At 38.6% G+C, this 72,089-nt stretch overlaps 2 protein-coding genes across 2 annotated transcripts; one reads left to right on the top strand and one right to left on the bottom strand.

The window, feature by feature from the left end:
- Positions 1 to 5,235: 5,235 nt before the first annotated feature.
- On the bottom strand, positions 5,236 to 8,667 carry si:ch211-214p13.8 (uncharacterized). The gene is made up of 6 exons (XM_056465971.1): positions 8,477 to 8,667; positions 7,766 to 8,095; positions 7,651 to 7,680; positions 7,347 to 7,466; positions 7,229 to 7,266; positions 5,236 to 5,946 (listed from the first exon to the last, which is right to left on the bottom strand). Exons 1-6 carry the CDS (start codon positions 8,559 to 8,561, stop codon positions 5,656 to 5,658), a joined length of 894 nt encoding a protein of 297 aa, XP_056321946.1. The 5' UTR covers positions 8,562 to 8,667; the 3' UTR covers positions 5,236 to 5,655.
- A 25,918-nt stretch (positions 8,668 to 34,585) lies between these two features.
- On the top strand, positions 34,586 to 67,588 carry si:ch211-214p13.3 (nectin-1). The gene is made up of 5 exons (XM_056464776.1): positions 34,586 to 34,951; positions 46,993 to 47,304; positions 52,703 to 52,811; positions 55,616 to 55,767; positions 67,282 to 67,588. The coding sequence occupies exons 1-5, from the start codon at positions 34,873 to 34,875 to the stop codon at positions 67,314 to 67,316; spliced, it is 687 nt and encodes a 228-aa protein (XP_056320751.1). The 5' UTR covers positions 34,586 to 34,872; the 3' UTR covers positions 67,317 to 67,588.
- Positions 67,589 to 72,089: the final 4,501 nt, after the last annotated feature.

Raw genomic sequence — 72,089 nt, 5'->3', positions numbered from 1 at the left:
TTTCCCCACAAGTCCAAAGACATGTGGTATAGGTGAATTGGGTAGGCTAAATTGTCTAGTGTATGTGTGTGAATGCATGTTTCCCAGTGATGGGTTGCGCTGGAAGGGCATTTGCTGCTTAAAACATATTCTGGATAAGTTGGTGGTTCATTCCGCTGTGGCAACCCTAGATTAATAAAGGGACTAAGCCGAAAAGAAAATTAATGAATTAATTAATGTTCAGTTTTTTCACTTTCAAGGCAATGTTCTGGGTCTGTGTTTAGTTGCTTTATCCTCTCCCAAACTCTAGGTTGTGTAGCTGGAACAGCAAGTTGTTCCAGTGAAACAGCACTGGGACAGCTCATTTTGTCAAAAGTTGCGCCTGATTCATGCTCGAGGCTTATTCAGGTCGCTGGACTGGAAAAATCGTCTACCCTCCCTTGTCTTTTCTGTACTGTAAAATTGTCACTTCAAATGTTATCAACCCACCTCTTCTGCATGTCTTTGTCTTTTGAAAACATGTGGAAACTAAGGTAAGAGTTAATTTTTGAAGATGCTGCGGAACACATCAGTGGTAGCTATAAGTACTGTCCAGCCTGATCTCACAAAGAAATGCTATTTTATGACTGACTGACTGAACTGGCCCACCCTCCTTCTTCCCTAAACCCCACTGATAGTGTTTTAAAAAGCACCGATTGACCCGCACTGGTAACAGCGGAAAAGCTGTCCATATGGAGCTTAGCGGTCAGCTGGTAATCGACATACTGTCCCGTAGCATTCGTTTTAAAGACAAAATACAGCCATATCATAGGTTATAAATAACTTTTCAGTAATTTTCAAATACTTCTATTGTACAGCATATGGTATATGCCATGTCTAAAATTAATGAAGAATAATGAATGAATGAATTAATCAATCAAATGAACAAAAGGCATGACTATATATACACAAACATATACTATACAGACTCTAATATTATCATTTATCCATATTACTCTTTGAGCCACATTATTATTAATACAGCTTCTTCTATTAATGTACCTTAGGGTAAATATTAAATTGCCATTGCTGTCTATATTGAAGATGTGTGCATGCTGTCAATGAGGATCTGGGGGTGAATCACCTACGTCAGTGGCACCAATCAATCCACAATAGTTTAGTGGCTGCTATTTATTTATTTATTGAAATATTGTGAATTTACGTAAGTACATTTAAATTAATAATGTCAACAGCCAAATCGTATTGGGGTGGCCAGAGTTTACACAGGGGTGGCCGTGGCACTCTTCCCCTGGAACAGTCATTGGATGTAAAGAATACATTCTATTTTAAAAACATTTATTAAACATCCAAAAGTGCACCATCCTAATAAAATAAAAAAATCATTTAAACAAAAATATAACTAACGCAAGCAGAAAGTAACTGTGATAAGAAAAAACTTGATATTATAACCTACTGTACTCGCTTCAAATAAATGTCATGATCAATCCCATTTTATCAAGGCAACTAAAACAAATGTCTTCCACATTGTTGATGAGATTTTGGAAGAAATTTTCCCTGTCATCCTCTTCATTTTGAGGAGAAGCTGTTCCACACGGCCCCTGAACACCTCGGCATGTGCAGTGTTTTGAGCAGTAGCCTACTACAGTAAAGTACTTCAATTAATCAATTGTGGTACTACTATAGTTGCTATGGTAACACAAGTGTAATATAAACAAATTACCCAGTGTTGTGTTTTGTTTTTTTACAATATAGGGTGTATAATACTAAAATTCACCACACTTTACTGTAGTAAAACTTTGTATTTAATTTTATCAGTTCACTATTCTTAATACCACAGCATGCTGAAGCATTCATTAACAAGTTGTTAATAATACTAGCCTAAAACATAGGCAGTATACCTAACACTCAAAAACACTAGAATTTATTATAGAATTTACCATAACCTCTTAGTTTTTCGTATATCATTAATACATAGTGTAGCAATATAGAAACCATATCAACATTCTTGAGATAACCAATTTAACAGGAGGATCTCTGGAGAGCAAAACGCAGAAAGACCGATTGTACGCGCGAGAAAGACCGAATGGATGCGAGAGGGATGGGAGTATTGGCGTGCGAGTATTGGCTCAGTCTCTCTGTGTTCGCTTAACTTTTGTCCACTCCGGCGCCTCATAGTAGTCACGTTGGATGCTGTTGAATCAAAACCATCTACGGTGCTTTGATTGGATGTCGTGCCGAATGCGCGCATGCTCTCTGTCACACACACACACAGATGCATGAACACAGAGAGAGAGAGGTCCGTGTCAACATACTTTTTATCTTTGGGCTTTTTATGGGAGGTAGCAAGTCTTTACAAGTCAATAGGTGCAAGTCCAAGTGAAAGTCCAAGTCATTTATGTTAAAGTCCAAGTCGAGTTGCAAGTCTGTTATGTCCGTAGAGATGACTCGAAATGCCATAGAACTTATATACTTTTATTGGTGTCCTTCCTTTTCTTCCCTCTCTACACTCACACTCACCAAAAACTCGTGATCCTATCTAGCATTCACGTCATCACACATTTTCCGAAACTTAAAGTGACCTGCTCTCTTTAATTATTATTTGTGTAAATAAACACATTACTCTTATTAAACTCAAGGTAATGATTAACTAACTCTGCAACATTTCCCCTCCCCTCCCGGTGAACTAAGTGTGAAAGGATGTTAAGTAGTCCTAGAAACGAGCGGGCCGCATGTGTGATCTAAGAGGCCTGTCCTGCATTGTTGTAGCTGGTGGTAGGGATGTACTGTAGCTTGCGGAGTCACTGCATGCTGTGCCAGGGGCAAAGAACATGAAGAACTGAGCAGAGAGTGAGGGAGCCTCCTGGTGTGAACTGCACTAGAAGAGAGGGTATGTGATCGTTGAATACTGAGGTAAGAAACGCATATACTATGTTGTCATCCCCTGGAACGAAGCAACTTCTGCAGCAGATGAAACCTCTGGCACCTAAAGAATATTACTCAATATTGGAGTGCAATGGTGAGAGGCCCTTGGCTGAGACATTAAAGCCAACAAAGTCAACCTCTGGTACTGCAAATAAACACTTTTTTGTGTTAATTGTTAACTTATGCTGACTGAGTGCAGCAAAAGTAGCCTTTAATCGCTGTTCATGTATCGCTGCATTCGGGGCATGGACAATGATGTCATCAAGGTAGATGGCAGTGCCAGGAACACCAGCTAGTATGGTGGACATGATTTTTTGAAAGCAACTTGAGGCCGAACTGAGTCCGAATGGCATCCTTGTATAATGAAATACACCAACGTGTGTAACGAATGCAGTTAGATGTCTATGCAGTAGAAATCTGGATGAAGGGGAACCTGAAGATAGCCTTGACGGAGGTTGAGTTTGGAAAAAATCGTCGAGCCATGAAAATGTGTTGTTAGCTCTTCAATTGATGGCAGAGGATAGCGATCCGGGATTACCGCTTTGTTGACAGATCTTAAATCCACGCAAATCCTCAATCTGCCAGATTTTTTTTTAGCCACCGTCAAATTAGACACCCATGGAGAGGCATCAACAGGCTCAATGATCCCCTCTGCTTGCAATTTGACAAGTTCTGCTGTCACTTCCTCACGCAAGGCCAGTGGAATGCGGCGAAGTGGCTGTATGATTGGTTTAACTGTGTGGTCCAAGAGAGGCTGGTGAAGAAATGCAGATAAGCACCCAAGGCCATCAAACAGCGTGGGCCATTCTTGTTGCCAGGGACAGCTGACAGTCAGAATTTGAGCCCCCTCATTGTCCAGTAAGGGAAAATCCAAGCTCAAAAACAGGTCCAGTCCAAGGATATTGCTGCCATTACGTGTGATGTGAAATGGGAAGTTGGGTAGGGCCTTATTTCCATATTGGACAGGTGCATGTATGAGACCAATGACGTCAATTGCAGAACTTCCATATCCAAACAGATTAAGAGAAGGTGGCTGAAGTGGCAAGTGTGGCAGGAAACATTCATAAGTGGCCATATTTAGTAGAGAGTTTTTTGCTCCTGTGTTCAGGAGCAGAGGGATACAGGATTCAGCTATATTAACAGCACAGGTATAGAAACTCGCTGAACTGCAACATTGTGCAAAGTGGTTTAGCTTGTGACATCGTCTGCATGTTTGTCCCCGTGGAGGGCAGACCGGGGCCCGTGATGAATGTCTATTAGAACCACAATTTCCACATCGCCGCTGAAATTGAGTTTGTGCATATTGTATGTCTGCACTTGATGATACATCTGCCTCTGCCCCGTGGATTTGTGTGCATTCTTGTATAAATCCACCGCTGTCTAAACTAGCGTCACGCGATGTGTTTAATTTAGCAGCACACTGTGTAGCAGACTCAATTTGTGAGGCCAGAATTAAAGCTTTCTCTAAAGTGAGATTATCATTTTCCAACAACAACCACTCCTGCACGAGTGTATTGTTTATTTTTTCAATTAGCTGATCTCGTATCATCTTCTCTGATAACGCACCAAAACGGCATGATTTAACCAGCCCCCTCAAGTCTGCAACATATTGAGCAATCGACTCACCGGCGCGCCGACTGCGCTGACGGAACTGCAGCTGTTTCAGCCGACTTTGTTTCCTTTCAAAATGTCGATCCAACAGTGTAATCGCAGCAGCGTAATCGTCGGCATCTCCGAGGGTGCGAAAAACACGCTGTCCTTCGGCACTGAGGCAGTGGAGGAGCCATTTTCCGCTTCGTTGGGACGCCATCGAGGCCCATTGCTAAAAGGTACGTTTTGAAAGCTGTTTTCCACTGCTCCCATGGGACTGTAGGCTCGCCCGAATGAGGCAGAAAGGGGCTCGGGGGAGTTAGTGACAGCGTGGGGAATTCCTCAGCCATCCTTGTCGCTAATTGTTATGTCCGTAGAGACGACTCAAAATGCCATAGAACTTATGTGACAGTTTGTGAAAGGAGTAGTGTGTATAAATCACATCACCATTAAACTCCACAGTCGACCTATTACCTCAGGCAGGATTTACAAACAGCAGTGAATCTGCAACTGATGGTCATTTGACATCATACGACACAAAATAAAACTCAAGAGTAACATTAGATTATAGTACAACGATTCCTGTCATCCATTTTTAGAGCAATAATCATTTGATAAAATTAAAATACATAATTGAAGAGTCACACGGCAGCCCAAAATATTAATTAATTTTTTTTTAAAGTGTTTAATTGTTTCAGTTTTCATTTTATCCACTATCATTCAAACCACTAGGTTTTACCCATATGTCAGCAGTAAGTTGTAAAAAATGGATGATAAAAAGAATGTAATTTTAATTCCTATCCAAATGCGTCACACTGTGAGACCACCCATAGTTCCACAAATATTTAACATTTAATTTTACAGTTATTTGAAATATTTAGGAAAACTATTTAGGTCCAAATGAATACTGCCTTCCATGTATAACAAATTCAGGTTTTCATGTTAGTGCATACAACTTCAATACATGTTGTATGAGTTTGACTCATAAAATCCACCTTTAACGACTTTCCATTGCGTGAAGCAGTGTGAAAATCATACATCTTCAGCTTCCTGTTAGCCCAACTGTACAGTACAGCTTCACAAAACCACTTTGTGAATTAACAGTTTTACTAATTGACGAAAGTTGCGTTGATTTGACATCCTGCGTAACCCAAAATCAAAGCCTCAGGAGACACGTATCGCTGCGTATTCTGAACACTCGTCAGTTGTTGGACGAGGTGTAGAAGATAATGGTGTTGGAGCAAGGTGATGTAGAGAGGCATAAACAACCTGACTTGATCTGCTGTCTTTCCTGTTAGACAGTAAATTATCACCACAATCTGACAGATGCGATAAAGACTGAACTTGTGGTAAACTGTCAAGAGAGTGTCTCTGTGTGTCTTCTGAATACTGGACAAATCTGTCACGCTTCGGAATATTCGGGGTCAGTTGAGGCATCATAGATCGTGCTGTATACTGCAAACATAACAAATAATAGGCAATATAGTTTTGGCAAATTCAGACGCCTAAAATGTACACTGTAACATTTGATGAGTTAAACTCAGTAAAACATTTAAGTTTTAAATACAATATCAGTACTGTGAACTTAAATACATTGAGTCAAATGTACTTAAAAGGACAGTTCAACTTAAAAATGACAATTTGCTCACTATTACCCTCCCTCAATTAGTTCCGAATATTTATGGGTTTGTCTTTTTGATATAAGAAGATATTTTGAATAATGTTACAAAGTATTTGTTTTTCCTATGGAATCCAAAGGTTACTGTTTTTTTGGATTTTTTTCTGAATAAATTTATTTCTATTGAACAACAGGTTTGTGATGTGATGGATGAGTAAAAGATGAAAGAATTTTCAGTTTAGGTGAACTATCCCTTTAAATATTAGCTTATTCAATTTTCGATTTACATAGTGCAGATAGGACAATTAATTCATTAATTGATTCATTTTTTTAACGTGCCTTAGAAAAATTAATACTGATGTCCATCTTGAGACAAAAAAAGCACTGATATATTTTAATTCTTTCAGTCCTCAGATTTAAGTCTTGGGATTAGCCTTAAAACATATCAGTGAATTTCTTAGAGTATAGTAAAGTTAATTAATTCCATTTATTCTGTGCTCTTCTTTATAATTGGATACTAAATTAAAAAGAGAGGTGAGGTTTACTGTGTAATTAAACATGGTTAGACAACAGATTAGAAAATATATTAGTTGTTTTGATTGATGTTCCCATCTTTAAAGTTGATCTTGTTTGGCTTCATTTTGAAGACTTGGGTAAATAAGAAAATCTAGAAATCTAGAATCTAGAAAATTTCTATGCTTTTGAATCAAGTTGTGAGAAGTCAATATGAGCAATTAACTCAAATAGATAACATTTGAGGTTTCATTTGTGAAAATTGCATAGCTTTGGTATTTGGAAGCCTACTTAAAATGTATCATTTGCATTCTTGGTGGCTTGAGATATTGATCTTTAACGTTTTTACATTTTATGTATGTAGCACAAATTACATGAGGGTCAAGATTTCCAATGGCAAAATGTATACTTTGAACAAAACATACACAAAATATACATACAAAAACAATCAAATAATCTAAAGTTATCACAGTGCAAAAATGTAATACTAAATCTGTCAGAAAAACCAATAGTATAAACAGAATTATACTCATCAACAATAGTAAACACAGCAATATAGTACAAATTTAAAAAACAGCAATAATCAGAGTAAATTATAAATTATACCTGAACCTGCGCTCTCTTTCTTTTCTCTTTTCCTGAACCTGATATACAGATATTAAAACGGTTAATGTCAGGATGATGACAAATCTTGCATATGTCAAAATAATGGAAGAGGACTTACTTTTAAATCCATAAATACACAGGATAGCGATGAACATTATTACCAGAACAAGAATCGTTATACCCACACAGATAAAAAGATACGGCCACCACCATAAGCTTGAATTGCTTTCATTTGCGACTAAGAAAAAAACAAATAGTGTTATGCTCAAAAAGAAAAAACTATGCTCACTGTACAGTATATATATATATATATATATATATATATATATATATATATATATATATATATATATATATATATATATATATATATATATATATAAAATCATTCACATCTGTGATTAAACATTAATTGGTCTTACTTTGAGTGAAATCCTCTTCCATTTTGTCATCTGTAAAAGTTCAAAAGTTTCAAATAATTACTATGTATGGTTACAATGGACTTAATCTCAAAACAATTTGAAAAAAAGTAGTTACCTGAGACAGAAATATTAATATGATGGCCAACTGTGCTGATGTTTTGTAACTGTAGCTCACATCTGTAGTTGCCTTCATGATACTTTGATATATTTGTGAAGGTTAAATATGAAGTTAACAGATCAGATGATGAAAGTGTCTGTGAAGTTCTCATTTGATCTTTTCCAGAAACTGGAATCCAATCTTTCAAGTTTTCTTTTGTCCATATAACATTGATTGTCTGACCATTGCAATATTTCAGATTACAGGAGATTGTGAGAGACTTGTTTATAAAGGCTTTATGGACAATCCCTCTGTGAACTTTAAAGACATTGCATTGGGGACCATGGCCTAAAAAATATAACATTGCAAAGTATTTATAAGCATAAACAGTAACCAGTTACAACACAATTCAAACAATGACATTATTAAAATAAGGCTCTGGGTTCTAAATGAGTGTTTTTGCAGAGATGCCTTTGCAGGAATAACTTTGTTTTTCTTTATGCAAACAAGATTTAAATAAAGAACTAGGTTTAAACCTCAAGAAAAGGTTCCACAAATGTTAGTGTCTTTATGGAACTAGCAATGCTAATGAATAACAATTGAAATCATTTTCTATTCTACGTATTTCTTTAATTTAGAATCTTTATTAAATACAACTGGCATAGAACTGGCAAGCAAAACTGACAGCATTTAGGCTAGTTTGTATTGTTAGACACCATATGAACTCACCCAGTGCATCAGTCCATACATGAAGAATAAAAAGTACAAACAATTCCAGGATCAAAGTCATCTTTCTCAGATCTATCAAGTCCATCTGAAATATAAGCCAGGTTTGTCACAAATTTTCTGAAAAAATAAATCCATCCAGTCTAATCCCCAGAGTCACTATCCAAAACACCTATTTTAGTCGCTCTGTCACTGTGCTGTTCATTCTCATACTTGTGGTTTTCATTTCCTTTACCTACGCAGCATGCACTCATCCTGCTCTATGTGCTTTTGCACATGTATATGAGCTTTGCATGACTTTGGACAAGAGAAAACTTTTTTCTTTGTCGTTTTGTTTTGCATACTTGCAGTTATTATACCTTTATGCTTTTGTGACGCACAAGTACTGTTTGCAGTTTGCAAGGGACAGAAATCCCACACATAATTATCATCCAACATTGGTCCAAAATACAAACCCATTTTGGTAATGGAACAACAACATTTTATATAAATGATACTCAATTTCTTTCTTGACATACAACGGTTCTATAATTAAGCTAGAAAACAATTTATCAACATTTTAGTCTGTATTGCTTAGAATTCATTCCTTCCTTTTCTTTTCCTCTTAGTATCTTTATTTATCAGGGGTCGCCACATCAGAATGAACCACCAACTTATCCAGCAGCAGATGATCTTCCAGCGGCAAACCAACACTGGGAAACACCCATACACACTCTTTCACACACAAACACAATTTAGTTCATTCCATTCCCCTATAGCAGAGGTCACCAATCTCGTTCCTGGAGGTCCAGTGCTCTGCACGGTTTAGCTCCAACTTGCCTCAACACACCTGCCTGGGTGTTTCAAGTATACCTTGTAAGACCTTGATTAGCTTGTTCAGGTGTGTTTGATTAGGGTTGGAGCTAAAATCTGCAGGACACCAGCACTCCAGGAACAAGTTTAGTGATCCTTGCCTTATAGCGTATGTCTTTGGACTGTGGGGGAAACCGGAGAACCTGGAGGAAACCCACGCGAACACGGGGAGAACATGAAAACTCCACACAGAAATGTCAACTGACCCAGCCGGGGCTCGAACCAGCTACCTTCTTGCTGTGAGGCGATTGTGCTACCCACTGCATGAGCGAGATGCCCTGCTTAAAATTTGGGGGGAAAACATTGTGGTGGCTATACAAGCTAATCATTCTTTTTCAAAATAAACAAGGAACTTTAACAAGAACTCTTTATTTTATGGAAAACAATAAGCATTAAAATTATGATCAAAATGAGAGAAAAGTGATAACTGTAGCATGAAGGAAAGTGAAAATTCAGGATAATAAATATTAATGAAGGGACAGGACATCACAGGTCTCTCACAGACATTACTAGTGTTTTACAGGACATCACTAGACATCACTAGTCTCTCACAAGACGTCTCTCACAGACATCACTAGTCTCTCACAGGACATCACTAGACATCACTAGTCTCTTACGGGACATCACCTATCTCTCAATGCACATAGTCTCTCACAGGACATTAGTAGTCTTTCAATGAACATAACTAGATATCACTTGTCTCTCACAGGACATCTATAGTCTTTAACAGGACATCACTAGTCTCTCAATGAACATCCCTAGCCTCCTACATACTATCACACTAGACATCACAGGTCTTTCACAGGATATCACTAGTCTCTTACAGGTCATCACTAGTGTCTCACAGGACATCACTATTCTCTCAGAGGACATCCCTAGGCATCATTAGTCTCTCACAGACATCACTAGTCTCTCACAGACACCGGTAGTCTGTGACGATTAGTAGACGATCGGCACCAGTAGACGATTGGCACTAATGGCCCGTTTCCAATGAGTGGTACGGTACGGTTCGGGTTGGTATGCTTTTATGGCCGTTTCCACTGTCAAAAAGCGTACCGAACCGTACCGTACCACTTTTTCGGCACCCTTTCGTAAGGGTACCAAACACGAGAAAGGGTACCAAAAGGCGGAGCTACACGCGCAGCTGAGCGCTATTGGTTTACAGAGATACGTCATTCGCTTACGCAACAAGCCAGAATGAAAACAAAAAACCGCCATGTTTGAATTACACAGCGAGAGATTATAGAGGAATTATAAATACATATAATAACAAGCCATGGTCGATCTGGGCTCAAACAAACCTTGTCGTCATCTTGATGAACAGCCACAAATCCAGGAAGAAGAGCAGATTTACCCTGTGCCCCGTAGTTTTTTACAAGCCAGTCTGAGGCGCGAGCGGTTTCGCTTTCTTGCTAGCGCTTGCGCGCGTCTAACATTATATCTGAAATAACAAACTTCTTGAGCTGATGATAATAATGTGCATTTGATTATTGACGTGCTTTTGAAACCCGATCCTGTGAGACACTGACAAATGCGAGAGTGAAGCGTGAAGAAACAAAGGAGAAGCCGGAAAAAAGGAGCACATTATTTTTTCAGCAAACGCGAACAAAATGCCATGATTAACTAACTTATTATCTTCACAATTTGGACTAATATGAACTGGGAATGAGGGAATTACTCTCTAACAGAGGCTACATGTGCTGCTGAAGATTACAGACACAGATGAGAGGTTTTCACTGACTGTAGACTCTATTTTGTGTTGATTTTGAACCTAAATATGGGCGAAATGTCTGCTGTGTGTAGTTCTTCTGTAACATATCGGAGACTGTAAGGGGCTGTATGTGTTTATATATGTTCATTTATTTATTTATTTTATATAATTACAAACGTTACAGTAGGCTGTCTTTGATCTGCAGTTATAATCAACTCATGTTCATTGAAAAGTTAGTAATAAACATTTCTACACAAGTATTTATGTGAAAGAAGCATCAGTTTTGTGAGAAGTGCTTTTCATATGATATGTGAATGACCCCTACAGCTTTATTGTAGACATTTCCTCGAGCGAGAATGACGTCGACTGAAACTTTCTGTCATACACCACGCCCACCAAAAGGGTACCCTTGTTAGTGGAAACGCAAGCCTGATAAAGGTGACCCGTACCAAACCGAACCGTACCGTACCAGTCAGTGGAAACGAGCCATACTGTTAACTGCTCGCTGCAGCAGATCTGAGCATCACAGTATTTTACAAATTCAGCAGAATGATTAGTGATGTAAAGTCATGCCAACACAATCTCATGGCAATTCGTAAGTTTTTGATTTAGTGGCTAATTCGTATGAATTCGTACGATCTAATTCGTACAATTTAGTATGATTTGCTCATCACCCAATGATGGTTGGGGTTAGGGGTGGGGTTAAGTGCCACATCTCCTTTTTAAAATCGTACATTTTCACACGACTGAACTCACAACTGTACAATTTCATATGAATTAGCCACTAAACTGGCAAAACGTAAAATACTTACGTTTCTTTGTGAGATCAGGCTTAAACTGCTGACGTTACAAGGTAGGTGAGGTTTTAGCTTTACAATTTGCACTGTAACGTTAGGTAGCCTAATGATACCTAGTACTAACTCACGGAAGTTTTGAAAGTATTGGTAAAATTTATGTGACTGTAGCATTTAATTTAATTAAATGCATCTGTATCGGTGGACAGTCAAGGGTGCCCTATTTCTGATGATATTTCCAAAAGCTATTCTCCTTCTTTGAAACACAAAGAGATATATTGCATTTAGTACACCTTGAGTAGGAGCAATTGGAATTCAAGGAACTTCACTGATTTCGTTCCTCGAAGCTGGAAGTCAGACTTGTTCTAAAGCCATGCATAGGCAATTGCCATTTTAAAAAATTTTTAAAATACACATTTTAAAATTCTCTTTGCCTCTGACTGTGATTCTCTTCCTGCTGATATGTTTAAAATTGAGAACTAAATGGTGGTAATAATGCAGATGTCCACTAGGGAGGACAGGTGAAATGTGAAAATGTTCTTCAGATATTCAAATTAAATATAACAACAACATTTCAAGACAATGTTATTTAATGAAAATTATGAGCCACTTATTTTTCTTTCCTTCCATAATTTGGCCTTGTTTTCTTTGAGGAGGAAAAGGAAGTTCCCCAAACCCCACCCATATAAATTTGGTGTCATTTAAAAGTCCTACATGTCCACTTTAGAGGATAAAAATAGGTTGCAGAAGATGGGAGCAATACGGATTTACAAATATCCTCTAGAGAGGACAACTTTGAACTGCTGGTAGTGAAGAGGATATAATTATAAAGATAACCGTGTTTCTATAAACAGGACTTCTCTCCTCCTGAATCCTCAGGTCTAAATGCAGACACAGTGGATAGCAGTGTCAGCAGGTCCCTTGCCCTTTCTATTTCACCCATTAGCCCTGCTGGTAATCTGGAAGATTTTAAACCTGGGAGAACATGGCAACACGGATATGCAATGTGTCTGATTGGTAACAAACCCTACCATTAGATTTAAAAAACAAAGTCCACCATTCTCAATTTTTTGTACTGCTCTTCCGACAAAAATGCTTGCTGCTTAGGCTACAAACAGCTTGGCTGCTTCAGTAGTCCTGACAGCACTGGGGGGAAAGCCATGAAACAACCCACAAGGAAAGAACCTATATAAACATAGAAATATAGAAACTATAGAAATACTTTGACTTGTCTACAGGCTATGATCATGGAGAATCATATTAAATTATTGCATTGTGATTTTTGATTAAAACATTTACTACGATTGCTACCTTCTTTGTTGTATTTTTGCTTTTGGGGTCAAATGTGATCAGGAAATATTTGAATGAGATTCACTAATTAGGCTTTTGTTAGGTGTAGCCAGCTCTCACGTATTAGCCATAGTTAAATTCCATATGACTTTTGATTTGTATGTATATATATATATATATATATATATATATATATATATATATATATATATATATATATATATATATATATATATATATATATATATATATATATATATATATATTGTTAATAAATATTCTACACAATAGACAATAGTCCATACTATTTCACAATTATGATGATCTTGACGGGCGAATGGGTAACATTGTTTCCAATCGCCATTCAATATAATAGACTGAACAGTCATCATAGATGATCATTCATTATTTATCTGAGAGTCATATAGCAGATACTCGTTTGCTGGCCATGCTAAAAAAAACATTTTGCAGAGATAAACGATCTAAATTGGACAGGTTAGTTTAATGGATTCATTATAATGAAGGAAATAAAAGCAAGTTAATATGTGTAGGCTATAATACATTTTTATATGTAATACAAATGTTTTTACACTTAATAAATGCATAACACTATATTAATATTTTTACTCCAGAGATTAGATAGTATTTATTTACTTAATTTTCTAATAACTTTTTTATTATTGATTACCCACATTAAATACAATAATAATTTATAGTAAGTAACAGATTGTTGCAGCTGAATATATCTATACGGTGACCATTCTCGCATTTCAGATGAAGGCCATTCTTGGAGCTTAGGTAACAACAGCTCTGGCAGTAGAGGCTCTGGCAGCTGTAGCAGCTGTAGTGCCGTTGGCCTTTGGATCACAGACACAGCCATTCTTGCAGTTCAGGCAATGGCAATTCTTCATTCTCAGGAACAGAAGCCATCACAGGATAGCCATCTTGTAAGCTCATGGCACCCAGAGCTGCTGTTTTGATGCTCACTGCCAACCACCCTTATAGATCTTTTGCTTGAGGATGATCCTAAGGTTCTCAATAGGTTTCTTTTTCTGAAATGAGGTGTTACTTTTATGCCACACATAATGGGACACACACCTTCCAAAAACTTCAACTTTTGTCTCGTCGGTGCACAGAGTATTGAGATGAGCCTTTATGTTCTTTTTGCCCAGAAGTGATTTTTATCTCGAAACGCTGCCATGCAAATCCCTTTTGTCTAGTCTCAATCTTATGGTGGAGTCATGAACACCTTACCTGAGAAAAGTGAGGTCTGCAGTTCCTTGGATGTTGTTCAGGGGTCTTTTGTGACCTCTTGGAGTAGCTGTTGCTGTGCTCTTGGGTTAATTTTGGTGGCCAGCCACTCCTAGGAAGGTTCTCCATGTTTGCCATTTGTAGATGATGGCACTGTCCTTCACTGCAGTTTAATGTCTTTAGAAATGGCTTTATAACCTTTTCCAGACTAGTAGATCTCAATAATTTTCTTTCTCGTTCAGTTTTGAAATCTGCATGACCTCTAGCTTTTGAGGATATTCTGGTCTACACTTCACTTAGTCAGAAAGGCCCTTTTTATGTCATTTCTTGATTGTGAATATGTGTGGCAGTAATCAGGGCTGTGTGTGCCAAACACTTTTTTTCACACAGAGCTGTTTAGTTGTGAATTTTGTTTTCCCCTAATAATAAAACTGCATGATGTGTTTACTTGTGTTATCTTTGACTGATATTTATATTTGTTTGATGATCTGAAACATTAAAAAATAAGAAATCAGTAAGGGCAGACACTTTTTCACACCACTGTACACACACAAACACACACATAAGCATATACATACATACACACACACACACACACACACACATACATATATATATATATATATATATATATATATATATATATATATATATATATATATATATATATATATATATATATATATATATATATATATTGTACACAGAAATAAGTCAATGATTCCATATGGTTTTTAGATACTTGTGCATCATCGTCATTATCATCATCATCATCATCATTATTATATGCATTTTTGTGCTCTATTTCTGATCTCAAACTGTAGCTCCATTTTAAATGTTTTAATTTATGCCAAGATGATTTTTTAATATAGAATGGCAGCTGAATATGGTAATAGGGTTTTTTGGGAGTTTTTAATTTTATCTGTTTGATGGAGATAAACTTATTATTTTGATTTTATTTAGTGATAACTATAAAATTCAAAGCCTGTTTGATGACTCGAGACATGAACAAATGAATCGTGGCTCAGACTGCATAGGTTAATTATCAGTGTTTGGCATCACATTGATGTTGGTTTGAGACTTTGGCTTTAAGTTGAATTTTGGGTTAGCTCATGCCACAACCTAAAACCAACTAAAGATCAACATCTAATGATGTCAGACCTTGATGTTGCCATGATGTTATGATGTTAAGAAGATGTTAGATTTTGGTTAGTTTGTGCCACAACCTAAAAACATTCATTCATTCATTTTCCTTCGGCTTAGTCCCTCACCCAATTCATGGTCGCCACAACGGAATGAACTGGCAACTTATCCAGCATATGTTTTACACAGCGGATGCCCTTCCAGTTGCAACCCAGTACTGGAAAACACCCATACACAGTCACATTCACACTCATACATTATGGCCAATTTAGTTTATTTAATTCAAAAACCTATACCGCATGTCTTTGGACTTGTGGAGGAAACCGGAGCACCCAGAGAAAACCCATGCAAACATGGAGAGAACATGCAAACTCCACACAGAAATACCAACTGACTCAGCCTGGGCTTGAACCAGCGACCTTTTTGCGACCTTACATACAACTCATTTAATCCCACCAGTCACAATTGTGACCACAATTTTTGCTTGCATATTTTTCTGTAGTATTAAAAAGCAACTCTTATTATAAAGCACATGTTCATATGTAATGAAAATTTAGGATGTCTAAATAAGTTCAGGGCAAGTCTAACATGATTGGGTAGTTTGGCCATGTGACCATAAACATTAATTTCCTAGTACTGCCATATGAATGGAAGGATAATGTCAAAGCTCAGAAATGATAGGTAAGTTTTCTAAGTTAATTTTTCAAATAGGAAATACTTATTTTGCAAGCATCATCATGAAATGGTTATCTATACATATATTTTAAAATTATAATTTTACATTGTTTTTTGTTGTCAAACAGCTGATAATTAAAGACGGTGGTATAACACAGGGAGTCTATATCCCCCATCTGTCATTCTGTGTCAGTGTGTGACGGTCACACAACATATAATGCATTTGCATTTAATCCATTTGCATTTAAGGCAAAGATTTGTCACTTATGACAAAATTTAATATGACTGTGAGCCTAATGTGGCCCATGTGGAAAATGGTAGATTTGGCCAAAATGATGGAGGACAATTGTGGGACAGAGTTGGCAAAAAATGTGACATAGTCGTTTAAGGGTAATCTGGGTCTAAACCTAAAATGGCTTACATGTGTAGGTGCAAATGTGGCCCAGTTATCTTAAGACATATGTGGGCCACTTTTGGCAAATATTTGGCACAGTACGCTCTGGCTAAGGCAGCTGTGAGCCTTAAGTGGCCCAAAGAAAATATGGCAAATGTGGCCCAGTTATTTTAAAACATAGGTGGGCCACTTTTGGAAAATATTCGGCACAGTAAGCTCTGGGTAATTTGGATTTGAGCCTATAGTGGCCCAGAGAATATATGGCAAATGTGGCCCAGTTACCTTAAAATGTATGTAGGCCACTTTTGGCAAATATTCGGCACAGTAAGCTCTGGCTAATGTGAATTTGAGCATATAGTGGCCCAGAGAAGATATGGCAAATGTGGCCCAGTTATCTTAAAACACACAGTATGTGGGCCACTTTTAGCAAATTTTCGGAAGAGTATGCTTTGAATAATGTGGCTGTGAGCCTAATGTGGCCCAGAGAAGATATGGCAAATGTGGCCGAGTTATGTTAAAACATATACGAACCACTTTTGCCGAATATTCGGAACAGTAAGAGGTAATTAAAGGGGTGATAAGTATAGGGGTCAAACCATGGGCTCTATGACATGGGCAGATATGGTAATAATATACACTGTAAAACTTTTTATTGTAAATTTACAGAATTATACTGGCAGCTGGGTTGTCAGCTATACTGTGTTTTTACAGTACATTCCTGTAGTTTACAGTATATTACTGTTAAAATACATTTTACACTGTGTTTTTACAGCTTAAACGTTTAATATATATATATATATATATATAGGTCTTGGATCCCATCAATTGTGCTGCACAATCTCTAGAGGCCTTGGGATGGGCATCCTGAGGTGGAAATTGAGAACAAAGATAATAATTAACATAGCTCATAATATATTTGAACAAGAGATATTACAGGTCAATGCGAAAAAGTGCTATAAATGAAAATAAATGTTATGTAAACAAACATAGAAACAAACATATAAAGCATACAAGTATTTCTAACAAAGTGCCTTGTGTATTAAGCCAGGAAGTGTGTATCCTACAGGTGGTTTTATCAAGCCCACTGACCTGCATGGACCTCACTCACACATCCTACAGTTATGTGATGCATTTTGTGTATGCTTTTCATAAAGATAGGTCTTTAATCTTGTTTTGAACTGAGAGAGTGTGTTTGAGCCTCAGGAATATCTTCATATTTCAGGAATATTATCAGGAATAATTCCATTGTTTAGGTGTCATGTGTGATAAAGCTTTAGTGAACTTTCCTAGTCTGGGTACTACTATTAGAAGCCCTTTAAATTTTAAATCTTAAAGAACAGGTTGATAAAAGTGAGGTTGGTTAGATAAACAAGAGCTAGATTGTTTAAATCTCCTGGTTATTTATGTATCCTGGACTAGTAAGTTTTAAGTTATCTTGACACATATTCTATTAAATTCTTATTCAAACCTTTGATTTTTTACACTAGAAGCGCACTCACACTATACTATCCGAACCATGGCCAGGATGCATTTTCCGCTTCGTTTGAGAAGTGTGAGTGCTCCTAATAAGGCTCAGGCACGGTTCAGTTGGCCAGCCCTGGCCCGGTTAGAAGAGTTGTGATAGAGCGTGGTTCACCTGAGCCCGAAACTGAAGATGTGACATCACTTTTAAGGGACTGTTTCATATGGATTTATAAATCATTCTTAATTTTCAATGAACATGAACTGTTATAGTTTATTAAAGACGCAAACCCCTCACTGCACAACAGCTGCAACTTCAGCAAACCTCCTAATTCACTGCTTGTCACTGCATCCCAAACGATTAAAAATAATACAAAACAATATAACTAAAGCAATCTCCACTGTGCTAAGTGAGAGCGCTTCTCTCTGTTACTGAACAGTCGCATCATCGATGATGTAAGCGTGTTCAGGTCCGGTTGGTAAAAATTGCAATGTGAGTGCAGGCCGAGGGGGAGAGGGGGTGGGGTACAATCGCACTTTGGCACGGTTCAAGGCAGCTGTACCTAATGTGAGTACACCCTAGATTTACTAAACCAAATTTGCATAAATTCCCTGGACCTAAAGCCTGATTTATACTTCTGAGTCAAGTGATCTTTGTGACCCACAGCGCATGCAATGCATTTATACTTCTGCAAGTTGTGTGTTGCTCTGCAACAACACTTCAGAAACGCTAGCAGACAGTGGGTTTTTATGTTCCTCTGTGTCGAGTTTATTCACTGGTGTTTTGTTTTTTCTGGATGCTACCTTAATGTACAAGTGACTCAAACTCACTCATTTTGAGGCTGGTATTGGTGGAAGTGCAACAACTTTAATCATAAGGTAAACACAAAACAATAGTCTCCATCCGGAGCTCCTTCACGGGACTCCACACTTGTACACTCACGCTGCATTAGGCTCACACGTCTCTCACCTCCGCCCACACTCGTCAGCACTACCAAGCCGACCAATCACAGAGCTTGTGCTACGGGTCATTGCGACTTGTAGTCACATTTTTTGAGAGGTGCGCATCAATGTCGTTGATGGCTTTGGCGAGGGCTATGCGGCCACGCGTAGGCTGCGCCGTAGCATGCGCTTACACTTGACGCAGAAGTATAAATCAGCCTTAACACCTACTAGCACCCCTGCTGAGATTTTCACAGGCCTTCAGCTCCATTGTTCTCCTGCTTTTGTTGAGCAAACACACCCATTACCTGTGAAGCCTGCACATTTGCATTTGTTAGCTTAAACCAAGGTAGGCCTTTTTATTAGAATATACAAATACAAAGAAAATGAAACAACAAAAATAACAAAAACAACACTAATACAGTCAGATACTAGCATACTGGCTCAGAATACATACAAAAGAGAGAGATAGTCATTAAATGAAGCAAGTAGCAAATATATATATATATATATATATATATATATATATATATATATATATATATATATATATATATATAAGTAATAATAGGATAAATTATTATTTAGTAAAGTAAAAAAAGTAAAAAAAAATGAACAAAACTCACAAACAGGATACTAAAAGCAACAAAATCAACAACGTCAACATAAACAACAGCAGAAACAAAAGCAAATAATGAAAACTGGAGCATTAATAAGCTATAGAATGTATTCATACTGCAATGCATGCTGGGATTTTTGTACTTTGCCACACCCAGCATGCATTGCAGCATGAAATATTTTAATTGTTACCTTTGTTGAGGTACAAGCTCGTATTCTTGAGGTCTGAGTGTGTCTTTACCATTTCTGAACTGGTTTTTCTTTCTTTCAATTCACTCTCTTAACTTGAACTGGAGCAGATCACCCTAGAGCCATCATTCTATTCAGTAAGTGGTCCGGATGTACTGTAAGTTTAGGCCAGATCTGGGCCAGAATAAAAGCAAACTGTGGCCAAGAATAGGGTCAGTTCTGGTTCATTTTGTTGAATTCTGGCTGATATGTGGTATTGCCTTGGCGTATTTGTGGCCCAGATCTGACAAACAGGAGCGGACCGCCCTAGAGACATCTTTCCATTCAGTATGTAGTCCAGATGTATGTGTCTGGTGTGGGCCGAATCTGGGCCAGAATAAAAGCAAAGTGTGGCCAAGAATAGGGTCAGTTCTGGTTCATTTTGTTGAATTCTGGCTGATATGTGGGATTGCTATTGCTTAATTGTGGCCCAGATCTGGCAAACAGGAGAGGACCGCCCAAGTGCCATCATTCCATGCGGTATGTGGGCTGGATGTAAGTGTCTGGTGTGGGCTGGATTTGAGCCATGTGAATTTTGCTATCTGGGTATTTATTTCCGTTTATAATGAAGTTTATAATAATTTACTATAATATTATAGTTCCTATAATTTGTCATTTTGTCATCGTTTCATTTGATTTTTTTGTGTTGAACTGCTGCATAAGATTGCTATTTTGTTATTTTTGAAACTGAGCCAGATAATGTTTACTTCTTGTTCATGGAATAAAACAAAATTTCAACAAGTTAAACCTTTAGTCTTTAAACTAATTTACACTTACATTTACACTATAGATCTAGACTCCCTGTGTTCTACTACCGGTCACAAATGTGATCAAAGATGAAACCCATATTTTCATGGACTTTTCAATGATTTTTATAAAAAAAAAATTGACATTGATTGTTTAATAATCTTACATATACGACACAAATTCATATATGTCATCTCTAGGAAAAGTTTTGTGTTAAATGGGTTAATGAATCACAGCTCAGACTGCATGAGTGGAAGTGATAGTTCAACAAAAAAATGTTAACTCTGTTTATCATTTACTCATCCTCCGCACTAGTTTAGACCTGTTTGAGTTGTTTTATTAAAAAATGATGCAACATTCAACATGCTTTAGTATATTTTAAAGAAGAGAAATATGAACTAAAACAGGTTTGGAACAAGTGGAAGGATGAAGAAACAAAAGCAGGTAGTGCTGTGAAGGGAAAACAACCCATTAGAAATCTATGGAACAACTCTTTTTTTTTTCACTGCACATATACCCAAATATTTTGGTTTCATATTGAATATCTAATATTTACACAAAATTTAAAAAAAAATATATTTTTCTTATATTTTTGCTAAATAATAATAATAATAATAATAACAGGGCGACGCAGTGGCGCAGTAGGTAGTGCTGTTGCCTCACAGCAAGAAGGTCGCTGGTTCGAGCCTCTGCTGGGTCAGTTGGCGTTTCTGTGTGGAGTTTGCATGTTCTCCCTGCATTTGCGTAGGTTTCCCCTGGGTGCTCCGGTTTCCCCCACAGTCCAAACACATGCGGTACAGGTGAATTGGGTAGGCTAAATTGTCCGTAGTGTATGTGTGTGTGAATGAGTGAGTATGTGTTTCCCAGTGATGGGTTGCAGCTGGAAGGGCATCCGCTGCATAAAACAAATGCTGGATAAGTTGGCGGTTCATTCCGCTGTGGCGACCCTAGATTAATAAACGGACTAAGCCAAAAAGAAAATGAATGAATGATAATAATAACAGGTTAGATCAAATTGTATTACTAATTGAATGATTATATGTGGGAAATTCCACACATAAAAACACAAAAAAGGTCCAAACTTTTCTTTATTTTCTTTATTTAAAACAATAATAATTCTATGGAATTTTGAAATCTTTTTTTTTTTTTTGCGAATTTCTTGTTTGTAATCTATTTGTAATTAGTATTTTTTATTTGTTTGTTTGTTCCCTTGATGTTATTATGTTCATTATTATGTTAAAAATATAAGAAATGTAAGTGATTTGTTTATCTTCTTTTGTATATTAGGCTATTGTTCTTGTTATGCAATAAAAAAAAAAAGAAAATTATTATAAAGACACATTGGGAACGGTGACAAGGTGGCTCTGTGGTTAGCACTGTCACCTCACAGCAAAAAGGTTGCTGGTTTGAGTCCCAGCTTGTTCAAGTTGGCATTTCTGTTTGGAGTTCATGCATGTTCTTTGCATGTCTGCGTGGGTTTCCACTGTGTGCTCCGATTTCCCCCACAGTCCAAAAGTATGCGCTATAAGTAAATTGAATAAGCTAAATTGGCTGTAGTGTATGTGTGTGAATGCAAGAGTATATTGGTGTTTTCCAGTGTTGGGTTGCAGCTGGAAGTGCATCCGCTGCGTAAAACATATGCTGGATAAGTTGGTAGTTCATTCTGCTGTGGCGACCCCAGTTTAACAAAGGGACTAAGCCGAAAAGAAAATGAATGAATGAACGAATGAGTTGGCGGTTCATTCCACTGTGTCGATCCCTAATGAAGAAAGGGACTAAGCCGAAGGAAAATGATTTATTGAATGACATTGAAGGTTCTCTTTAGGTTATAATATGAACCCTAAAAAAACTGTAACTGGGAAGGATCTGTTTATGAAAATAAAATTGTTGCAACTAACAAACAAAATAAAACTACTGAGAACGTTCCCAGAACATCCTTAATTGATTCCCCTAAAATAATGAGCAAACGGGAAGGTCATTTGAGCCTTCCAAACAGGATTAAAAAAATAGAAAGAGCAGGGTAACACTTTACAATAACAGTACAGGAATAATGATGTACTAATATGTAAATTAATCATTACTTTAGTATGAACTCATGATGAGTTAATGCATAAACTAATGAACTAACCTTAACTCCAGCATAAGTTACATGAGTTCATGTGTGAATAACGGCTACCTTAATTACTTGTTAGTACATGTTTGTTAATTAATGTATTAATTAACACTTTAGATTAAGCTAAATATAAGTTGCTTTGAAAAAGAATACCTTTAGTGTACATGAAAAACACAATTGAATGTTAATTATCTATATATTATTTATATTATATATGGATTAATTATCTTCCTCAAGGAAGGCACAATATAAATTTTTTTTTATTACATGTTATTAATCACGTGTTCATTATTCATGTTTTGACTTAGTGGTAACAGTGCATCGGGCCTCAAGGCACTGCTCAATTGTCCTTTATTGTGTCAGAAATTATTGTGTATTCTGTCCTTATATCATAATGTAGTTTAAACATAGCATCGGATGATAAGTGATGAGCAAATTGTGTAGGTACATCTAATTTATAATACTTTTACAATGATGTGCCTTAACCACTTCATGAGTTCATGTTAGTCTATGAGTAGTTAAGAATGAGTTAATCATGATGTGCCCCCAAAATTAAGTCATGACATGACAATACATTAACAACTCATGAGTTCATGTTAGTCTATGAGTAGTTAAGAATGAGTTAATCATGATGTGCCCCCCAAAGTAAAGTCATGACATGACAATAAATTAACCACTTCATGAGTTCATGTTAGTCTATGAGTAGTTAAGAATGAGTTAATCATGATGTGCCCCCCAAAGTAAAGTCATGACAAAACAATACATTAACAACTCATGAGTTCATGTTAATCTATGAGTAGTTAAGAATGAGTTAATGTGTACAGACAACACAGTATGTGCAGGTGCTTACCATTACTAAAATGCAGATGAACTGAAGTCATTATTAACATTCACCAAGGACTTTATTTTGCACTCTTACCAAATACAACAATTAACTGTATTATTAGATCAGATCATTTTAATCTCATATGCAGTTGAAAATGAGCAAACTCAAAACAACTTTTTTCAAACTTTCAACTTCAGATCACCATTTATCAAAATGTTATATAAATCAAAGACTGCATTAAAGAGCCCATATTATGGGTTTTGAAAATGCCCTTCCATGTAGTGTGTCACACAGCTCTAAGTGAAGTGAAATATCCAGCTAAGGCTTAAATCTGTAAGTGTACAGTGTTTAAAACTATTGATTCATCTATAAAAGAGTAGACTCATAGTGCTTCAAACGAGTCCTCTTGATAACGAGTCATTAGGTGTTTCGCGATGACGCAGCAACGAAACACAAGTAGTTGGGCGGCAAACCCGGGAGATTTGAAACCTGCGGCCCTGCCCACTAACAGAAAAAAAAGTCTCACACACACACAGAGACACACACAGAGAGACACCGGTCGAATGAAGTCACGCTGTGCAGATGGATATTATGGACAGTCTAATCAAAGATGAAACATCAGCAATATAGCCCAGCCTTGAGCAGTTCTGAGTGCTTCTGAAAACTATATGCTTTCAAAGAAGACTTCTTCAGTTTGTTAAAGGAAGGATCAGTATAGACTGTCAGAACATGGATCAGTGCATCATGGATCATTTTCTACCCCCATTTCACAAGTGTAAGTAAGTGCGATTAAAATTATTGCCTCGTTTACTCTAGCTTGCAAATTATGTATTCAGTTGTGTTTTGTTACCTCTCTATTCAGCCGCTCCTCTATGGACGCGCCGGCCCTCTGTGTGTGTGTGTGTGTCTATTCGCGGATATTACTGAGCGCCGCGCCCTCTCTATTCAGCCGGTCCTCTATGGACGCGCAGGCCCTGTGTGTGTGTGTGTGTGTGTGTGTGTGTGTGTGCGTGTGTGTGTGTGTGTGAAAAGAGCAAGAAGACTGTGACCTCCTCGCCAGTTCTTGGACTTTTTGCTCAATAAAATAGTTAGTCGTCAGTATTTTCTAGTCCATCGTCTGTGTTTACATTCACCCACTGGCAGCCAAAATCCACTATGAAGCGTGTATGCACTGTGACTACTTTTATATTGTAGATTAGCAGCTGGGCATTTCACTCTCGCGCTGAAGCCTTGTCCGTGTCGACCAATCGCAGCAGGCTGTCATCGGTCCAATCAGCGCAGATTAGCTTCGCGCTGAGGAGGGGTTTGGGAACAAATGAATCGCTGAACGATTCATATGGGAGTCGCTGGGATAATTAGGTAAAAATAAAGGCAGATTATAAGACCATCAAAGTGTTTTTTGACCTAGCATGCATATTAGACTGTTGTTGGAGACCCTTACAACCTAAATATGACCCTATTTCATGTATAATATGGGCTCTTTAACTAAATAATTCAATTAAAAAAAACAACAAAAAAAAACACAACAACCATGCAAACATACAACCTTGGCAATTGAGAAAAACAAAAACTACCTTGTTCATGTTTAGCATAATTCAGATACAAACTCACTTTTTAAAAATATCAAGCAGGGTATTGCTCTCTTTCAATTGCTTGATTATCTCCATATTAGACTGAGCAAGACAACGTGTGAGACAGAGATTGGCAAATTTTTTAACACTTTCTCCCTTCTTGAAGGTTGCCCTTAAAGATTTGACCATAGTGTGTGTGTGTGTGTGTGTGTGTGTGAATGAGTGTGTATGGATGTTTCCCAGTGGTGGGTTGTGGCTGGAAGGGCACCTGCTGCGTAAAATGAAAAAATATTAATATAGGGCTGGCAGATCACATGGGTACTAGGGTTCTCTTTACTGTGTGTGGATAACCATGCCATTCAGCCACCATGAAAAACCCTGTTAAGATAATGGTTAATGGTTCAAATTTTATTTCATAGCAATGACATTAATCTCTATATAGTTCTAAAATTAAAACAAAATAAACAAACATGAAATAAACTTAATTTGTTCAGCTACAGTAGGCAGTAGGTTTATTTAACATAGTAAGAAATATTAAAGGAAATGAATTAGGTGTATACGTAAAACACTGCATAAGTCTGTCTTATTAAAGGTTAACTGATTATTTTTTAAGAATTAATTTAAGTGTGGTGATAGATTTTTGGACTGAACCCTTTTGCGTGCAGGTAAAACTATTTGGAAGCAAAAATAACCTCAACTTCATTAAAAGCAAATTGCATAAAAAGTATACAAAATAAATTAGAACTGTTCAGGTCTCGAAAAACATGTTGACACCACAGGGCTGTCATGTATCTTCCAATCAGGATAATAAATCTATGATTAATATTAAATTTAAAAATTACAATATTAAAAAAATATTTTAAATTCAATAATTTGTCTTTGTTTTATGGTAATGTACACATACATCTTATATTTATGTGGAAAACACTGCAAACAAACCTGCTATATCACTGGTTAATGATTCAGCAGGCTGAAGACCTGAGCAGGTTGGATCACTTTCCACTCTAGGCTTCTTACAAACTGGTAGAACTATGGGAAAACAAAATTTCAACATGAACAAAATGAAGGAGTGGGTAAATAACTGGAAATGCATTCAGTACCGCATACAACAACAAAAAAATAAAGAAAATTGCTTAGGTATATTCATAAAACACGGCATAATCTGTAAGAAACATTAATTGACTCCAGTTACAAATCCAAAAGGAATTAATTTAAGTGTGGTGGGTGATTAACATAAAATGAACCATGCAAGTCATTTACTTACCACCTGATAAGCTTGATGGATTTTTCGACTGAACCCTTTTGCGTGAAGGTAAAACTATGTGTAAGCAAAAATAAACTCAATTTGATTAAAGGTGAATTGCATAAAAAGTACACAAAATAAAGTAGAACTGTTAGGTCTCGAAAAAACATGTTGATGCCACAGGGCTGCCACGTATCTTCCAGTCAGGCTAATAAAACTATCTGATTAATATTAAATATAAAAATCACAAGATTAAAAATATATATTTTAAATTTAACAATTTGTCTTTAATTTTCTTTAATGTACACATATAGGCCTTGCTTACGTCGATGTAGCAAACACTGCAAACAAACCTGCTGTATCACTGGTTAACTGTTCAGCAGGCTGAAGACTTGAGCTGATTGGATCACTTTCTACTTTAATGTTAGGCTTCTTGCGTACTGGAAGAACTAACGTTAGGGGGAAACAAAATTTCTAAATTAAAAAAGGGTGGGGGGCAACTAATTGGAAATAACGTTCATACGATACCGCAAAAAACAACAAAAAGCTATAAAAACACTTACTGAAATGGTCGGCGTTGTATTTGTGATTTTTTTTTTGTTATTGCCCTTCCATTTCTCGTTGCTGTTCCTGACTCTTCCTGACTCTTCGCGTGGTTGGTATAAATGGCGCCGTCCCTTCATCCTCATCAGTTGAGCACATAGTTTGAATTCTCACTACAGCAAGTTCACCTCTAAATCCAACGTGAAGTTCTGGTGGATCTCGTATGTCTTTAGTTATCCCAGGATGTAAATACTTCCAAAGAAGGTGCTGCTCCGTATAGTTTTACCTTACTTAAAGAGCCCATATTATACATGAAATAGGGTCATATTTAGGTTGTAAGGGTCTCCAACAACAGTCTAATATGCATGCAAGGTCATAAAACACTTTGATGGTCTTATAATCTGCATTTATTTTTACCTAATTATCCCAACGACTCCCATATGAATCGTTCAGCGATTCATTTGTTCCCAACCCCCTCCTCGGCGCGAAGCTAATCTGCGCTGATTGGACCGATGACAGCCTGCTGCGATTGGTCGACAGTGACAGGCTTCAGCACGAGACAGAGTGAAATGCCCAGCTGGTAATCAACTATATAAAGTAGTCACAGTGCACACACGCTTCATAGTGTAAGGCTATTTTCACACACACACACAACCCTCCTCAGAAGAACTGGGGAGATCGACGCGAGTCTCTCTCTCTCCCTCTCCCTCTCTCTCTCACACACACACACACAACGCTCCTCAGAAGAACTAGGGAAAGCGACGCGAGTCTCTCTCTCTCTCACACACACACACAACGCTCCTCAGAAGAACTAGGGAAAGCGACGCGAGTCTCTCTCTCTCTCTCTCTCTCTCTCTCTCTCTCTCTCACACACACACACACACACACACACACACACAACGCTCCTCAGAAAAACTAGGGAAAGCGACGCGAGTCTCTCTCTCTCACACACAACGCTCCTCAGAAGAACTAGGGAAAGCGACGCGAGTCTCTCTCTCTCTCTCTCTCTCTCTCTCTCTCACACACACACACACACACACACACACACAACGCTCCTCAGAAGAACTAGGGAAAGTGACACGAGTCTCCTGTCTCCTAGCTTACGATCGATCGCCATAGCAACGACAAACGGCAGTGGAACGCGAGCTCACAAAAGCCTTTAACGTTAAATCCGTAAACAAAGCGGCACGCGTCGCGTTTTTAACGTGGCTTACATGTGATAAGAGAATATAAAGAGTAACCGCGTGTACTGTACCAGGTTAACAACTCATCTTTGGGTAGAGACTGTCAATATTATCCATCTGAGCACAGCGTGACTTCATTCGACCGGCGGCGTCTGTGTGTGTGTGTCTAGTGTTTTTTCTGTGTTAGTGGGCAAGGCCGCAGGTTTCAAATCTCCCTGGTTTGCGCGCGTAACTACTGGCGAGGCTTGTGTTTCGTGGCTGCGTCATCGCGAAACACCTAATGACCTGTTATCAAGGCGACTCGTTTGAAGCACTATGAGTCGACTCTTTTATAGATGAATCAATAGTTTTAAACACTGTACACTTACAGATTTAAGCCTTAGCTGGATATTTCACTTCACTTAGAGCTGTGTGACACACTACATGGAAGGGCATTTTCAAAAACCCATAATATGGGCTCTTTAAAGTTTTCAAAATGTTTACGTTTCCTTTTATTAAACCTGGTCGTACCATTGTATCTTGCCGAATTAGGCCGAAATAGGCGGGCTAGCGATGTTCAATTTGCGAATGAGTCGGCTCACTGAGCCGATTCATTAAAGTGAACAAGGAGTCGACTTAAATCTTAAGAGTCTTTCTGTCTATTGTTTCCTCCTTACTTTCTTGTTTAATGACAATAGCGCACATAAACTCACAAATCCCGATTAGAAACCGAAAATCTTGGTTCTAAATGTTCAGTTGTCCAAATGATCGGTTCCTTAAAAAGAGCCGCGATTCACTTTACTAGGCGGGGCGATTTATAATGGTGGCGGGAGTTTTGCGATCGCGAGTCAAACTCGGCCTATTGGAGGGAAGCACAAACAATGCTACTGACAAAAATTTTGCTTTTTGGGACTCAGAAACCATCTACTAAACGGAATCTCAAGCTCATTAAATGGCTTCAAAGCAAAAGGTTACTGGCAAGCAGAGTACATTGCTCAAGATGTGGTCATGGCATGAAGTTCACGAGAAATCATAGAAAGTCAGATGGTTTTCATTGGTGAGTGTTGGTCAGTTCATATATATGTATATATATATATATATATATATATATATATATATATATATATATATATATAGGATTTAGAATATGACTACTAGAACATTCATCTGGTAAATAAAAAGTGAAAACTACTAGGCTATATTTATTATTGTTTTTTTATGAAAATGTTTTTAATGGATGCAATGCATGAATGTTTTAGTTCGAACTTACTAAATATTAACCTTTATAGGACATGCAGACATAAAAGTCACCGGGGCAAGAAAACCAGTCGAGCAGTGAGAATTGGATCTTTATTTGAGAAATCAAAACTCAGCTTGTCGTCATGGCTTATATTCATTTATTGAATGTTTGTGCAGTCAGCATTGATATTTTCAACACATCCTTTCAGTTTTTTTCAGACATGCAAAAGCTTAAAATCAACAGTCCCATAAATGTATGGTTAAAAAAAGTTTATTCAACTGTATACTTTTAGATAAAAATAAACTACATAAATTATACTTTGTTTACTTTTTATGTATTTTTTATGTTTAATGAAATTTACTTTATAACTTTTGGTACTTTTGGAATTGTACTTAATATTGCACTTAAGTGTACTTAACTTACTAGACAACTTCTTAATTAACAGATAGTTAAAAGTATTCTAAGTATTCTACAAAATTATCAGTGGCCTTGTAGTCTGAGAGTAAACTGCATGTTTGAAACGTCTGAACTGAAAAGCAACCCGTTGTAGTAAAGATTAGCTTAAAATGCATCAGTGTCATTGTTTTGTAACAAGATGCAGCACATCATTAATGTGTTACTCTATTTTTTTTATAAAAGCTACTTAAATTCCATAATTTAACTAAAGCCTGCCCTGGTGAAGAAAAACCCAAAACAAATATGCTAAGTATTCTTGCAGTCAGGCTAATTGTCAATAGGCTTACTTCAAATATGTTCCTACTTGAAATAATAATCTTATTTTGGACGAACTAATTTTGTGCTAGGTAAAATTTATTTGAAATTAAATTATAACTCATACCTTTACGTGTATTTAGTGTACTTTTATGTTCTAAAAAAAACTTTACTTATACTTAGTTAAGAAACAACTTAAAGTATACTTAGTATACTATAAATATAGGTCAGTGAATGTTCCCACGCGAACACAGGGAGAACATGCAAACTTAACACAGAAATGGCAACTGACCCAGCCTGGGCTTGAACCAGCGACCTTCTTGCTGTGAGGCGATTGTGCTACCCACTGTACCATTGCAGTTTTTACTTTTAAGGACATGATTTGTACCAGGGAAACCAAAATGTAGCTTTAGTTTTTAAAACCTGCACATACAATATTGTACCTTCATCAAAGATACAAATCTGATCCATGAAGGCACCACTACAGTGACAAGACACTTTGTAACTTAACAGTGTCAAATGTGTTACTTCAAGAACTATTTAAAGACATTTTACTACAGTATGTGTCAATTTATTTTCAGTAAATATAAAACATCAAATACATTTATTAAACAATGTTTTTAAAAAGTTTCATATTGTGTAAATGCACCTTTTCCATTTACAATAAAGAATGAAAAATACTTTAACATCAATCTAAAGATCTATTTGTGCATTTCTCAACACTTTACAAAAATGTTACAAAAATACATTCTCCATGTACAATATATACATTTTTTTCTTCAATATTACACACATACCTTTGTAATCATCTAAATGTTAATTTAATTTACTTAATTGTATAATAGAAATAGAATTATGCAAAAGTATTGTAACAAGATATGCACAATGTTTGATTAGTTTTACAATAGTAAAATGTCTGCATGAACACTTTGCATATGGAGGACTTTTGCCAGCTCACGTGTAGTGGAAACGCCAAGAGGTGCAGATATCAATAATGAAAATGTATTTTTCAGAAAATGCTTACCAAATGTTTATTAAAAAAGCCGCAAATGTTTAGTTTATAATACCTATAGTTTTGTTTTACCAGTTGTTTTGTATTAAATAACTTAATAATTAATGTTTATGAGTGTCTATAAACACATGCTTTTAAATGATGATTCATGTTTTACTATGGAAATTATTAATAAAATTACTTTGCCTTTTCAGTAATATTTATTTTCATGGATATTGTAATAAAAGAGACACTTATCTACCTTTTTAGAACAATTGTGCACCTTCTTTTCAATTGTACCATAAAAGGTACAGAACAGTATCATAAGAGGTCTTTTCTGTACCATATAAGGTACAACTTTTTCAACAGTACAAACCTGTTCCTTAAGGAACATTATTTGTACCACCGTGTACCTTTTTTCTGAGAGTGTTGGGCAGCAGATAATGTAAAGTGCAATGTTACAATGTTTTTGTTTTTATGTATCCTATTTATAGGTTCACTCAAGGATTGCGAATCAGACAAATTGACATGATGCAGGATGATATTGCAAAAAGTTCAAGAACTCTCTCTAAGATGTCTAATATCCTGAGAAAGGTTTGCCATTCAGCCATGAAACGATACAGAAGAAGAAGTGGACAGGTAATCGGAGGTGATCAAGAATTTGCTGTGCTTAATGAAAGCAACTTCCGCCACAAGAGAAAGGTAAATTTAGCACCAGTAGTAATAAATGTAAAATTTTTTAACATACATACATACAGATGAAAAAAGCAAAAGAAACATTATTATATTTGAATATATTTAATATAGCAGTAAAACTAAGGTTGAAACGGTAAACCTTTGACAAGCATGTCAGATGGAACATTCATCTCTGCACTGCAACTGAGAGCGCAGTTGTTATTTGAGCAATTCCATGCAAATGTCAACCATGCCATGAAAAAAATAAAGTTTTCACAAAAAGTTTTTTGCCTAAGAAAGTATTTCACAGTACTTTAGAAATACTCAAAAATGTCTCTGTCAGTGTTTTTTTAAACTATTATATTTAATTTACAAAAGTCACACAAGTGGCAATTTCACATCTGTCACATGCATAACGCATGTTTTTTTCCCTCATTTAAAGTACAAAACATGTTTACAGATTGATATTTTTCTGGTCCCTTAACTCTGTGGTCAGTTTTTCTGGAAAATATAAACAGAAGTTTCAATATAATGTTAACATATACTTACTATGTTAATTTATGTTTTGAGTTTTTACTGCAAACGTCACATCCATAACGCTGTAATTGCTCATTTATAGATATGAAAATGTCTTTATAATGTTTGTTATAACGTTAATGAACAAAAAAATCCTAAAAGATTTGATAGTTTCATCATTTTATAGTTTAAGCATGAACAATGATTTATACGTACAGAAAATTAAACATTTTTCAATATATATTTATATATTGAATTTTATTTACATATTTCCTTTCAATTTATATTTGATGTTTAAAGATTAATTACATCACTATGCAAATGAGTGGTGATGAGTAATGTGTTAAGAGCATACTATGTCTATTGAATCATTCATTATAGAACCCTGTTTAGAAATTCTGATTCATCTAGTAACGAAAAGGTCAGTCATAATAGTAATAATTAGTCTTTAATAATAAGTTTATTAAACTAAGTAATGAAACTTATGTTATTTTGTCTCATTTTTTTCCTGAAGCAAAGCGACTAGTGACTGTCACACAAACAAAACCATGATTGTCAGTACTTATAGAATTAAACAGCTTTTGTGGCATCCATACTCCTACACAAAACTTTACAAAAGAACCCAGTTCCACCAGAATAGTGATATTACTACCGAATATATGGGATCTCTGCAGTGACCATTTGGTGGACTAACTAAGGGGATGTATGGATTTCTCAAAGCAAAATATAAAGAGCATAACCACCCACAGATTGTCCTTTAATTTGTGAACCACCTGGTTAAACATTTATTTATGACTCATTCTGAATTTAATTCCATTATCCACATTCCATTACAGTATGGACGAGGAAGAGCAGCAACAACATGGAGACGGAAGAAATGGGTGTTTGGCATGCTAGGTGTAAAGGACAAATCTCGGCACCCTGTCTTGCGCCTTGTGAAAAGAAGATCAAGACAGCACCTCATCCCCATAGTTGTAAAACATGTACTTCCAGGCACAACCATTATTTCTGATGAGTGGAGAGCCTACAGAGGAGCTTTGGCCAATATGGGTTATAGACATTTTACAGTGAACCATTCACAGTGGTTTGTAGACCCACACAGTGGCGCCCATACACAACACCTAGAAAGAGCATGGTTGACATATAAAACAAACATATGGAGACTACGAGGGAACAGGACAGAAAAGATGCTTAAGGAACATCTCTCACTCATAGAATGGACTTACTGGCTTGCTGCGAAACACAAGCATGGACCTCTTGGATGCTTGATAAAAAATATCTGTCATCAATTTCCTGTTTAGAGAAAAAAACTACTGAACATTAAATGTACAGTACAGTTTTATTAAATCCTGATGTATGGTGTACTTTAGTTTTAAGAAATGTTGTCAAATTTTGAAAAAAGTTTTGAATTTGCTCATTTTCAACTGCATGTGAGATTAAAATGATCTGATCTAATAATACAGTTGATTGTTGTATTTGGTAAGAGTGCAAAATAAAGTCCTTGGTGAATGTTAATAATGATTTCAGTTCATTTGCATCTTAGTGATGGTAAGCACCTGCACATACTGTGTTGTCTGTACACATTAACTCATTCTGAACTACTCATAGATTAACATGAACTCATGAGTTGTTAATGTATTGTCATGTCATGACTTTACTTTGGGGGGCACATCATGATTAACTCATTCTTAACTACTCATAGACTAACATGAACTCATGAAGTGGTTAAGGCGCATCATTGTAAAAGTATTATAAATTAGATGTACCTACACAATTTGCTCATCACTTATCATCCGATGCTATGTTTAAACTGTACATTATGATATAAGGACAGAATACACAATAATTTCTGACACAATAAAGGACAATTGAGCAGTGCCTTGAGGCCCGATGCACTGTTACCACTCAGTCAAAACATGAATAATGAACACGTGATTAATAACATGTAATAAAATGTTTTTTTTATATTGTGCCTTCCTTGAGGTAGATAATTATTCCATATATAATATAAATAATATGTAGATAATTAACATTCAATTGTGTTTTTCATGTACACTAAAGGTATTCTTTTTCAGAGCAACTTATATTTAGCTTAATCTAAAGTGTTAATTAATACATTAATTAACAAACATGTACTAACAAGTAATTAAGGTAGCCGTTATTCACACATGAACTCATGTAACTTATGCTGGAGTTAAGGTTAGTTCATTAGTTTATGCATTAACTCATCATGAGTTCATACTAAAGTAATGATTAATTTACATATTAGTACATCATTATTCATGTACTGTTATTGTAAAGTGTTACCAAGAGCTGTTAAGACATGACCCATTTTAAAATGTAGGTGCAACTAGAGACAACGTTACTCAAAATAGAAAAAAAATCAGAACTAGGAGCAGTGACTTCCCAAGCCCCCATCCATACACGGCACTGTAAATAGGTTATTTAAAACGTTTGGCAGTTGTTTTTACATTACACTGTATTGTACACGGAAGCCTGTCAGATGAAGAGAAAGCATAGGATTTTGATTAACATCGCTGCCCACACATATTTCTGCTACTTGTTTGCGTGTGTGTGTCTAGGGGTTTAACCACATCCACTTGCTGCAGGGAGTCTCAGCGCAGTCCTTCACTGACCGCAATCGGCGGAAACGCGTTGAAAGGGAAACTTAAATAAGCGACTGGTTGTGAGCGCGGATCAGATGTCTCTAATAATGCTTTTCTCCAGTCACTTCATCACTATTATTATCATATCGTATTTTCTTAGGAGCGGGGCAGAAGGTAAGCGATTCACATCTTTATGACTTGGCCAGCGTATGGTTGTAAATACACATAAAACAAAAGTTGACAACAAAGAGGAAACCTTTTTAGATAAAAAAAAAAATAAAAGCTTGAAATATGTGTTAGCAAATCATTTCCCACAACTGGCGTGATTTTATTAGGCTAATATAATATTTTAAACCAGGCAAATATTTGAATGCTGTTGGCAAAGTATTGTAGGCTGTACCAGGAACGTATTTGCTATTACCAGACATTTAATATGGAACTCTGATTATTTATTTACTGTTTTCATGACATGTTTTTGAAAATATAAAAATATTAAAACTCTTCAGCAGTTTTAAAAACATGTCATGTCATATCAACATTTTAGTAACACTTTAAGGTTTATACTATTTTAAGGTGGGTTACTTCCTATACTAATTATACATTTTTATGTGTAATTACATACATGCCTCTAAACTCAAACGTAATCTTCATGTTGACCCTATGGCAAGTAAACAATGAATTAATATTAGTCAGGTAAATGACAATTGCAGGCAAATGATAGTTATGCACGTCAGAATAAAGCAACACCGAAATTTTATTATTTATTTATTTCATTTTTGACTATATGCCCTCATTGCTGCTCTTATAGAATATTATTTACTGTTTCAATCATCTAATATTTTAATATCAGAAAAAAATGATTGCCTATAATAGAAACAAACTTCTCAGTCTGTGTCTTCGTTATAACATGTTAAAAGATACAATGTAGTGTATTTAGCCCCTAGGCAGCTTTTGCTGTCAAAGCAGATGTTATGGCATTACATCTAGAAAATCAGGATTCATGCAACATACCTTCTCAATTACATAAGGGTTTGTTATTGAGTTATCATATTGTTATTAATATATCAAATTGAGAAATCAAATACTAAATACTTACTTCCTGTATGTTTCAGAACTCCAAATCCCTTGTTAGTTCAAAAGCAGGTTTTTTTATCAAAACAACTTGTTTTGCAAAAGTTGTCTCAGTGTGACCACTTCTGTGCAAGATTTCTTTTTTCACTTCTGCCATTTGAATGCTTTATCTTTCCAAAAAAAGGCACAGTTTGACAGTTTTTGCTTTTGTGTTTGGTTCAATTTCACAAGGCAACATTTCTAAATGGACCCAAATTGATCATGTGCATGTCAACTCATATCACCAGCTCTCTGTGTTGTGTAGGTGAGGCTGTGGGTTTGTTGCAGTTTGCTCCTGGCTTAAAGCTAAACTGCACAATTACAAGAAAACGAAAGTCATGTTGGCTGCTTTGTTTTTCTGCTCTCCTGTCTGAAACAGTGCATTGTTTAATGATTATGGACTCTTTTTTGCCCCACCTGTCCTCCTTCCTTGTTTGCAGTTGGTGCAGTTTCCATTTGGTCAAGTCATTTTTATCAGTGTGCTTCTTTAAATGTTTTTAATATTGTGCTTCAGGATAAATGTAACTCATGAAACATGCATAAAACTCCGCTTTTACTTTAGTAGTTATTTCATACATTACACTTAATCAAAAATGAGTTATTGCTTTAATTTATGTCTATAAATTATTATAAATAATTGAGTTTTAGCATTGATGGGGTTTGTCCAAGATGTTTACTGAAGGGATGTAAGAGACTGGTGACCAATGACAGCATGTTTTACCCTGTCACAGGTTTGGGTGTCTGCTTTAGGGGTCAGATTTATAGTGCTACAATGTCAGTTCGGCTTGGTTTGATGGACCACTAGTTAGATTTGTGACAATGTGTATGGTTTGTCATTTTTATGGCCTGTGCTCCTCTCCTGGCTTTTTGGATTCTTCCAGTCTGTGAGTGTAAGGAGGGGGTTTAGGTTGGAGGTGGAGTTATGGGTAAGTGATTTCAGAATAAAAAAATGCCATTAAATAATTTTTGTAAACAGAGTCACACACATGGAAACTGGATTTCAGCATTTCTGTGATGTTCCTAAAAAAGATTGAAGTTGTTTTGTCTTAAATAAGAATTGTGAGAAATAAGAATTGTTTGTTTTAAAAGCTTTTAGGGTTAAACACAGCTCCCCAGGCCTTATCTGTCCTATCTGCCATCCTACTGTGTGGAGATGATGGCTATGAGTCTGCTTTCTGGGGGAGAACTTTTTTTTTCTTGTTTAGTGATTTGTAAAAATCACCATTTTACTCTATACTCTGACATATTACTATTGGTGAAATGTGTTTTATGTTTGATCCTTTATAGTTTACATACACTCTGTGGGCCAGATCAAAATAAATGTAATTGTTAAACATTGACACAAATGACACATTCGTATAATAAAAATTGTATGTGAACTCAAAGAATTTGTAATAAAGTGCTGGTGCACATCTACACATAATGGTTGTTGTAAAACCATTAAACAAACCCACTGCGGTTGCACACGCTGCCCATGTAAAAATACAACAGATAAGGTAAGAAGGAGATGCTTGTTTGAATTGTTTGAAGTTTTTTGTACAGATAAACACGTGCTGATGTTTATGAGTCAAACATGCACAAACATAAACATTTTCTTGTCCAACACAAAAAAGTGGACTCATTGCCCCCATCCCCACACAGTAGGATGGCAGATAGGACAGATAGGGTAGCTGTGTTTAACCTTAAAAGCTTTTAAATCAAACAACTTGTTTTTTAATTATGATTTAAGAAAGACAATGCCAATCATTTTTTAAGAACATCACAGACAAGCCGGATAGCCAGTTTTGCATGTGTTTGTGTATGTACCCTGTTTACAAAATGATTTATTGACATTCTTTTATTCACTAAATTCGCTTACCCATTACTCTCCCTCCAACCTGAAACGCCCTCCTTACACTCACGGACAGGAAGAAACCAAATGACAAACTATACACATTGTCACAAATCTAACTAGATCCATCTAACTCAAATTTCTTCAACTGTTAGTTCTGGGACAAAGCTTTATAAATCTGATCCATAACGCAGACACCCAAACCTGTGACAGGGTAAAACTGGTCAAACATTTGTTAAACAGCAAGCAAATCTAAACATAACTTGTTTATATGGCAGATCACTATGCTAAAAACCGTATAAGCCCTTACAAAAAATAACTGCAGTACAACAGCAGTATATAAAAGTATATCTGCATTAAAATAAAGTACAATTGCACAATTGTAATACAATGAAGTATAAACACAGTTCAAATACAGTACAATAAAGTTCAACAGCAGTATAAGTTGCTGTAAACTGGAGCAAAAAAAAGTAAACTCTGTCTTTACAAAATTTTTGCTGCTGTAGTCTAATATGCCAATGGTGTGATAAGAACTGTCCTGCACTTGTTTTCCAAGGGGTTTGTTCTTCAACATCTACCAAGAATATTTTGTACTTTTTTCAGGGATGATTTTTTGGATTCAAGTAATTTTCTTATTAGAATTTTAAGTTTATTTGCTAAAAGGAATAATAAGAAATAACTGCAGTGAACTAAACCGTACAACAGCAGTAGCCTATATACAAGGATAGCTGTGGCAAAATTCAATGCAACTGCAAAATTGCAGTATAATCAGAATCAGAATCAGAAAGAGCTTTATTGCAAGGTATGTTCTCGCATACTAGGAATTTGTTTTCGTGACAGAGCTTCTACAGTGCAACAGGATTACAGAGACAGGACAAAAAACAGATAATAAATATATTTAAAAAAAAATAGAAGTAAGTAGTGAGTGCAAATATACAGATTGACAAGTGTATGTACATGTTTATTACTATATACAACGTTATATGTGCAGCTGTTATGTGCAAATTGGCATGTAAAGTGTGTTGTTAAATAAGTGTATATGTGTATAAAAGTGTATAGCAAGTAGTGATGTTGGTTTCGCAATTATTATCATCAAGTGTTCATGAGATGGATTGCCTGAGGGAAGAAACTGTTTCTGTGTCGGGCTGTTCTGGTGCGCAGTGCTCTGTAGCGTCGACCAGAAGGTAAAAGTTCAAAGAGGCAGTGTGCTGGGTGTGAGGGGTCCAGAGTGATTTTGGCAGCCCTTCTGCTCGCTCTGGATAAGTACAGTTCTTGGGGAGTAGGAAGGGTTGTACCAGTGATTTGCTCAGCAGTCCGAACTATTCGACATAGTCTTTGGAGGTCGTATTTAGTAGCTGAGCTAAACCACACAGTTATTGATGTGCAGATGACTGATTCAATGATGGAGGTGTAGAACTGTTTTAGCAGCTCCTTTGGGAGGTTAAACTTCCTCAGCTGACGAAGAAAGTACAGCCTCTGTTGAGCTTTTTTGACAATGGAGTCAATGTGAGTGTCCCACTTCAGGTCCTGAGAGATGGTGGTGCCCAGGAACCTGAATGACTCCACTGCTGCCACAATGCTGTCCATGATGCTCAGTGGGGGGAGAGCAGGGGGGTTTTTCCTGAAGTCCACTATCATCTCCACTGTTTTGAGCGTGTTGAGCTCCAGATTGTTGTGGCTACACCAGACAGCCAACTCCTTAACCTCCTGTCTGTAAGCAGACTCGTCACCGTCCTGAATGAGGCCGATAAGTGTGGTGTCGTCTGCAAACTTCAAGAGCTTCACAGAGGAGTATTTTGATGTGCAGTCATTCGTGTACAGGGAGAAGAGCAGTGGGGAGAGGACACACCCCTGGGGGGCGCCAGTGCTGATTGTGCGGATGCTAGATGAGAATTTTCCCAGCTTCACCAGCTGCTGCCTGTCAGTTAGGAAGCTGTTGATCCACTGACAGACAGAGGTGGGCACAGAGAGCTGAGTTAATTTGGGCAGTAGAAGTTTTGGGATGATAGTGTTTAGGGCTGTAACGATACACCAAACCCACGATTCGGTTCGTATCACGATTTTTGACCCACGATTCGGTTCGTATCACGATTTTTTTTTTCACGGGGGGTGGGAGAAAAAAAAACGATTTTTAAAACTATATTTTTTATTAAATAACATTTGAAAAATCTTTATAAACTGAACACCAAAGAACTTTAGAAGATTAACTATGCAAATTATTAACAATATAAATAGCCATATATAAAATTATTAAATAGTCAAAGTTATAACACTTCTGTTTTCTTTGTAACAAAATACTGTTGAAAAACAAACAGAACTAAACTCCATCGTGGAGATGACTCTAGCATGTTGAAAATTCTTCTTCAATCAAGTTCTCTTACATTTACAAAGTAAATTAAATGGCTACTGTTTCACACTGAGGTAACTGAGGTTTACTGCCTGTGCTGCAAACCACAAATCAAGTAAACATTAAACAAATAAACAACTTATTTCTCTTAAGAAAACCAAACTCGTTTGATTTAAGGGAGTTGAAAATTCTTCTTCAGAAACACCATCATGTCAACATTGTCTGGTGAGAGGCTTGCTCTCTGTGCTGTGACAATGTCACCTGCAGTAGAAAATACTCTCTCACTGGGGACAGATGTGGCTGGGATTCCGAGATAACTTTTAGCCAACTTGGCTAAATGGGGGAACTGGTTCTGGTTGTCCTTCCACCACACAAGTGGATTTGAGTCCACTGAGAGGCTCTGCACTGCTCTGTAATGCTGCACCTCCTCATTCACCACTTCAGACAAAGACTTGGATGATGATGATGACTGTTCAATTGAAAAGATGTCTCCAAACAGTTCAGCCATTGGTGCTCTTTTGGCTGGAGGAGGACAGTCACTGCTGCTGGAGGCTATCTCTGATTGCTCCTCTGTCTCATCCCTGGAAGTTTGGGCCTGTAAGACCAAATCCATAAAATAATTGCAGCATAATGTTAGATACAATGAAGGATATGAAATCCACGATGAATGAAGCTAATTTAATAAAGTTAAGCATTATTATTATTATCTGACTATATTTAAATACTGATTTAAATAAATTTACACTGATTTACACAGCACTTTATTTAATAAAGTTTTTATATTTTTGATTATATTTTATAATTTAATATTTAAATTAAATTTATTTAATTATATTAATATTAAAACAATCAAATACCTGAACAGTCTGTGAACAATCGTCCAGAATTCTCTCAGTCAGACTCTTGAAGATTGTGTCATGGGTGGTCTCATCAAGGAAAGGTAGAGATTTGAAACGGGGGTCAAGTGCAGTGCTCATGTGAAGAAACTGAATTAGTGCCCTATCCGTATCAGGGTATCTGTCCTCAAAGTCATGTGCAATAGCAGCTTTGATGTCTTTCACTGCTGTTGAGTCAGAGCCACTGTGCTTCATGGAGGCCAAGATTCTGTGTTTCAATGGTAAGATCATTGAAATAGTTGGAATCTGCTCAGTGCTCATGAGGGTTGTCACAGTTTTCAAAGGTTTAAGAACCTGAACCACGTCCTCAGCTAGTTTAACATCATCATCAGACAGAGTGACGATGTCTTTAATGTTCTTCTTGACACTCTTGTCTGTTAATGCCGAGAAAACAGCAGCCTGCTGCTCAAGGTAGCGCTCGAGCATGTCGTGGCTAGAGTTCCACCTAGTAGCCACATCCTGGACCAGCTTGTGTAAGGGCAGCTGTAGCATCACCTGTTTCTCCTTCAACACAGCTGCAGCTGTTGTGCTGCGGTGAAAAAACGTGACAACTTTCCTCACTCTGCCGAGGAGTCGGGACATCTGGTGAACGCCCATCCCTCTCTGCGCAGCCAGATTAACAGTGTGAGCAAAGCATCGTATATGCGGAGAAAATCCGGCCGCTTCGACAGCATTGGCAATGTTTCTGGCGTTGTCTGTTGTCACGGGAACGGGGACGTTTGATCTGCTAATCTTCCAATCTCTCACAGCCTCTTTAAGTATTCCCGATAAATGGTCGCTTGTATGGCTCTCATACACCGGGCGTGTTTGGAGGACGTGGTTTGCTATTTGCCAATTGCCCGTAATATAGTGTGCGGTTACGGTCACATAGCTGTCTGTGGCACGGGACGTCCATCCATCTGTGGTGATTGCGATGGTTTCAGCAGTACTCATCCCTTCCTCCACTTTAGCTTTCGTTTTCTCTTGAAGTTTTGGTAGCACATTTTGCGAGAAATGCGCCCGGCTTGGTAATACATAACGGGGCTCGAGCACACTGAGTAAATACTTGAACCCCTCGTTATCGACAACCGAAAATGGTCGCATATCCAGTGCCATAAAAATTGCAATTGCATTTGTAATTTTCTGTGCTCGATCTGAATTCGCTGGAAATTTTGCTTGGAAGAAACTAGGTAGTGTAGGCTGCTGCCGGGTTGTTTTCTGTGCTGAAGCTAAATTGATTTCTGGATGGTGCCGTAGGATATGCATCTGCATGTTGGTTGTGTTGCCTGTCACTTGGGGAAGCGTCTTAAAGCACTTACGGCAAATTGTGTGGGTCTTGTCGACTACACGATTGCCATCCTTTATCTCCACCGGGTAGCCGAAATGTTGCCATACTGCTGACTTAAATGAGGAGGGAGGGTCCGCAATCTCTGGGTTGGTTGCCATGAGTCCTCACGTTCTTCTTCAACTAGCTCAACTTTTTGCAGGCAGGCGTCACGTGATTGGAAAGGTAGTCACGGGGTGTGTCGCGATTCTCCCTTATCACACCGCGACACAGGATCGTGGAACTGAGTGTCACGATTTCGGTTTCGTATCGCGTATCGTTACAGCCCTAATAGTGTTAAATGCCGAGCTGAAGTCAACAAACAAGATCCTCACATAGGTCCCTGGTCTGTCTAGGTGTTGCAGAGCATAATGCAGTCCCATATTTACTGCATCATCCACAGACCTGTTTGCTCTGTAGGCAAACTGAAGAGAGTCCAGTGAGGGTTCAGTGATGTCCTTCAGGTGGGCCAGCACCAGTTTTTCAAAAGACTTCATTACCACAGATGTTAGTGCCACCGGTCTGTAGTCATTTAGTCCTGTAAGTTTGGGTTTCTTTGGAATGGGGATGATGGTGGAGCGTTTGAGGCAGGAGGGAACTTCACACAGCTCCAGTGATCTGTTGAAGATCAGGGTGAAGATGGGGGCCAGTTGGTCAGCACAGGATTTTAAACAGGCTGGTGTTATAAAATCTGGGCCTGGTGCTTTTTTCCTCTTCTGTTTCCGGAAGACCTGGCGCACCTCCTCTTCGTTAAACTGTAGGGCAGGTATGGGGGAGGCAGGGAGTGGTGGAGGTGTTAATGGTGGCGTGAAAAGCAGTTCAGCGTGGGTGTGGGGGGTTTTCTCAAACCGGCAGTAAAACTCATTCAGGTTGTTTGCAAGTCGTTCATTGTCTACAGTGCTGGGGGATGGTGTCTTGTAGTTTGTGATGTTTTTCAGACTTTTCCACACAGATGCTGAGTCGCTGGAAGAGAACTGACTCCTTAGTTTCTCAGAATAGTTCCTTTTTGCGACTCTGATCTCCTTTTCCAGTGTGTATTTGGCCGGCTTATACAAGGCCCTATCCCCATTCCTGTAAGCAACCTCCTTGGCCTGATGTAGCTGTCTGAGTTTTAGTGAACCATGGTTTGTCAATTTTGTATGTGAGTTGAGTCCTGGTAGGAATGCACACGTCTTCACAGAAACTGATATAAGATGTTACAGTCTCTGTGAGCTCATCCAGATCGTTTGCAGCAGCTTCAAAAACACTCCAGTCAATTAGGTCGAAACAGGCTTGTAGATCCCGCTCTGTTTCGTTAGTCCATCTTTTCACAGATCTTAATACAGGCTTGGCTGTTTTCAGTTTCTGCCTGTAGGTTGGAATGAGATGAATCAAACAATGGTCAGAGTGTCCCAAAGCTGCTCGTTGGGCGGAGCGGTATGCATTCTTTATTGTAGTATAACAGTGATCCAGTATATTTCTGTCTCTTGTGGGACATGTAACATGCTGTCTATATTTTGGCAGTTCACGGGACAGTTTTGCTTTGTTAAAATCCCCGAGAATGATTAAAACAGAGTCCGGGTGTTGTTGCTCTAACACCGTGATCTCATCAGCTAGTTTCTGTATCGCCAGACTCGCGTGCGCGAGATGAGGAATGTAAACACTGACGAGGATGAACAAGCAGAACTCGCGCAGGGAGTAAAAAGGCTTACAGTTAATAAACAGTGCTTCGAGATCTGGACAGCACATCTTCTTTAAAACTGTTACATCTGTACACCACCTTTCATTGATGTAAAAGCACGTCCCGCCACCGCGTGATTTCCGCGTTGATTCTTCATCGCGATCCGCTCTGAACAGCTGATAGCCCGGTAGGTGAAGCGCGTTGTCCGGTATGGTGTCGTTCAGCCAGGTTTCCGTGAAACACAGAGCAGCTGAATGTAGAAAATCCCTGTTTGTCTGAGAGAGCAGAATGAGTTCGTCTATTTTGTTGGGTAGAGAGCGGAGATTTGCTAGATGGATGCTAGGCAGCGCGGTCCGAAATCCGCGCTGTCTGAGTTTCACAAGCGCGCCTGCACGCTTTCCTCGTCTGCGCGCTTGAAAGCGTTTGAGTAGCACTGCGGCTCCGCCGACTACAATGTCCAACAGAACATCAGATAAATCCAGGTATGGAAAAATATTCGGTGGTGTATGTGCCCGAATGTCCAACAATTCGTCTCTGGTGAAACTAATTGTAGCAATATGACTCGAGACAGGACAAACTAACAAAAACACAAACACTACTGCAGAGTACGACACGGAGGCTGCCATCGTCATCGGCGCCATCTGAGGTATAAACGCAGTTCAAATACAATGCAATAAAGTTAAACAGCGGTAAAAGCTGCAGTAAAATTGAAGTAACATTAAATAAACTGAGATATAAACTAAAATATATATATTTCACTTAGGTACATAAGTATTAAAATTGCACTTTAATTTTTGTTATGTTTTGCAGTATTGTAGATGCATTTCTGTAGTTTTGAAAAGTACAATACAATATATTGTGGTATATACAGCTATACAACTGAAGTACTGAAACCTCATTTGGAAACCATTGTCCACCGAGCACGAAAAGTAGTAGTTGTACTGCAGTTGTATTGTAGAAGTACTTCAGTTGTATTGCAGTAGATGTACAGTTGGTTGTATTTTAGTACTTCAGTTGTATTGCAGTAATGCTGCAACAGACTTAAGTAATGCAGTTTTTCATGTCCACAAAAAAACTAAAAACTAAAACGGCAGTATTCCTTAAAATAGTATTCCTGCAATAGTTTTATGTAAGGTGAACAAGAATTGGTGAATTGTCTTTTGCACATCTACATGGCTGTTGTAAAACCATTATCACAATCACACTGAGATTGCTCACGCATAGTGTGCAAAAAGATGCTTGTTCGAATACTTTTTGACTCTGCCTAAAAGTATTTTGTTTTACATTAGCCTCTACATCATGTTGTACTTATAGTACAGTGTATAAGCATGGGCTGATATTCTGAGAAGGGCATGCACAACATGACACCTTTACTTCTCACCTCTCAGAAAGTGACCGCAGATAGGGCAGAGGCTTGGGAAGCAGGGTTGAACACTAAACTTTTTCAAATCAAGCTTAACTTTTCTTTTTTAAAAGAAAAACAACTCCCAATCAACAAGAACTTTAAGAACATCACAAACACTCAATCACAAAACTCAAATAACCAGTTTTACAAATAACCAGACCGTTACAAAAACTATTTACTGGCATACTTTCATTCCCCCCCAGGTTGCAGAGGTTGTAAAATGATTAACCATACTCATTGTTACAAATCTAACTATAAATCCATCTAACCAAAACCCTAACTGTCCATCAACGTTGAAATGTGCTCATAAATTAGGCATTAAATCAGTTTTAAAAGAGTGTGTATGAAATAACTACTTACTTTTGTTAAGATAAATTCAAACAGGATAAAGAATAGTGACCTTGAAAATTGATATGTACTGACACTGACAAAGCTAAATCACTGTGAGTGTGTATTTTATTAGGTTCCACTTATTTCGTTCGAAGTGTTAAATAGATGAGGAGATTTTAAGTAGATTTCAAAATGGGGTCTTTATGGGGTTGATTTAATTGTATTTTTAAGACACCTGAAATGTATTTGAGTTTTAAGTCATTTTAAGACTAATTAAGGCTTTATATTTATACTATGGAATTTAAGACTATTTAAGGATCAGCAGACCCTCTGAGTTATCGCATGCATAAAATGTCATTCACACGTGTGATGTCATGATTATAAAGGTTTTATGACAGTCTTATGAACACCACCTTCAAGTAAAATGTTACCCTATTGTTTTCGAGGATAGTCGAATCTGACAATGACTTAATTTGGGATTTTCTAAGCAGAGATAAGATACGATTTTGAAAGATTAGATAAGAATCCCAAATCAAGTTAAGATTTGCGTATGTAAAAAAAAAATTCGGTAAAAAAACTAATTTGTAAATCTACAGTTAAGATCTACGATAATAAACTTTCTGTAATACACCCCTAATGCCATTGCTGACAAGGCTAAAGGCTTAAAGGTCCCGTGAAGTGCTTTGAAATGTGCATTTTTATTCGATGTTTGACAATCTCAACTGAAACATGAACAGAGGGTGGAACATAGTGTAGCTCCTCCCCTTTAATAAAACCAAGATTATAGCCATTTGGTTTATTACCGCTATGCCATTGAGAGTGATTGAGCTCCAGAGCATTAAATGAGATGCATCTTGAAAGGGGGTGGGGCATGTCAGATACTAGAAAGCATTTGATTGGTCAGAAGATTTGAACTGAAGTATGACGGCGTGAAAAAAATTGTTGATTTATTTAGGTGGAAGTGACAAACTACAAGCTTTACATCTAATTAACTTTATTTTAATATCATGGGACCTTTAACATTTCTTATTAGCAATATTATTGTTAAGAATATGGGCTGCTGGCCGGTAAAAACAACTGAAAAAAGTGGTCTGGCTCCTCTGGTATTTGCTAATGGATAATGCACTCTTTTTTCTGTGCGTCTTTATGGGTAGGAGCTTTGTGAATGATTAATTCTAGTAGGACTAAGTGGTGACCATGAAATTAGAAATTTAGGAAGTTAACTAATTTAGATTTCCATTCCTTAAATGCAGTAATATATGCAAATAATTTATGTAAAATTATTATTATATTCCAACAGTAAACATCTGATTAACTTTTTCATGGTTTCCAGCGACGCAGCCACTGAGTGCGAGGGTGAGTGTGGATTCAGCTGCTGTTGCCGGACCCCAAAAGGCTACACTGGCCACCTGCACAGTGATCAGTGAGAAGACGGCGGCTCAGATGTCATGGCGTTTGGGATCTTTGTCTGATTTTGTGAATCCATCGTCCAACAATGTGCAACATCTGGATGGGATTTTCACAGTCTCAAGCAGTCTGATCGCTGTGCCAACTGTACAGATGAATCAACAGCTTGTCCAGTGTGTGATCACACATGATACACTGAAAACCGAGCTAGAAATCAATCACAGGATCATAGTGCACTGTGAGTGACAAGTGTTTTTACAAGTAGGTCTTTAAGGGCAACTTCCTTCCTGAAGCTAAATTATAGTAAAAAAGGAAGGGATCTATAAACGCTCTAACTTTTTCATTGATTTTCATTGATCCAGAACATAAATAAAGGCATCTTTATCATTGCTTTTTAAAGTTTTTAATTTGATGAACAATTATAGTTTATTTAGTATTCCCACATGAAAATGGGTAGTACACTTTAGCGTTATGCTTAAATGTGAACTGTAATGATTTCAGACTCTTAATTTACATGTTGTTTGCCATTAACTACAAATGTATTACAGTTTACATTTATATGTCCAACACAATTACTTAAACTTAAGAGTGTTTGACTCCCTGAAGTACAAAGTACACACATTCTTTACTCAAATGCAAGTACAGGTGCTTATGTATTAATGTAAAAGTAAAGAAGTATGGCCTAAAAATGTACTTAACTAAAAAGTATCAATTGACCCTTCGCTAAGCTACACCCAAAAACTGCCACACACCAATCATGGCTTAGCAACCTTAGCTATGCGCAGGAGGTCTGTTAAGCTTTTGGGGAAGGGATACAAACCAAAGCATTGTGCATATGTATTGTGCAGATCTGATAACCGGTATCCTAAAAATTTGGACGTTGTGGTGGTGGAATTTATTTCCCCTTTCAAAACCTAAAACTCAAGGGGAGAAATGCCAGGGTGGATCAAGCTCTGTGAGGGGCACTAAACGAGCATGGTTAAGTTTTCGATATTTCTGACACATTCAGTGATTGACGGCAATAACTCACACACCTCTTACCCTAAACAGATCTAAACTGTTTCTTACAGAAATACAAAGCAGGTTATGTTTCCCAGCTGTCTTTTTCTTTCTTTTTTTTGCTCGATATTATAAGCACTGCTCTGTTTAAGTCCTCGCAATAGTAGTCATACTAATAGCAATCATATTTTAATCTGTTTCAAGCTACAAATATTTGAAATTACATATAAACAGAACAAAACCGAGATGTGATCACAAACTGAGCACTTGCGATCAATATACTTCACCTGCAGTTATTTTTCAGCCATTATCCCTCGTATAAAAGTCAGAGCTACAATTCACTGTTTTCCTCCGTCTTTTTGAGATTTAGTTATTGTTGACGGCGTTATAGTGGGTTAGTGTCTGCTTTTATATTTGATGTCTGATTAATATTTGCTGGTAGGGAAAATCTATTTGTTCACTTCTGCTATTTATACTTTGATTTGCATTTCAATTTATTTATTTTTTCCACCTAACAGTATATTAGAATAGAAACTGTATAAAAAGCACACAAACATACTGACAGTTATAGGTACTGTATATTGTTATGGGTCATGCTAATATTTGGCACAAATCCATCAATTTCCCTTTTCTGGCTGTTCTTTCTATGAATGAATTATGTAGAAGCACTGTCCATGCGTGTTTCCTCGTCGGTAGTAACGCTAGATTTCATTCTATCAGCCTTTTTAGCTTAAATAGAGAAATCACGGTTTAATTTGTTATTATTAGATTATTTTTAAATTTCACCCATCCTGTTGTGCATGAACTAAGTTGTTGAATGGTCAACATATGAAGCGACTAGGCTAACCTCGCTTCAAGTTTGATTAAATTGTTTTCTAATCGGTTGCCTATTATGTCGTGAATATACCCATGTAAGGAATACTACAGTCCTTTTTTGTCTTGCTTTCTTGGATATCTTACCTGTTTGCCAAAAATTACTAGTTATATCTCTGGCAATGTCTGACACCGGCGCATACATATTGTAATAGATGTGCCAGGCACGAAAGCTCGACAGGCTTAACAACAGTAACCAAGGAGGGCGGGGTTCAGCGGAGGTTCAGTTACTTCCTGTTTAAGTTTCATGCAGGTAACTATGTGTTATGTTTATAAATGTGACGGTCAGGGTTTCAGGAAAGGGAAAGGAGTGAGAATTAAAATGCAGGGACAAAAACATGGGTTTATTATTAACCTTTTTCTTAGAACGCAAAATTTCTCATTATGCTTTGCGTGTATGGGTAAGTAGAATGGGTAAGTAAAACCCAAAGTTGGCAGCTGATGCATACAAACAGTAACATTTAAACAGCTTTGAAACGATCGTTTTTATCTTTTATTTGCTTTCACTGTCTTAGAACTAATACTGCTGTCTATCAGCGCCACCTCCTGGACTGTTTTTTTTTTAATGCGATCTGATGGGAACAACTGCTGCGAGGCATTTTTCCCTCGTTGTCAGAATGGTTTAAATGGAGCCTCGCAATCGCTGAAGTGAACATTTTCTCTTTATTTCAAATATATAACCAACCAAAACAAATGTAATTCATCAAAATGTTTGACACACACACATAGCCTGTGCTGTCCCACTAGCACATTGATTGAATAAGTGGCACAAAGTGAAAATAAAGTTTTGATATGACAGAAAAGCTAAATACTGCTAAATACTACACAGTACAAACTAACTAAGTATAACATAAACAGCTCCCAATTAGAATCAACATGCAAATCAGCCAGAATATAGTCAATAACAGACTTTTATTTGTGAATTTTGGAAATTGCATGGCTTACATACCTGCTAGTTTAATGCCAGTAATATGGTTTGCTGTTTATAATGCAGTAAGGTATTGTGTGTGTCTTTGTGTGTTTGCATGGAAGAGCCACAGAGTACATTTTAACAGCTGACAGGTCGGGAACACTGATGCTGTATTTCAGCATCTGGTCTGATGGCAGACACTGAATTAGAATGTTTTTCTCTTGCACTTGAACTGCATCTGACAGACGTATAACAGTTTTTACACGTCCTTCTTTTAAAATTAAATTTTGCATCACAAAAACCCTTCGTGGGGCGACGCAGTGGCGCGGTAGGTAGTGCTTGCCTCACAACAAGAAGGTTGCTGGTTTGAGCCTCGGCTGGGTCAGTTGGCGTTTCTGTGTGGAGTTTGCATGTTCTCCCTGCGTTCGCGTGGGTTTCCTCTGGGTGCTTCGGTTTCCCTCACAGTCCAAAGACATGCGGTACAGGTGAATTGGGTAGGCTAAATTGTCCGTAGTGTATGAGTGCGAATGAGTGTGTGTGGATGTTTCCCAGAGATGGGTTGTGGCTGGAAAAAAAAATGAATGAATAAATGAAAAACACTCCGTAAGCCACTGAAAACAGTATTGACAACCAGTTGAGAAACGCCGCTTTGGCTGATGACAGTTCTTAATGGAAGTTCTAAGCAGCCTACCGCAAGGTAACTAACATAACTAAAACACAAAAACAAACTTGACTGGGCTGGCAGTAGGGAGGGCTAATGTGAAAATGACGTTTCAATGTTTCGAAACACCCAGGTCACATGACTAAAGTCTTTTCAAACATGAGGTCTTGTGACTAAATCGGTTCAAATCATTGGTCATTTCAGAAGCATTTCGAGATCTGGCGAATCTGTGTTTGACTGACAGGGTCAGAATCTCCATCTCATGTAGCCTAGTGGGCCGTGTGTTTGCACAGAGTAACTGTAATGACCTGAGTTCAAATCCCAACTTAAAACTTTGAAATTGAAAATGTATTTTAATAATGTTATTTTTTATGACCAAAACAAGACATATTTATTCACAAAGTTTTCATTCGGATGTCAGATCAATGTTAAAACAAGACAAGGTACAAGAACAGATCGTTTAAAAAGTAACATCTGTAGCTGCGTCACCCTGGATTCGAACCCTTTATCTCTGCATGCTAGTCAGGAACTCTCACCTTTCCACTAAATCACTTGAAACCTCAACTCTACATCATGGGGTTTAATATCTCAATTTGCTCAACTGTTTCTTTGCTGAAACTGTTCCAGAGCAATACATAAAAATGACCACTAGGTTTCCCTGTAGAGATGGGTTTTGAAACGTTTCGAAGTTTTGCCACATTTGCTTCGATTGTTTCAGTGTTTGCTGTTTCAGTGTTTGCCCACCACTAGCCTGCAGAAAAGAGCATGGCTGTACAAGACAAGACAAGACTTGATGCTGGAAAAACGAATGTGTGACGAACTGACAAGTTCGGATCAAGAATACGGGACAAGAGGAGACTATAAAGAGAAAGAATTAACAAACAAACCAGTGAACTGAATAAACTAATAATGGGTCAACAAGAAGGGTGGGACTAGACAATATACAGGAAAGCACATGGTACAAAGACACAGCACAAGCCATCTGCTCACGTAAAACGGGACTAGAACACGCAGCCAATAGGAGAACTTCTTAACCGCATGTTCACATGAAAGCATGCGGTGCATGTAAACATGAAGCACGTTCTAAACACAACACCATAAATATTAATAAATATATAATAAATAATAATATAAATAATATTAATAAATAAATATTTTTAAAGGGTCTTTTATAAAGGCACACTTCTAAAGATTTAGTAAAACCAGAAAATTTGAATCGAAATTTCGTCAAATGACAGAGAACACGACTCTCCATTGTTAAGTTTACAACCTTTACAGAAAAAAGGCACACGTTTTGGCTATCCAGTCATTTTGATCCATGCTAACTGTTTCCACACACACTGCTTCACACATACACATGACCCTATTAACCTCCTCAACATCACAAGCTGTTCAACATTTTCATCATCTGTGTTATTATACTACCCTACACAGTATTGAATCTTTCTGAAGCGATCTTCTAACTTGTTTACACACAATACTGCTAATTCTGACCAGAGCATGGCTGGACTGTGTGTGTGTGTGTGTGAATACGAGAGGGCATCTGCTGCATAAAACATATGCCAGAGTGGTTGGCGGTTCGTTCCGCTGTGGCGACCCCTGATAAATCAGGCACTAAGCAAACAGTTTTCACAAGTAATATATTCTAAAATATGCATAGCATGTCAATCATAGCAGATTTCTCTGTTTATTCATTAGTTATTACACACTGTCCAATTTGACTTATTGATTGGCTGTTGATTGAACTAATGATGGGGCAACACGGTGGCTCAATAGTTAGCACTTTCGCCTCACAGCAAGATGATAGCTTGTTCGAGCCCCGGCTGGGTCAGTTGGCATTTCTGTGTGGAGTTTGCAAGTTCTGCCCGTGTTGACGTGGGTTACCTCTGGGTGCTCTGGTTTTCTCCACAGTTCAAAGACATGAGCTGTAGGTGAATTGAATAAGCTAAATTGGCCGTAGTGTATGTGTGTGAATGCAAGAGTGTATGGGTGTTTCTCAGTGCTGGGTTGCGCTGCGTTAAACATATGCTGGATTAGTTGAAGGTTCATTCCGCTGTGGTGTCCTCTGATTAATAAAGGGACTCCATTAATTTAATTGGTTTTAATAGGAAAAAACGACAAGGCATAGAAAAATTAAAATTTAGCTGGATTTTAATGAACTTATTGTGAATGTCTTTTTTTTGTGTTTTAAAGATCCACCTCAACTGGTCTTTGTGACACCTTTCAATGATCCATCTTATGCTGAAGTGTTTCAGTGTGAGGCAGATGCCAATCCTCCAGCAACAGACTTCAGATGGCACAGGTAGGTTTTTAAAAAGTTATGTACAGAATTTAGCGTAATGTGCTATATCAAAGTTAAAGGATCATAATTAGAATTTTTTCTGAATACAGTCAGAAATGTCTGGGTAAAATATGCTAGCTGAAAATAATTCAAATTCAAACCAAGAAGAATAAATATAAATAAGGACATTTTATTTTAGTGACAAACTGAGAAAAAGTGCTTTCTTTGGATCCGGTTTTCCAGAGGAGTTTGTATTGTTGCAAATTTCCAGTGCTACATTGGACGACGGGCTGTCATTGTCTGTTGATGGATTCGAACCCGCTCCCTAACTCCAGACATGATAACCGTGCTTTCCCGGGCTGCTTCGGCTGTGGGCCTGGAGATGGTTTATCTCCCAACCCTGTGGCTGGACCGACTAGATGGGTGTATGTGGAGAATTAAGAAGTCAAGGCCTTCTAGCCTCCCGTCCCTTTCTTCCCGGATGTGCACAGTAGGCTCACGCAGTCTTGGAAGGCACCTTTCTCTGCCCGATCTATGTGTACCTGCGCCCTCGCCACCCTTGATGGTGGAGCAGCCAGGGGGTACGAGTCAATTCCCCAGATTGAGAGTGCCATTGCGGGCACGCTTGGTGCCTTTTCTTTGTGGAGTCAACCTCATCTGCCATCCAAGGCGTGTTTGTTATCTGCCTCGCTCTGAGCCAGAGCCCACACAGCCGTGGGCCAGGTTGCTTCCACCCTGCACACTAGGGCCACCCACCAGTGCTACCATGCACAGGCGCTAGCCCAGGTCCACGGGGGTGCTTCCGACCCAGGGTTGTTACGAGCCCCGCACCGCAACTGACTGAGCTCTATGGACCACAAGTCTGCTGTGTGTGCCCTGGCAAAGATGATGGCCACATTAGTGGTCCAGGAACGCCACCTCTGGCTAAACCTGGAGAAAAGATACAAAGTTTGCTTTCTTAACTCACCCATATCCCAGGCTGGGGCCAGCTGGGGCTCCGTGGTAGGAACCTGGTTGCATTGGCATTTTAATCACCTGGAGCTGTTGGCAGTGTATCTCGTGTTGCGCCGTTTTGACCGGTGCTAGAGGGGAAACATGTGCTGATCAACCGCATGGGAGGCATCCACTTCCGCCGCATGTCTAAGCTCACTCGCCATCTGGAATCACATTCCATTCTTCCCCACAGAGCTCTCTCCTCGTGATGGCCCCTCCCTGGCACATCACCTGGAAGAAGCTTCTTCTCTGGGACAGGCACCGTTTGGCACCCGCCCCCAAATCTATGCCTCACGTATGTTCCGTAGAGGTGACCTGATGACATATGTGACCTACTTATTAGGTGGTTAACACCTTCACTCAGGCTAGAGCACACTACAGGGCATTCCTACACCCTGAAGTAGAGTCTCAGAGCTTTTAGATCCTCTGAGCAGCTCTTTATCTGTTTTAGTGATCAGCAGAAGGGAACTGCCATTTCCAAACAGAGGTTGGAACATACCCACTGACCAGTGGATGCCATCTCCCTCGCTTATCTGAGCCAGCATGAGTCGTGTCCCCCAGGAGTGAGAGTGCACCTCATTTGGAGTGCGCATCCTTTTGGGCGTTAGAATGCAGTGCCTCTCTAACAGACTTTGTAAAGCTGCGGGTGGGGTGACACCTAATACATTGCGAGATTTTTTAATCTTGAGGAGAGCCGATGTTCTCACATTCTCACATATGCTTATTCAGCAACAATGCGGTCCCCCCTCCTAGGTGGATGCGGCCCCCCCCCCCCTTGCCACTAGGCCTCTCTACTTGGGCAGCAGGTGTCCTGCGCAGCATCCTCCCTATCGGGACTGTAAAACTTCTGTTGAGGTGTGATAAGGGCCAGGGAACACGTCAGGCTCTTGCCTTGGTATAACCTCTCATTGGGGGCATGGTAAGGTTCAATCATTGTGGTGTTTTGGGGGAATGCTATGTTCCTTCACCACAATGTCTGCCTCTTAGCTGTTGAGCGTGAAAGTCTCTTCAGCTAGAAAAGGATGCCTCAGCTTTTATTCTAAATTGATTGTAAGTAGCGACAGCTGTGCATGCTGACGCTGCCAACTAATTGGCATTTCATTGGCCAGTTTGTATACTCTTTCAGATGATTGGATTCTGACAAAATCCTACATAACATTTCCATTCCCCCCTCGAGTAACGAGGGTTACTTTAGTAACAGGAGCGGTCTTCAGCTTCCTACAAAATATCTTATTTTGTGTTCAATAGAAGAACTCAAAAAGTTTCAGAACTACTTGAGGGAGAGTAAATAGTGAGTAAATTTTAATTTTTGGGTGAAAAATCCCTTTAAGCATATTAAACAACAGCACAACTCTTGTTTATCTTGTTTATGCTATCTATTTAAGTTGACACAAAAATCCCCCTAGGCACAATTTGCTTCCTCTGAACAGTACAAAGAGTGACCTGTCTGACTGAAGAACACTGCAGTCATTTACAACTGTTTGCTTTTACATACGCAAAGTACAAACCAACTTTTAAAAGGCTTTTTTTACATGAAGTTTTGCATGCAAAACATTGAGTTTACTGTTTGTTCAAACTACCTATTTACAATGACCTGAAACAACACAATTCTTGAGTTATTTTGGGACATATGTAATTGTTTTATCCACTTTAATCCACTTAAATTTGTATCAATTTATAAGTTCACTTAATTACTTCATGTTTACTTCACAAATCTTTTGTGTGGAACCCAGTATTTTTAAGGTGTAGATCAGTCAGTCAGGTTTTTGTAAATCATTAGGTATTTCAGCATTATTGAACTGATTTTGTGTTCTTTCTTCTTGTTTATGGAGTAATAAGGACGTGACTATCCCGAATGATGCCATTGAAATCAAAGGAAATAAACTCTACTTCTTGAGACTGTCCTCTGACCTCAATGGAGTGTATTTCTGTAATGCTTCAAACATGTACGGCACAGCGGTCGGCTCTCTCTTCTGGCATCAAGGTAAACTCCTCTCCCAAGGTAAATACTCATCTGATAACAAAGCTTATCAGATGAGTAATGTGCAATGTCTGATAGCATGGCAAGCCATTTTATATTTTATTTAATTTAATCTATAAAGTCATTATGCTAGTCATTAATAATTTAGTGGTTAGTAACAAATGCATTTTAATAAATCTATGAGATATTATCTATTCAGTTTGACTATATATTTGAGTGATGACTAAAAGCTAATAATATTTATTTTACCAGTAGTCATTCAGTATTTGTACTGATCTTTATATATACCTAAAAATAGAAACTACTTATTCATTAGATAGCTATAAATTATGATTATTAGATAATATGAAAAAATATTTATTATTGAAGTAGATTTTTTACTTTTTAAAATATGAAATTAACCTACATAACCAAATTGTCTGCGTATAAATTACTCAAATATATATATATATATATATATATATATATATATATATATATATATATATATATATATATATATATATATATATATATATATATAAATATGTATATATATATTCATTCATCCGTTCATTTTCGTTCAGCTTTATCCCTTATTTATCAGGGGTCACCACGGCAGAATGAACCACCAACTATTCAGGCATATGTTTTACACAGTGGACGCCCTTCCAACCCACTACTGGCAAACACCCATACACACTCTTGCATGTACACACACACTCATAGTGTACGGCCAATTTAGTTAATCCAATTCATATATATATCACATGTCATAGGACTGTAGAAGGAACTGGAACACCAGGAGGAAACCCACGCAAACACAAGGATTGCATGCAAACTCCACACAGAAATACCAACTGACCCAGCCGAGACTTCTTGCAGTGAGGCAACAGTGCTAACCACTGCTATCGTGCCACAACCTCATATATTTATGTACAATTAAAATAACCATATATTTATGTAGAGTTATGTAGGAGAGATGGCCTGGATTGTCAAGGCTTGGACAGAAAACAGAGAGGAATAAGGTTCAAATGAGTCTTTTATTTAATATAAAGAAGAACAAAGGCAGCTGCCGTTCGCCAATCACCCTTTGGGGAACCCGACTGGATAAAGGCAACAGAAATTCCACCTCGGCTCCCTAGGACTGGAGAGACTGTTGGAGCTGGCGAGCACAGGTGAGGAGCTGGATTCAATAGTGAGGTAACTGTGCAAATCACAGGTAAGCAAACTAAAGTTAAATAGTAATTTAAGAAACTGGACTAGACTAGACTAGACTGGAAATAATAAATGCAAAAGTATCTTGAGGATCTGTTGAGCAAGAGAGTGTCTGTAAGGTTTAATGCACACAATAATCTGGCAATGAGTAACAAGACAGGGCAAGTATAAGTAGAGAGGTGAATCAGATCAAATATGTACAGTTGAGTAATCCATGCGTGCCAGAGCTGATTGTAAGAAGTAACAGCTGAAGCATACAGCAGATGAAATTCCAGCATACACAATAATCTGGCACTGTTAAGTTAAAAGCGTCCACACTGTAGGGTTAAAACAAATGTGAACTAATGTAAAGAAACAGCTGCAAAAGGGGGAGTATATCAGGGAGAGAGGCTGTTGAGTGTCTCCTGAAAAGTCTCTTTTGTTGTCGACAATACAGAATCTTCTGGAGTCAAAACCATCAGACTGCTGGTTGACTGATCATTGAAGGAAGAAAATACCGCGACATTGCATACTATAAGTACAAATAAAAAGCCAATATTTTAATAATAGTCTGGTAGTAAGTCACTAATAGTAAGAAATTTCTGTTTAACGGAAAAAAAAAAAATTTCAACACTTTTCTAAACATAATAGTTTTATTAACTCATTTCTAATAACTAGTTTATTTTATCTTTGACATGATGACAGCAAATACTATTTTGCTAGATGTTTTCAAGTATTCAACTTAAAGGTGCATTAGGTGATTGTCTTCAGAAACATTTTTGGTTATGCTGGTTGAAAGTCTCTTCACATTCCAATAGTAATGACTAAAGTAAGTGATCTAAATGTGTTTATATGTTCTGGGTAAGGCATAAAACTAAAAAATGTTCATCCAATTAAAAATTGCCAGGCCGACGATTCCCATAATTCTGATAAGTAGCCCAAACTGTCTGTCAACAAATGTAGATTTGTACATTTGCGCACCTGTGACAGCGGTAAAAACAAATGCTGAATCAAAACTTTTTAAAATCCTGAATCAATATTGGAGTTACTTTTGCGTGCTGGAGGAAGGATGACGCCATGGCCAAAGAGCATAGAATCACCAAGAGGCAACACTCTGTTGCTGTTTGGTAAACAGCCACTAGATGCCGCTAGTGTTACGCGGTGGCCATTTTGGAAATTCCAATAGAACAACAGCATGGATTACTATTAGACAGAATGAATTAAAATAATGAGTTAAACATGAGTTAAAATATTATATATTCATACACCACCATTGAAACATTTTAAACAATATCTCAATAAAAAGAAAACAATTTCCATAATGTTGACAAGACTACGTTTAATATATCTGTTTAACTTATGACATGAATGTAAGGTCAACAAAATAACTTAACTTTTTTTTTTATTTTACTTAAATTAAGGTGATGCAAAAATTAGTATACCCCACATCAAAAACTACTTTATCTCGTTTGTATGGCCTTCATGATTTTTAATGAGACCACCAAGACTTCTAGATACAAGTTGGCTTCATTTTGCAACATATTTCTTTTCCATTCCTTAAAAATTACCCATCTTTTAGATTTGCTCAAAGAGATGCTCAACTTGATGTCCCATTAGAATTCTCCATATGTGTTTAATTGGATTCAGATCAGAAGACATATTTATAATAATATAATATATTAACGTAGATGTGTATGTGTGTGTGCGTATGATGAATTTATGTGTCAGAATTCAATCATCTTGGACAAAGTGGCTCTTTACATAAAAGTTTTTTTTTAGTCTTTCTTTAACAGACAACACTGGGAAAAATACTGTACACCATTATAACATAACATAATACGGCAACAAAAAGTGTGCTGTCGGTCTGTTATCAACAACCCATTTTGAAAGTCATGTTAATTTAATTTAACATGTCAGTATTAATTTATATTATGCCACTACTAAATTATTAAATTAAAGTAATTTTACCTAAAAGTGACAGTTCCAAGAAAACAAGTAGGCCATGGTTAAAATATAAACGTTAAGTCTGTAAAATAATCTATTAAAAGTGCTGATGATTGTGATTAGTAAGTGTTGTATTGTAGTCTTTCAGATTTTAAATAAATAAAATAAAAAAAAAAACAAAGCAGCTGCTTGCCATCACGACAGCAATAAGATCCAATGGACGGCTGATAGCTTTCACTCCAAAACGGCGGAATCACGGCGCTGCTGTTACAATGGAATGTTCTATAGACTTTCGCTTTTGGTGATTCTAAGTTCTTTGCCATGACTGAAGTATTTCTAGACATGCGATTTTATGTTTTAAAATTATTTATTCACGCAAAGCCACCGAAATCTTCAGGCGAATGATTGATGTGACCATTTTAATTTCTTAAGTTATTTTTTTATTTAGTTTAACAACAAAACATCAGTAAATAGCGCTAGCCTGCTTTACTGAGCTGAAGCTGGTTTTATATTCACATTGGTTTATTTTTGAACAATGACAACCTGCATGACATGCTCCCTATATTGTTTACTATACAATTTTGAATATTCTCTCTGAATAGGCATGTAAGCATGAGCAGCTGATAAATGAGTACAGTTACCTAATGGAACACATACTAGTATCTATAAAAAAAAATCTAATTAATATCTAAGTATTAGTAGCATGAAAATAAATACTGGTACGCTTTATAGATTAAATGTAAAAATGACTTGCCATAGATTACTATTTATTTTTTGAAGTGTGTATTTTGATGAAATATGATATGGTAGACTTTTGACTTGTTTAGACTACTGCACTTAGGTAAGACAAGGTGACTCCCAAACAAAATCAAAGGAGAGAAAGCAAAGATAAAGGCAGGAAACAGGAACAAATAATCTCAGACATGTGCATTCAACAACTGACAAATGCAGACTAAGGCACAATTCTATGTTATACCCCTACACTTCCCTTTGCCCTTTAAAACAGTCATATGGTTGCTAGCTCATATGTTATATGAGATGCAATGATGTTCTCAAGGGTAGTCATTAAAGATAGCACAAGCGTGTTCAACTGATTCCTCACTGCCAAAATTGGCTTGAGCTGTATTTGGCTTGAGCTGCCCCAGCTTGAAAACACAGGTCTCCAAATTTCCCCAGGCATCCCTGTTCCATGCAGAATATATGTGGTTCATGTTGCAATACCTGCAAATGTGTAAGTACTGTGTATTTACACAGTGCTCTTGTTTATGGATGTTATAATAATAGTAATACATTTTATTTATAATTCTACAACATTAGAAGCAATAAAGGTTGAAGGAATAGAAAATAATACATTACAACACATAACATCACATGATATCATAAGATCAGTGACCTGAAAAGCAACCTTATAAATTGGTTTTAATGGATTTCTTAAAACAGTCAAGAGATGAAGTATATTCCTAATGGGAGAAGGCAAGAAACCACAAGAAAACAATGTTGTTAACATGCAGCAAAAAAAAAATTCTTTTCAACTAGAGCTTTCTGACAGGGTAATCTATCAATAAATGCCGTTTTGGCAATGTGGTGGCGCAGTGGGTAGCGCTCTCGTCTCACAGCAAAAAGTTCACTGGTTCGAGCCTCAGCTGGGACAGTTGGCGTTTCTGTATGGAGTTTGGATGTTCTCCCCGCGTTCGTGTGGGTTTCCTCCGGGTGCTCTGGTTTCCCCCATAAGTCCAAAGACAATCGGGAGAGCGCACTTGTCCTGCGGGGACGTTTGCAGCTGGATACGTTATGGACGGGTGGAGGAAGTGGCACTATATGAAGATATCTATCTATTCGGAACTTTGATAACAGGTTTTCTGCTGATGGGCTTTTGGGGGCCCTGGGGTATTGACGATTGATGAAAGCGGTCAGTGCGGCTCAAAACCCCACCAAGCTGAACGAATTGGAAAACATCGGGGGGAAACTAGCGGCTTTGCAACAAGATTTGTTTAGACCCGGAGACCAGTGACGGATATTAAATATCTGTGAAATTGGCAGATATTGACCCAAGTTGAGACAAACAACTTCTCCCGGATAGCAAGATAAGGAGACTGTAGCAAAGCTCGTTATTGAGGGAAGAAGAAGACAGGGTCGGCGATTCAGGTGAACAGTAAAGTTTTATTTTTTAAATGAGTGCACAACACTCGTAGTATGTGTGTGTGTGCTCTCTCCCTCTTCTCCCGGCTGCTCCTTCTGTTCTCCTTAAGAAGGTTGTCTCTCCGGCCCAATCACTAGAATAAACAGGTGTTATTTATTATTTCTGATTGGCCTGCTGATTAGCCGCCGGGCTCCAAGCCTGCTCTCCCCCCTCATTGGGTGTTCGATCATGCTTACCTCTCCACATACCCCCACCGCCCGCCTCAGGCCGGGGAGCCGTCCGGCCTGCAGCCCTCCCCCCCCCCGCCCTGGAGAGGAAGTCGGCCACAGCCATCTGCGCCCCCGGCCTGTGGACCACCTTGAATTTAAAAGGCTGTAACGCTAGATACCAACGGGTGATCCGCGCGTTGGTATCCTTCATGCGGTGAAGCCACTGGAGAGGAGCATGATCTGAACAGAGGACGAATTCCCTGCCCAGGAGGTAATAGCGAAGAGTGAGAACGGCCCACCTGATCGCCAGGCACTCCTTCTCTATGGTGCTGTACTTAGCCTCACTCTTACTGAGTTTTCGGCTAATGTACAGCACCGGCCGTTCCACTCCTGCCACCTCCTGGGAGAGAACCGCCCCCAGACCCCGATCGGATGCATCCGTCTGTAACAGAAAGGGGAGAGCAAAATCAGGAGCGTGCAATAGTGGCCCCCCGCAAAGTATAGATTTTACCTTTGAGAAGGCCTGTTGACACTGCTCCGACCATTGGACGGTATCTGGTCCCTCCTTTTTAGTGAGATCAGTCAATGAGCTGACGAGGGCCGAATAATTAGGGACAAAACGCCTATAGTATCCCGCCAGCCCCAAAAACTGTCTCACCTCCTTCTTGGTCTTAGGTCTCGGACAGGTGGCAATAGCTGCAGTCTTATCAATTTGGGGCTGCACCTGCCCGTGGCCTAAGTGGAAGCCCAGATACCTTACTTCCACTCGCCCAATTGCGCACTTCCGTGGGTTAGCCGTGAGCCCGGCCCGTCTCAGCGCCGACAATACCGCCCTCAGGTGTTGCATATGCCGCTGCCAGTCATTACTGTAAATGATGATGTCATCTAAATAAGCAGCGGCATATGCCACGTGAGGGCCGAGTATTTTATCCATCAGACGCTGAAACGTTGCCGGTGCCCCGAACAGCCCGAACGGAAGTGTCACGAATTGGTGTAATCCAAACGGCGTTGTGAAAGCCGTTTTTTCGCGGGATATCGGAGTCAAGGGGATCTGCCAATAGCCCTTCGTTAAATCCAAAGTCGAGTAAAATCGAGCAGCACCTAACCGGTCGAGCAACTCGTCAATACGCGGCATTGGATAGGCGTCGAATTTTGACACCGCATTTACCTTGCGATAATCCACACAGAACCGGACCGAGCCGTCAGTCTTGGGTACCAAGACAATCGGGCTGGCCCAGTCGCTGTGGGACTCTTCTACTACTCCCATTTTCAACATATTACTCAATTCTTCCTGAATCACTTTTTTCTTGTGTTCAGGTAGGCGATACGGCCGGGTCCTAACGACCACGCCCGGTTCGGTCTCGATATGGTGCTGAATCAGGTTAGTACGACCGGGCAGGGGTGAGAACACATCAGAGAATTCACGTTGGAGGTGCCGGATATCGAGGAGCTGGCTCGCTGAGAGATGATCCCCTCCGGTGACCAGAGCGCCCGGCCGTTCCCGGCCGGGGCTCTCTGGCCCCAGGTCATCCTCGTTAGTAACAAGCGTAGCCAGCGCCACTTCCTCCGGCTCCCTCCACTGCTTCAGCAGATTAACGTGATAAATCTGACGTGAATCAGCCCTGTCCGAACGAACCACCTCGTAATCGAGATCACCGACTCGTCGTGTGACCACAAACGGCCCTTGCCACTTGGCGAGTAATTTAGAGCTGGAAGTGGGTAATAGTACAAGGACTTTATCTCCCTGTGCAAATTTACGTAGTTTAGTGCCCTTGTCATATCGCCGGCGTTGGTCATCCTGAGCCTTAAGCAAATTCTCCGTAGAGAGCCGCCCCAGTGTGTGGAGTTTTGCTCTAAGGTCCAGAATATACTGAATTTCATTTTTACTCTTAGAAGGCTCGTCCTCCCAAGCCTCTCTAATGACATCCAAAACCCCTCTGGGCTGTCTGCCATAGAGAAGCTCGAAGGGGGAAAACCCCGTGGAGGCTTGGGGAACCTCCCGCACAGCAAATAACAAGGGCTCTAACCACTTATCCCAATTTTTCGCGTCCTCGTGAACGAATTTACGGATCATTGATTTAAGCGTGCGATTAAACCTTTCCACCAGCCCGTCTGTTTGTGGGTGATAGACGCTGGTGCGAATGGATTTAATGCCCAATAATCCATAAAGTTCGCGCATGGTGCGTGACATGAACGCGGTGCCTTGATCAGTGAGAATCTCCTTGGGGATTCCCACTCGGGAGATTATACGAAACAGAGCTTCCGCAACACTCTTTGCGGAGATGTTACGGAGCGCTACTGCTTCCGGGTAGCGGGTTGCATAATCCACTAGGACTAGTGCAAACCGGTGCCCGCGTGCGGATCGCTCTAATGGCCCGATGAGATCCATACCAATTCTCTCGAAGGGCATCTCCATAATTGGTAACGGGCGCAAAGGCGCTTTTGGGGTGGCCGGTGGATTTACCAGCTGACATTCACGGCACGCAGCGCACCATCTGCTAACATCCCCGTGAATGCCCGGCCAAAAGAATCGGGTCATGAGGAGATTTAATGTGGCCGCCTGACCTAAATGTCCAGCCATAGGATTAGCATGAGCCGCCTGGAAAAGCATTTCCCGACGGCACTTTGGTACTAATAATTGGGTAGTATCTTCTTTTGTCTGAGCGTCTTGGGTCACTCGATACACCCTGTCATTAATGATCGCAAAATATGGATAGGAGAGGGGCCGGTCAGGCTGGAGGTTTTCCCCATCTATCACCTGCACTCTTTCGAGTGCATGTCTTAGCGTGTCGTCACGAGACTGCTCCAGGGGAAAGTCTTTACACCGGGAAATTCCCAGCCCTTCCCCTGAGACAGCGCGTGACGTCACCGCTTGGGATTCCCCCAGCTGAGCGACACACCCCCTACCCGGCGATTTCGTCTTCCAAGACACACCCGCACATAAGACCCCTAATAATCTATTAAATCCAGGCCAATTGGTTCCCAGAATTAGCGGGTGTTTGAGGTGCGGGTTAACTGCTACCTCAACGCTATGCTTTTTACCCCGGAATTGAATGTCTATCGCCGTTAGCAGGTAGTGAATTACATCCCCGTGCACACACCTTACCCTTACTGTGCGGCTCGTATCCAATGCCGGGTCTTGAAGCAGGCTTTGGTGGATGGAGGTTTGGTTGCACCCCGAATCCACCAAAGCTTGATATGTACCCCCTTTTATACTCACTGGTATCCGGTATAGCCCGTCGCGACCGGGGGCGACGATTGGCGTGGCGGGGACCCGAATCAGCGCACTCACCTCCTTCATGGAGCAGATTTGTGGTGTGCTATTCTCGCCCCCACGGCGCCAATGCATCGGCCCAGCCCTTCTCACTATACCCCCAGGGCCAGCAAGACCAACTGATTGAACCGGAGAGAGACCTGGCGCTGTCTGGGGAACCGCCAGGGGTCGTGGCTCCACCTCGCCGTCCGGAAATGGACCCGCCCCTCTTGGGACGTTCGGCCGATCCGCCTCTGTGCACCGCCATCTGGGTGCTGGTGTGGGCGGTCCCAGCAGTCTGGGCCTGGGAACAGGAGGAGAGAGAGGGAGAGGGGAAGAAGAGAGAGAGGTTATTTCGCCGACCCTGGACCTCGCCACCAGGTGATCCTCCGCCAGCCGGATGGCCGTGTCCAGATCCTCTGGCCGGTGGCACTGGACCCACTCCGATGTTCGGGAGGGGAGGCGGGTGATGAATTGCTCCAGCACCACGGCATCCACCAGCTGGTCGGTGGTCCGGCCATCCTTCACCAGCCATCTGCGGCAGGCGTCACGGAGCTGCTGAGCGAACACGAAGGGCCGGCCACTGGCAGTCAGCTCCATGGAGCGGAAGAGCTGACGCTGCTCTTCCGGATTGCGGCCGGCCCGCTGGAGAATGGCTCGCTTCAGGTGAGCGTACTCCAGGAGATTCTGGGCCGGTAACTGCTGCACGGCAATTTGGGCTTCGCCTGACAGCAGGGGGATAACTCTTACCGGCCACTCGGCCCGCGGCCAGCCACACGCCTCCGCCAACCTCTCGAAGAGGTTCAGGAACACTTCCGGGTCGTCCTCCGGTGCCATCTTCTGTAGCGAGATGGGAGGGTGGGCGGCAGATGTTGGAGCGGGCCGGATCTCCTGGGCCAGCAGACTCCGGATTAGCTCGCGGTCCTCCCGCTGGGCCTCTACGAGGACTTGGAAGCGTCTTTCCAGATTTGCTCTCAGGTCCCTCAGCGCATGGTGTTGTTGTTGGTGGAGGGCCGCGAGCGCCTGGATGACTTCCGCACATGGACTGGCAGACGGAGTAACCATTCTGGCAGCAAAGTTTCTTCTTCTTCCCGGGTTTCGGCACCACTGTAGCAAAGCTCGTTATTGAGGGAAGAAGAAGACAGGGTCGGCGATTCAGGTGAACAGTAAAGTTTTATTTTTTAAATGAGTGCACAACACTCGTAGTATGTGTGTGTGTGCTCTCTCCCTCTTCTCCCGGCTGCTCCTTCTGTTCTCCTTAAGAAGGTTGTCTCTCCGGCCCAATCACTAGAATAAACAGGTGTTATTTATTATTTCTGATTGGCCTGCTGATTAGCCGCCGGGCTCCAAGCCTGCTCTCCCCCCTCATTGGGTGTTCGATCATGCTTACCTCTCCACAGAGACGCTCTGAAATTCCTGCTCCTTGTCAAGGACACCTGTTGGACTCACACATACTGTACACAGCTACAGATATACAATCACTACCTAGCCCCGCATCGTGTGCTTTTACCCAATGGAGTGGGTAGGCGGGTTTGTGACCAGCACTCGATGACAGGACCCGATGGCTGCCTCCCTCATCGCACTATATCCACGTTCCTTGTTCCCATCCCCTGTTGCAATGTTATGTCTTTGTGTTAATGTGCTTGATTGCTGGGGCTTTGACTGGGTAAGTTGGCATTTCTGTGTGGAGTTTGCATGTTCTCCCCATGGGTTTCCTCTGGGTGCTTTGGTTTAAAACACAGTCCAAACACATGCACTATAGGTGATTAATTGGTCGTAGTGTATGTGTGTGATTGTGGGAGTGTATAAACCTATGGAATAGTTGGTGGTTCATTCCACTGTGGTGACCCCTGATGAATAAAGCGATTAAGTATGGAGCTAATAATATGCCAAAACAATCTGTATTTGAATTGTGTTTATTTGAATTATTGACAATTTTAATTTAATAAATCAGAATTTTATTTGCCGTTAAAATTCTTTGGAATTTAAATTTTTTAATTTGAATTTCATAACTTGAATATTAAACATCAGAAATTTAAGCCTTTTCAAGGCTGAATTTTTTATAGAAACTGTATTTTTACAAACTAGATATCTACAGTCTATGAATTCAGAACACCAAAAAATCTGAAGTTTGAAAAAACGTCTATAAAAAATTATCCTTGAAAAAATTCTGTCTTAAATTTCAAATATTCAATATTCAAATTAAGAAATTCAAATTCAAATTGAGAAATTCAAATTCAAACAATTTTTACGGCATATACAAATTCAGATTCAAATAAATTACAATTGTCAATAATTCAGATTAACACTATTTAAATTCAGATTGTTTTGGCATATTATTAGCTCCATACTAAGCCGAAGGAGAATGAATGAATGAATAATGCCATTATTTTACACGTTTGTCGGACTCTTTGCTTGCTTGGTCAGCCACTTTAATGCTGTACCATTTGTATTCAGGGAAATTTCTCATACCGCTTTATCAGTAATTGTGGTCCAAAAAAAAAACGTCTTTTGAAGTCTGACACGTCCCTCTACAAAAAGATAATCAAGACAAGGGATGTGGAAGGGCTAAGAGTTAGAATGGGATTGGGCCTAGAATAGGAGCTTTTATAGACAAAGACTACAAGGTAACAAGAGGGCGGAGGCAGTAACTGGGACAACTAACAAGAGTAACCACAGGGATTGATGAGGGTGTAGTACAGAGAGCAGTGACTGAACACAGGACACAACAGGGAACAAAACATAATATAAGACAAACATGAAAACCAGGACCATGACATCTATCTCTTTTCTAGGAAAAAAGAAAGAAGACTACCATCCTGAGCTTTGAGTCATTTCATCAATTCAAGGCAAATTAAGAAGGAGCCACAGGATACGTGTCAATGCAGCATTTCTCATGCAAGTAACCAGGGCCGGAGTGGGACTCATTTTCACCATTGAAGTTTTTTAATTTTGAATTATTTGACATGGAATGACCCAACTAATGATTACTGAATGTGTTACGGAATGACCAGATTTACACTGTATAATCAGTTCAAAGTAGTCAAACTTTTGTGCTAATTGTTTTCCTAATAAAATTAAAGTACATTTTAGAAGTTTTAACTTATCTTGACTCTTATTCTATTACATTAATACTCAAATCCCTTGATCTGTAAAAACTAAATTAATTTCACTTAATGCCACTTAGTGAAACTAATTACACTACTTTAAAACGATGTAAAAAGGTATGTTCAATTCAAGGTTATTTGTATAGCACTTTTCACAATAATAATTGTTTCGAAGCAGCTTTACAAAAGGTGCACATTATTGCATTACAAACAAATTCAGAAGAGTTTAAGTTATTAGTTATACTACTACTTAACTTAACTTAACTAGTAACTAATAGCTTTTAACAGAAAAATATATTATATATAAACATAATTAACCTGCAGTTGAATAGTTTATAGGTAATGCCTATGTGTACATGTTTAATGAAGTCTATTTCTGTATTAAGTGTATGTGTTGTCCACGAAGTCCTCCTCTATGGTTGGCATCATCCTTTTATCTCTTCATGTGTTGTCCTCGAAGTCCTCTATGGTTGGTATCATCCCTACATCTCTTCATATTTATTGTCCTCAAAGTCCTCTATGGTTGGTATCATCCCTTCATCTCTTTATATGTGTTGTCCTCAATGTCCTCGAAGGTTAGCATCATCCCTTCATCTCTTTATATGTGTTGTCCTCGAAGTCCTCTATGGTTGGTATCATCCATTCATCTATTTATATGTGTTGTCCTCAAAGTCCTCTAGTTGGTATCATCCCTTCATCTCTTCATATGTGTTGCCCTCAAAGTCCTCTATGGTTGGAAACATCCGTTCATCTATTTTTATGTGTTGTCCTCGAAGTCCTCTATGGTTGGCGTCATTCCTTCATCTCTTCAAATGTGTTGTCCTTGAAGCCTTCTATGGTTGGCATCATCTCTTTACAGGTCTTGGATCCCATCAATTGTGCTGCACAATCTCTATAGGCCTTGGGATGGACATCCTGAGGTGAAAATTGAGAACAAAGATAATAATTAACGTAGCTCATAATATATTTGAACAAGAGATATTACAGGTCAATGCGAAAAAGTGCTATAAATGAAAATAAATGTTATGTAAACAAACATAGAAACAAACATATAAAGCACACAAGTATTTCTAACAAAGTGCCTTGTGTATTAAGCCAGGAAGTGTGTATCCTACAGGTGGTTTTATCAAGCCCACTGACCTGCATGGACCTCACTCACAGTTATGTGATGCAGTTTGTGTATGCTTTTCATAAAGATAGGTCCTTAATCTTGTTTTGATCTGAGAGAGTGTGTTTGAGCCTCAGGAATATCTTCATATTTCAGGAATATTATCAGGAATAATTCCATTGTTTAGGTGTCATGTGTGATAAAGCTTTAGTGAACTTTCCTAGTATGGGTACTACTACTAGAAGCCCTTTAAATTTTAAATCTTAAAGAACAGGTTGATAAAAGTGAGGTTGGTTAGATAAACAGGAGCTAGATTGTTTAAATCTCCTGGTTATTTATGTATCCTGGACTAGTAAGTTTTAAGTTATCTTGACACATATTCTATTAAATTCTTATTCAAACCTTTGATTTTTTACACTAGAAGCGCACTCACACTATACTATCCGAACCATGGCCAGGTGCATTTTCCGCTTTGTTTGAGAAGTGTGAGTGCTCCTAATAAGGCTCGGGCACGGTTCAGTTGGCCAGCCCTGGCCCGGTTAGAAGAGTTGTGCTAGAGCGTGGTTCACCTGAGCCCGAAACTGAAGATTGACGTCACTTTTAAGGGACTGTTTCATATGGATTTATTAATCATTCTTAATTTTCAATGAACATGAACTGTTATAGTTTATTAAAGACGCAAACCCCTCACTGCACGACAGCTGCAACTTTAGCAAACCTCCTAATTCACTGCTTGTCACTGCATCCCAAACTATTAAAAATAATACAAAACAATATAACTAAAGCAATCTCCACTGTGCTAAGCGAGAGCACTTCTCTCTGTTACTGAACAGTTGCATCATCGATGATGTAAGTGTGTTCAGGTCCGGTTGGTAAAAATTGCAATGTGAGTGCAGGCCGAGGGGGAGAGGGGGTGGGGTACAATCGCACTTTGGCACGGTTCAAGGCAACTGTACCTAATGTGAGTACACCCTAGATTTACTAAACCAAATTTGCATAAATTCCCTGGACCTAAAGCCTGATTTATACTTCTGCGTCAAGTGATCTTTGTGACCCACAGCGCATGCAATGCATTTATACTTCTGCATGTTGTGTGTTGCTCTGCAACAACACTTCAGAAACGCTAGCAGACAGTAGGTTTTTATGTTCCTCTGTGTCGAGTTTGTTCACTGGTGTTTTGTTTTTTCTGGATGCTACCTTAATGTACAAGTGGCTCAAACTCACTCATTTTGAGGCTGGAATTGGTGGACGTGCAACAACTTTAATCATAAGGTAAACACAAAACAATAGTCTCCATCCGGAGCTCTTTCACGGGACTCCACACTTGTAAACACACGCTTCATTGGGCTCACACGTCTCTCACCTCCGCCCACACTCGTCAGCACTACCAAGCTGACCAATCACAGAGCTTGTGCTACAGGTCATTGCGACATGTAGTCACATTTTTTGAGAGGTGCGCATCAATGTCGCTGATGGCCTTGGCGAGGGCTATGCGGCCACGTGTAGGCTGCGCCGTAGCATACGCTTGCACTTGACGCAGAAGTATAAATCAGCCTTAACACCTACTAGCACCCCTGCTGAGATTTTCACAGGCCTTCAGCTCCATTGTTCTCCTGCTTTTGTTGAGCAAACACACCCATTACCTGTGAAGCCTGCACATTTGCATTTGTTAGCTTAAACCAAGGTAGGCCTTTTTATTAGAATATACAAATTGAGATCATACAAATACAAAGAAAATGAAACAACAACAAAAATAACAAAAACAACACTAATACAGTCAGATACTGGCACACTGGCTCAGAATACATACAAAAGGGATAGTCATTAAATGAAGCAAGTAGCATATATATATATATATATATATATATATATATATATATATATATATATATATATATATATATATATATATATATATATATATATATATAAACAGATAGAAAGAAATCAGTCAGTGGTAAGGAGTGACAACAATGATAGTGATATAATTATAGTAATAATGACAAAAAAGAAAAGTAAAAGAAAGAAAGGACAGCAGTAATAATCACTAACAACAACAACAATAATAATAATAAATCACAAGTACTACACCAACTACTACTACTATAGTTTCTAATGTTACAACGACTACTACTGCTAAAGCCACAACCACGACTATTACTACTACTACAATGTCTACTACTACTGATACTATTACAATGACTGATTGTACTGATACTACATCTACACCATCTACTACCACTGACACTACTACAACATCAGCTACTACTACTGATACTACTACAGCAATGACTGCTACTACAACATCTACATAGACAACATCTACTACTTCTGATGCTACTACACTGAAAATGACTACTGCTACTACTACTACTAGAACACATTAACTACTTCTGATACCACTATACCAACGACATCTACTACTACAGATACTACTACAACTACTACTTCAACAACCACAACTACAACCGCTACTACTACTACTAATACTACTACAGCAACCTGAATAATGACAATGGTTGAAATACTTGTTATAATGATAGTGAGGAGATAACAGGAGGACAAGTCAGAACAGTAATAATAATAATGGTAATAAGAAGTAATAATATTAATGATAATAGTGAGGAGGTGAGGGGAGATTGGGCAATCAGGAAGAGGACAAATAATAATAATAATAGTAATAATAATAATAAGTAGTAGTAGTAGTAGTAGAAAAGGAAATAGAAGAAGAAAGAGAAGAAAAAATATAGAAAAGAAAGGGGAAGGAAAAGTAGAAGAAGAAAAGGAAAGGAAAAAAAGAAAGTGGAAAAATAAAGTACAGCAGACAAAACAATGAGGATATTAAGAAAAAAAACATTACTATAATAATGATAATATTCGAATAATGAGAGCACAAAGTAAAGAATAATATTAAAAAGACAAATTTAAGTAATAATAGGATAAATTATTATTAATAATAATAATAAAATGAATGAAAGCTCAAGAGGAGGAAAGATAAACATGATAATTATTATATACTTATGCAGATAATAATAATGATAATAAAAATAATAATGCTAATAATAATAATAATGCTAATAATAATTATAATAATAAAACAACAACAGTTTTAACAATAATTTGAGGAGGTGGAAGATATAAGATCAGCATTGAAGTGTACAGTGTTTGTCAGTTGCTTTGTGATGCATTAGATAAGTATGACGTGTAGCATGGATCAGTCCAGTGCAATGCCCTGGATGCCATGCCCACTGCACACTTACCCTGTGAATATAGTATATGTACAGTATATGTATAGTATAATTGTTATTATTTAATCTGTTGTTGGACTGCCCAGGGGCAGAACTGGTGAAACCAGGCCCCACATCACACGCACCTCTATCTCTAGCAC

This window comes from Danio aesculapii, chromosome 9 (genome assembly GCF_903798145.1).
Source record: "Danio aesculapii chromosome 9, fDanAes4.1, whole genome shotgun sequence".
Classification (NCBI taxonomy): domain Eukaryota; kingdom Metazoa; phylum Chordata; class Actinopteri; order Cypriniformes; family Danionidae; genus Danio; species Danio aesculapii.
The sequence above is the reverse complement of the archived record's forward strand: the minus strand, read 5'-3'. Positions and strand labels throughout refer to the sequence as shown.

What these genes read in the sequence shown, in the direction of transcription:
- si:ch211-214p13.8 (XM_056465971.1), bottom strand. Translation starts at nt 8,561, where the DNA reads ATGGACTTGATAGATCTGAGAAAGATGACTTTGATCCTGGAATTGTTT. An exon ending in TATTAATATTTCTGTCTCAG is followed by an intron (nt 7,681 to 7,765) that starts GTAACTACTTTT and finishes GAACTTTTACAG; the next exon opens with ATGACAAAATGGAAGAGGAT. An exon ending in GAAAGAGAGCGCAGGTTCAG is followed by an intron (nt 5,947 to 7,228) that starts GTATAATTTATA and finishes TTATGTTTGCAG; the next exon opens with TATACAGCACGATCTATGAT.
- si:ch211-214p13.3 (XM_056464776.1), top strand. Translation starts at nt 34,873, where the DNA reads ATGTCTCTAATAATGCTTTTCTCCAGTCACTTCATCACTATTATTATC. An exon ending in TCTTAGGAGCGGGGCAGAAG is followed by an intron (nt 34,952 to 46,992) that starts GTAAGCGATTCA and finishes CATGGTTTCCAG; the next exon opens with CGACGCAGCCACTGAGTGCG. An exon ending in ACAGACTTCAGATGGCACAG is followed by an intron (nt 52,812 to 55,615) that starts GTAGGTTTTTAA and finishes TTGTTTATGGAG; the next exon opens with TAATAAGGACGTGACTATCC.